The sequence below is a fragment of the Papaver somniferum genome, chromosome 11 (genome assembly GCF_003573695.1).
Source record: "Papaver somniferum cultivar HN1 chromosome 11, ASM357369v1, whole genome shotgun sequence".
In the NCBI taxonomy this organism is placed as follows: Eukaryota; Viridiplantae; Streptophyta; class Magnoliopsida; order Ranunculales; family Papaveraceae; genus Papaver; species Papaver somniferum.
Window position 1 is genome coordinate 43,411,011 of NC_039368.1, and position 72,089 is coordinate 43,483,099.

At 38.2% G+C, this 72,089-nt stretch overlaps 3 protein-coding genes across 12 annotated transcripts; 1 reads left to right on the forward strand and 2 right to left on the reverse strand.

The window, feature by feature from the left end:
• The first annotated feature begins 5,540 nt into the window (after positions 1-5,540).
• Positions 5,541-13,045, forward strand: LOC113321133. Of its 2 annotated transcripts, none has more exons than XM_026569015.1 (15): positions 5,541-5,575; positions 5,662-5,715; positions 5,841-6,219; positions 7,283-7,472; positions 7,562-7,611; positions 8,368-8,460; positions 8,545-8,633; positions 9,378-9,456; positions 9,772-9,854; positions 10,057-10,135; positions 10,220-10,952; positions 11,131-11,211; positions 11,391-11,994; positions 12,192-12,331; positions 12,444-13,045. In XM_026569015.1, the coding sequence occupies exons 2-14, from the start codon at positions 5,684-5,686 to the stop codon at positions 12,328-12,330; spliced, it is 2,631 nt and encodes an 876-aa protein (XP_026424800.1). In that variant the 5' UTR covers positions 5,541-5,575; positions 5,662-5,683; the 3' UTR covers position 12,331; positions 12,444-13,045. The 2 variants fall into 2 exon arrangements, with proteins under 2 accessions (XP_026424800.1, XP_026424801.1); XM_026569016.1 differs by having other exon boundaries at positions 12,198-12,331.
• Positions 13,021-15,592, reverse strand: LOC113321134 (protein TAB2 homolog, chloroplastic-like). Its single transcript, XM_026569017.1, has 5 exons — positions 14,996-15,592; positions 14,848-14,917; positions 14,260-14,431; positions 13,934-14,071; positions 13,021-13,544 (listed from the first exon to the last, which is right to left on the reverse strand). The coding sequence occupies exons 1-5, from the start codon at positions 15,505-15,507 to the stop codon at positions 13,285-13,287; spliced, it is 1,152 nt and encodes a 383-aa protein (XP_026424802.1). The 5' UTR covers positions 15,508-15,592; the 3' UTR covers positions 13,021-13,284.
• A 17,160-nt stretch (positions 15,593-32,752) lies between these two features.
• On the reverse strand, positions 32,753-40,050 carry LOC113321155. Of its 9 annotated transcripts, none has more exons than XR_003346512.1 (4): positions 39,012-40,050; positions 35,690-38,529; positions 35,343-35,454; positions 32,753-35,207 (listed from the first exon to the last, which is right to left on the reverse strand). XR_003346512.1 is itself a non-coding variant. In XM_026569044.1 (2 exons), exons 1-2 carry the CDS (start codon positions 39,565-39,567, stop codon positions 38,257-38,259), a joined length of 624 nt encoding a protein of 207 aa, XP_026424829.1. In that variant the 5' UTR covers positions 39,568-40,050; the 3' UTR covers positions 32,753-38,256. The 9 variants fall into 9 exon arrangements, 2 of the variants coding, with proteins under 2 accessions (XP_026424829.1, XP_026424827.1); XR_003346513.1 differs by having other exon boundaries at positions 35,590-38,529; XR_003346514.1 differs by having other exon boundaries at positions 32,753-35,002; positions 35,100-35,207; positions 35,343-38,529.
• Positions 40,051-72,089: the final 32,039 nt, after the last annotated feature.

Here is a 72,089-nt window from a genome sequence, read left to right on the forward strand (position 1 = left end):
AGCCATCAGATTGGATCCATCTCATCATCCAACGTTCGCCTCATCACCGAGCATCAAATCTTGAAGCTCCTGTCAAACATCATAGTAACTAACTCCAATCTAAGCCGTCAGAATTGTTGTATCACACATCCAATGGTCGCTGCAAGCTTGTTCCATCTTAGCCGTTCGATTCAATCCAGATGTGATCATCCAACGTATCATCTTCGCTGGACATCGAATTTGCTACAACCGCTCAACACTTCAACACCTAACACCTATACCCAAACACTCCCTAACCCATTCTCCATCGGGTTCTTCTCCTCTTCTCCCCAAATTCCTCTCTTCCATCACCTGCAACTCCTTCACCACCATATCCTACCATCATGTAACCATGTTTGGATATAAACATAGTGTGTTAATCACATTATTGTGCAAGTCCAAAACCGGGAGCCTGAAGTATGCGTACCCATACGCGTACTGGTAGTTGCTGATGTCTGGGAAAATATGCGTACTCGTACGCATATCGGCGGAAAGTTCACGTCCTTGGAAAATCTCCTGGAGTTTGGTAAGTGTTGTAGTATGCGCACCCGTACTGTACTGGCGTAACCAAACTCAAGTCCGGCTACTCAAGTATGCGTACCCGTTTGTGTACTTGAGTGGGTTACTTTCTAAAATCGGTTGTGTACATGAACTTAAACATTTATAATAAGGAACGCAATATTTGCAAACTGTGGCTATAATGTTCATGAATTGATTCGAGTGAATCAAACCGATTTTGTTTCGAGTGATAATATAGAAATTGAACGACTCTTAAACTAGTTTCATTTGAGTCATTTGAACTAGTTATGGTTAAGATGAATATGGTTGATATGAGAGTTATCATATGGCTAACTTCGATTAACTATTGTTGAGCCAACATGGTGTACACGTTTGGGTACGGTTCATAAACCTAAATGAGGGTACATTTCATTTGTGTGTAACAAGCTAAGTTCGATCTAACAATTGAAAGATATTAGCTTGGTTGAATAAGGTTTTTCATCTAACGGTGAATATTGAATGCTTTGTTACCAAGGTAACTTGGATTGCAAACCCTGATTTGAAAACTATATAAAGGAGAACTCTAGCAACTGGTAAACCTAATCCCTGCACCTCCTGTGTGTCACTAGTTGCATAAACTAGAGTCGATTCTCCTTTAACCTTAGGTTTTCGTAAACCTTGTAGGTTAACGACTTGAAAGACTTCATTGGGATTGTGAAGCCATACCCAATTATTTCTCTTGTAGTTGCGTATTCTGATCTTGCCCGGTTATATCGTTTGAGTATTATCTTCTCTAATATTTGCTCGAGATTAATTTCTCCGGTAGGAAAGATAAAACGTGATCGCAAACATCTTTGTCTCAATGTTTGTGATTCCACAATATCTAGTTTCGCCATCATACAATTTATATTTTTGTGAGGTGATTGATAATATTGAGTTTTTCTTCGGGAATATAAGTCTGGTTTATCAACTGGTTCCTGTTCACCTTGATTTATCAAAAGACGGAACAAAAACTCTTGGGTATTTCTGTGGGAGACAGATTTACTCAATCCTATAAACTATTCTGTGTGAGACAAATTTGTTTATGAAGTCTTCGACTTTGGGTCGTAGCAACTCTTAGTTGTGGGTGTGATCAGCTAAGGGAATCAAGTGCGTAATATCCTGCTGGGATCAGAGACGTAAGGAGCGCAACTGTACCTTGAATCAGTGTGAGATTTATTAGGGTTCAACTACAGTCAAGTCCGAAGTTCATTGGTAGTAGGATAGTATCTGTAGAGGCTTAATACAGTGTGGTGATCAAACTGGACTAGGTCCCGGGGTTTTTCTGCATTTGCGGTTTCCTCGTTAACAAAATTCTGGTGTCTGTGTTATTTCTTTTCTGCATTATATTTTGTTATATAATTGAAATATCACAGGTTGTGCGTTAAGATCAATCAATTATAATATCCAACCTTTGGTTGTTGATTTACATTGATTGACACTTGAACATTGGTCTTTGGTACCGTTCAAGTTTACTCCTCTTATATTCCACTCGCAGATTTCTATTTGCTGATTACATATTGAATTAAGAGTTAGAGATAAAATACTCTTCTATATAATTTTCTCTAGATGGGGTCTGACTGTTTAGTTGATTCTCTAGAAAGTATATTAGAGTAAGTCCTCGCAGATTGCCAAACGAATTGTTGCGTGTGGTTGTTAGAGCCCCACATTTTCAAGTCTCTTCGAAGTTTCGCCATTTTTTCTTGTTCATCTGCTACCATCTTTGTCATGGATGATTGGCGAGAGTGGAAAAAACCCAAATCTTAGATTTGTTATATTTTTGTTGTAAGTTAAGTTAATCGAGGAGAACGGAGAAGAGGGATGTTTTCATAGATATTATTTCTCAATTTGATAGTTAATCGAGGAGAACGAAGGATATGCTTTCATAGTGAAGTTCCCAATTTTTGAATGAAGATGAAGAAGTTCCTTTTCTTTAGATACGAAACAAAATAAAAGAAGAAGAAAAAGGAATGGAAAAAATGGAAGTTAAGTGGAGGTTTTAGATAAGTAACCTCTCCACATTTTCTTTTTTACGTGACATTTAAGAAGAAAAACGAAAATCTGGAGAGGTATTTTTGTCACACGTAAAAGCTTCACCAAAATCAGGCTTCACCAAATAATTGGGTCTTTTCTTTATATTAGTATAAGATAAGATGTATGAATAAAAGAGAAGCGAAGCTTTTGTACAAGGGAATAAAAGGATCACCGTTCAAGTTCGAGCATCGTTGATAAATTATGAAATAGTCTTAAATGGTGTTCAAGACACCTTCAAAAAAAGCAAAGGTAAATGATAAGAGTTCAATTAATTCCCTATCTAATGAGGAGGAAAAAAAATCAAGCTTGTGGTTTTGAAATTGAATATAACAATGACGATGGTCCTCCACTAGGAAAAAAGTCTAGAAAAAAAGAAAAAACAAATGCATGATAAACAAGTTGTGGTAAATGTGTTATGTAGCTTCTAAGGTACTCTGGGAAAATATCACTCTGAAAGTATACAAAGTTTGGAGTTGAGAAAAAAAATGTTAACCAAGAATTTGGAATTCAATGAAAGATTTCGTAAATTGAAAGAAAAAGCTGATAAAAGAAAAGAAAAGGTTGGAAAGAAAACGGGAAAAACGCATGTTATGAACATAGTACTTAATAGCCTTCAGAAAGATGCAAAATCAAATAATAAAAGAGTGGGAAAATAAGGCTTATTTTGGGGTGGTTTTAAAAACTGAGCTGGTTCTCGTTTAGTAGTTTTTTTAAGAATTTAAATGGTTATCGGTAATAATGGTAGTTGTAGGTGAACAATTTCTAATTTAGAGTGTTTGCAACAGTATGTGATTCCTTTAGCAGTTGGAAGAATAAATTTCTTTAGGTTTTAGAAGCTTGATGTTTTCCTTTCCTCTGTTAAGAAACAACTCTTACAATGATGATGAATCTTTTGTTTCATGTTTCTTCCTTGTGTCTACTAGTTATGGAAATTTCTTAGAATTGATGATTCTTATTCCACATCCTAGTGTTCAGATTGATATAACTTTTTCCTAAAGCGAAAACGGGTGCTTTGTCCCAAAAGAAAATAATAAAAAATTGATTTAGTATGAACGGGTTTTGGTTTTGTACAAATATTTAACAAGCATTATATTTCTTCAAAGAGAAAATAGATCTTAATTCATGATTCATCATTGGTAGGAGCGGTGTGAGAGCTGTTCGGTAGTACGACTTTAGTACCAATGTCACTACCAAACCCCTACCCTATCTTGATACATGAAAACTTAGCTGCAAAGTCTGGATATCTTCATTGAAGCATCCTGCTGGAGCGATTTTTTCTTTGTGTTTGAGAAGCCTATGTATGAATGTTGTTATTGATTGTGCCCTCAAAGGATAATGACTACTCTACAAATTCAGCAGATGCCGATGCTAGTTAGTTATTTGTGTTTCTAAAAGGAAATTGGAGTGCATTTTTTTTTGAAAGAGTGAACTGATTCATTAATTCAAACAGAAGTTACATTTCTTGGGTATTTAGTCCCAATTTTGTCTGCATACAGGATGTTTGAAAGAAAAGTGGGACGGTCGTTGTGCCAAATTTTTGTTGATGCCGATGTTGGATGTGTCTTTTGATGTTTCACTGCCTGGTTCGCCAGTTCGTCAGCTGCCTGATTTGCTTCACGGTAGGCATGTTGTATTCTTGGAGTGCATGTCAATCCCAATTACCACCGAAAGGCATAGGGTGTTAATTAATGTTGTATCTTGTATGAACCTGATATTGATTCGTGTTGTACGACACACACTTAATATAGTTAGTAATCTATTCCATTGATCACACAGAGCCTCATAATGAATATAACGATATTAATTGCTAATATATCTAATTCGTAGGTGTAACTAATACTAGGAATCACTGGAAAAACATATTGATGGAGATTCACATAGAAACTAAAAAATATGAGAGCATCTCCAATCTTCATGATTGAAGTAGAAACATATCGATAGAAAAACATATATGTGTTGTGTGCAAAATCCTAACTTTGCAAAAAAAAGAAAAAATCATAGTGAAAATGAAGAAGAGAAAAAAAACGAAAGGTAATAGTTAACGATCTACTTTTACTTTTTTATGAGCTTTTAATCTAATTTAAATTGATTATTAAAAAAAATCAAAGAAAAATATGACATGAAGATGAATAAGAAGATACAGTTTGTCCATGTTATCAAAAATGTCATGTGTCGAGAAAAATAAACCTTTATTAAAGAGGTTTTTAATTTATAATTTTCTTTATGTACGTGGAAGAAAAAAACTAAATAATTACGTGTATGCAAAAAAAAAAAAGTAAAAATCCCCGCTACTGGGCATCACATCTAAGGCCAATCCCTATGGTCTTCTAATCTAGCAGCTAGATTGACCATCCACGTCAGCTAGAGCAATCTCTTAAGTCCTATGGGATGACTAATCTAGCAGTTAGATTAGAAGATCACGTCAGCGGGACCACCATCTAGCGCTGAACGGTTCAGCACTGAGCGCTGAACCATTAAATCTCAGCCGTTAGATCATAAAATTTTCTCCCAACACTGAATGGTTCAGCGTTTTGGTTACTTTTTGAGCGCTGAACGGTTCAACTTTCAAAACTAGCTGTTAGTTGAACTGCGAGCAAATGATAGGAGAGAGAAGTAGCAGGTACAAGTGTTAACTTTTTTCCCACACTTATTTTTTGATTTGCAATAGTTTTTGGCCAATCTAGCAGCTCAAATTAGCTCATAGGATTAGCCTAAAATGAAACTTCCTACGTCGTGATACCCTTCAAACAAGGTTACAGAGGGGGTGCATCAAGACAAAAAGAATCTAACGGCCCTCATGATCTAATAAAGTCAAAGATGCGATACTAGCGTCGTATATTATCACCAATAATTCCAAATAGAGTCCAGTACACCCCCAAGCGCACATTAGCATAAGCCCAAGTTATGAAAACCCTTATTTGACTAAACAGATATCGGGGCTTTGTCCATTCTTTCGCAACATAATAGTCTCACAGACACTATTTGGGTAAACCGTAAACCCCTAAATTTTATCTTTTTTTTTTTCTTTTTTAATTAAAAACTTAATCCGAATCGATTTATTTTGATTTACAGAGAAATCCCGCGAAAAATCTCAATGGCCTTTCATCTTGGTTGCGCTATTACATGGTTCGTTCCCTCCCTTTCCCTCCATATCTCTAAATCTCGACCTTTCTCTCTCTCTATTTCTCTCTCTCCTCTTTTCTCTCTCGCTCTCGATTTGTTAAATCTGACGAATTTTATGTTGTTTGCAGTCGAAATATTTGTTTTTGTAAGCTTGGATTTACGAAGAACCTAAAGAAAGAGAAAGAAAGGGATACTTTTTTTGATGGGATAATTAAGGTTGAAGAATTGTTCAAGGATCCATCATGGTCAATTAGGGTTGGAGAGAAGGAAACTATTCAAGTTAGTGTTCCTAAGGTTGTTAAACCGATTCAGACGAGTACGATTCTTGTTGTTGCGAATAAAACACCAATTGATGGAAGTAATGATGTTTATGGTTGTGGTGGTAGTGGCGGAGATGATGAACTCTTATCCATCCAGAAAAAACAAGCTTCTTTACAGAGAAAAGCTGATGTTTCTTCTTTGGCTGCTGAAGATTTTGTTCGCAGATTTGAAACCGGAAATTTATTGGTGAGACATTTTACTTTATTTAACCTCTTCTGCTTACTGAGACTGTGAATAATTGATTTTCTTTGTTTGATTTGTTGAGTAAAGGCATACTCAGGGTGGTTAGTTTAGGTAAATTGCTAGTAAGATGTGGAATTGAGGTCAAAGATTCAATCTTTTTGTAATTTTCCCTATAAATTTTCTCCATTTTGGTTGCTGTCTAGTACATAGTGGTCACTTGATTTTTTGTTTCTTGTTTATTTGTTGTTTCCTGTTGTTGACCTAGTCTGTAGGACACTATGTATTCACTAAAATTGTTCCTTTTCTATGTTTTTGTAGAACATAACTGTTTTGAATGTCTCACACAATTAGGTTGTCATGTAATTCGTAATCCTACAATAAGGCACGATATCTATTACATCTTTACACCAAGGAGTTCACTGGATAAAATCAGTGTAGGACATGATTCATCTACGGATTATTGGTTGTCATGGGAATATGAATATGACGTTATGGATATAAGTGATGTGAGGCAAGACTTGTGGAGTCGGGATATTTGATGTCCCAAATTAATATCTAGGATCCTGGATGCTTGTTTTCTCTGAATAAACCGATTTTGTATTGTAATCTAGTAAAAAAAACTATCAGTAAGAACCAACATATTTTTATCAAAGCACCAAACACATCAGCTATACGCATGCATTCTTTGGTTTTGGTCATTACAGTAACTAAGCAAGGTGAAAAGTATTTTGTAAATTCCAAGGGTACAACTTACAACCATCAATTTGCTCAAAACATGTCACACGTGGTATAAAGTCACTAGAATGATATAGAACAAGTTTTGTTACCTTTTTGAAGTTGAATTCTTGAAAAGACCGAAGAATTAAATCATGCACAAGAGAGACAGAGCTGTATCATCAATTGCTAGTAATTTATACTGGTATCAGGGGTATTGTTTTTATTCTGGAACTGCTTACATCTGTGATACTCTAGAGCTTATGCCTAAAACTCATTTTCTCTGCCTTATATTCGGTTTTTGACTTATTCGTTGCTCTTGCTCAATAATTTTGGTTTTTCTGTAATGCAGGATGTGGGTCAAGAAAAAGCGTACGATCTTGCTGGAGAAGATCAAGATTCTTCTGCTATGAATATAATGTGCAGAATGTGCTTCTCTGGTGAAAATGAAGGAAGTGAAAGAGCAATTAAAATGATTTCATGTACTTTTTGCTCCAAAAAATATCATAAGAGTTGCATCAAAAATTGGGCACAACATAGAGGTTACCTGACTTACACCCTTAATAATTTAAACAGTTGACTACAGATTTGTTGCATGTTCTTAATGAACTTATTGTTGCATTTCATACAGATCTATTTCATTGGAGTTCATGGGCCTGCCCTTCTTGCCGAACCTGTGAGGTAGATTTCTTGAGTAATACATAGTTCATTGTGAATTTAAGGCTGACTTTCCATTAATGGTTGCCAACACATTAAGTAATTAAAAGGTTATATGTTGTTGGATTTCTATATTGTCCAACTGCCGAAGATGCTTGTCAGAAACTGGAGAAAAAAAAACCGGAGTCCCTTTCTTGATTATTTATTATTCGGACAATCATGTAAGTGTTATTGGGAAAATTCGGAACTGTTCACCCGTCATTTGGCTGGCCTACCATGTTCATAAGTTCGTCTTGTCACTTCTCAGAACCCGTGTCTGAAAAGCTTACTTTGTGAAACAATAGCTTGCTTGTCATATTAGTTTTCACATTGACTAGGCAGTAGTGGTGGTTGCAAAGAGAAAGGTGAATTTTATTGTATCTATGATTGTAGTGTTTAGCTTGGTGTTATTTCCTCCCCTATTCTCTTAGTTGCAACCATATGATTTCACTGCAAAATTTTGAGAGTTCTAAGCTTCTCCCCCGCCGCAAAGGACAGACTGGGGTAGAAGCTGACTCACATGACTTGGTAGATTTGTTATGATCGACTGCTAAGGAGAGTGATGAAGTTCTTTCCATTCCTTGCATTTTATTGTAAACCGGACCAACATGCACGTGTTAAGCAAACAGCAATTGCGTGAATCAACTCGAAGTGGACATCTATAATCTTGTAAAAGTTTCACGAACCTGGCTTGGTAATTTGAATCACAGATAACATATCCAATTATTTCTGGTTTTTTAGGTATGCCGCAAAGTTGGAGATCCTACGAAGTTAATGTTCTGTAAGAGGTGTGATGGAGCTCACCATTGCTACTGTCAGCAGCCACCTCACAAAGTGGGTTCTCCATTTAATACTCTTTGGCTCCCCACATATCTGTTGATATATTATTTTTTTCTCATTGCTATTTTTGCTTTACAGAATGTTTCTTCTGGACCTTATCTGTGTCCAAAGCACACGAAGTGTCACAGTTGTGCATCCACCGTTCCTGGAAGTGGGTTAAGTACAAGGTATTTGATAGTGAATTATGGTTTTCTTGTTGAAATTAGGTCATGCGAAGCGTTGCTGTGTAGTTATTTTTCATAATTGATGATTGCTTCTTAGTATGTTAGATACCTGATGATTTTTATACTTATCCACTTTAAGTTCTGTGCTGTAACTTGTTTTACAGCCTCTCTAAACATTTTACTTGGTCAGACGATAGCTATACCTGCATTTACGAAAATGTTGACTTTAAACCAGCATTTTCCTAGATTATAGATGTCTCTTTGTAGTATGTAGATGCTAGAGTATAATTGTAACTCCAGTATGAGAAATATTAGACTAAATAGTAGGAGACTTATACCCCGCCCTACTACATACTTATTACAATTTACATCAGTGGTTCAATTTTCGTTTTTGTTTGTTTCAATATTTGGTTTGAGTATCAAAGCATGCTTTTTATATTGGGTTTACTTTCTTAAGTAATTGTTGACTGCTTGAAAGCCAAACTAGTTTCAGGAACTTTTTCTTTGACGAACTACCTTTTAACAACTTAAGGTTCACTTTCCTAGTTACACTTCAATACTTCATAATGTTGGCTGTCTGAACCTCGATTCTTTTTACATGTTATATTTACTTTAGCATCTTTAGTTGCTAAAATGCATATGTTCACTTGCTCTTTCTATCTGTTTATATTCTGCATTGTTGTAACCATTGGATTGATTATCTACTTTCAAACACGATGCTCAAAACTTGTTTGTCTCAATTTGCAGATGGTTTTTAGGGTATAACTACTGTGATGCTTGTGGAAGGTTGTTTGTGAAGGGAAAATACTGTCCTGTTTGTTTAAAGGTACTGTTTCTTGACGAATGATTACAATAGTTTGCTCTTTGTTATTTCTCCTTTTGGAGTCTGCTCTTGCTAGCGAATGAAAAATACTAAGTTGTGTGTGGTCCCCCTTAGCCAAGTTAACCTTGGTAAAAAGGTTTTAGCCCTTAGTAATCAGTGTGCTCTAACTATCAACCTATATTTCTTCTTTAACAGAATCCTCAGCATATATCTTCAATTTGTTTTTCCTTGATTCCTTCTGTACCACCCATTTCGTTTATTTTTCACATCATTGGAAGAACTCAGCTATCTTTTTTTTCTTTTTTTTTTTTCTGATAGGTTTACAGAGATTCCGAATCAACACCTATGGTTTGCTGTGACGATTGCGAACGCTGGGTGCACTGTCAGTGTGATGGAATCAGGTTTGTTCTTGTTTTAAGTCACTACACCAAATCATTCATGACACTATTCAAACAGATGATGCTCTTTATAATTGCATCTTGTTTGTCCTCCCGAAGAAGTATTTCTTTTTGGTTTAAGGGGCTATTTATTCAAGAGACCTTTATCTGTAAGTTTGCTTTTCAATTTTCGGATTTGTTATGTTCGTTATTTATGGTTTTTCAGTGATGAAAAGTATCTTCAGTTTCAAGTCGATGGAAATTTATCTTACAAATGTGCTGCTTGCCGTGGAGAATGTTACCAGGTATTATCTACGTTAGTTTTGTGTTTCATGTTTCATGTTTTCTTTCTTTGTCTAACTTGGCTGGATTGTTTTGGTATTGAGTAGGTCCGGGATCATGATGATGCTATCCAAGAGCTTTGGAGGAGGAGAGACAATGTTGATCAAGAGCTAATTGCAAGCTTGAGGGCTGCAGCAGGATTGCCATCTCAAGAAAAAATGTTATCCATTTCACCTTACTCGGATGATGAGAATGACCATGTTATTCCAAAGAATGGCAATGGTCGTTCCTTGAAGATTTCAGTCAAAGGATTATCTGACAAGTCTGTGAAGACTCCCAAGGAACATGGGAAGAAATCTTCCAGCAAAAAGTACATGAAGAAGACTTATAAAGTACCCTCTAGTAAAACAGGACCTAATCAATTTGATAGGCTGCATGATGCACAATCTCTTGGATATAGCTTGGGCGATGAAAGGAATAGTGATATGCAATCATATGTAAATGAGAGAAGTAATATTTTATCACCTCATTTAGCCATAGGTTCAGGCCATTCCAAAGAGAAACGCACTATTAATCAATCAGGGAGTATGCAACGTGGTTCGATTGCGGACGGGGAATATGTAGGAAACAAGGAAGGCAGGGTGCCCAGAGTTCTCCACATCAAGAATTCACACAGTTTAAATCCTCCGGACAGTGGTGGAAGACACGCTAGCAAGTCAGACACTGTGAAAGGAACGAAGCTAGTTATACATCTAGGTTCGAGAAATCGAAATAATACTAATTCACCTATATCCGAGGCTTCAAATTGTCACAGGGAGCAGGATTTAATGGCGTCAAACGGTGCGTATACCTGCCGAGTGATCTTTGTTTCCAATTTTATGAATATTAATTTCGTGGAACATCAAAACTCCCACACAATATTCTGCTTTTTAGTGGTACTAGTCAGTATGTTATCAAAACTTCGGTAGGTAGTCAAATTATATGCACTGATTAACTTATGGTTGGGGTTTATGAACAGGCAGTGAAGACACAAGCCAACGTAAGGCCTATGCGGTAGAGCCAGCACAAGATGGAACTGCCAGATTCGGGGATGATATAGGTAATGCTTTATAGACTATAGTCAAGCTTTTTGAATGAGTTACATCCTTAATCAACCTTCCTCTCACCTGTATTATTAGATTACTGGACAAGCATTTACTTCTAAGCTATTGTTGTGAGTGTTCCACACATACCTGATTACTTTTAACATACGGTGTTATCTTCTTCTTTTTTTTGCAGGGGGGAATTTTGATAGCGGAGACCGGCTACGAAGATCGAAACACCGGAGCAGGGAAGGCAGTTCGAAGAAGTTCGGGAAAGTAAAGTCCGATTTTCCTGAACTGAATCATAGAACTGGTATACTAAATCTAAGTGAAAGACATGAATCTCCTACAGTGGAGAGAACTCGTGTTTTATTGGGTAGAGGAGTTGAACATAGTCTGAACGTGATAGAGCCTTCAGTAGGCAGCACACACAGAAATGATGAGGTCCTGCTGAAGAGGCATTCAAAAGGAATCCCTAATATACATGGTGAAAGCTATGATGGAATGCCCTCTAATTTAGAGTCATTACCTAGAGATCCAAAACCATTGCTGAAGCTAAAATTTAAGAACCCTCATCCTCAAAACCCCGAGCAGACTTCTATCAAAGGTCAAAGATCGAAAAGAAAGAGACCTTCGCCTACTGTGGAGAAAGCCCCTATTAGGGAAGATGAGGGCTACTCACAATTGCATTCTGACAATCAAATAGATGAGTCCATTGATGCCAATTGGATATTGAAGAAGTTGGGTAAGGATGCAATTGGAAAGAGTGTTGAAGTCCACGAGTCTTCTGACGGCTCCTGGTGAGTTTGTTTTATTTCATTTTTATGCACTTTGTTACCGTCTTATTGTACTTAGCAGTGGTTAAGGGTTGTATTTGTCGATGATGCGTCAATTTTCATCCATGAAACCCAACTTAAATCATTAATATCTTCTCTTAGTTATTACTATATGATAAAGATGCGTTTTAGGTAAAATTTGATTTTCCTTTTCTTGTTAGGCACAGGGGAGTGGTCGATGCAATTGAGGGGACTTCAACTATAACTGTTCTTTTAGATGATGGTAATGCTAACACTTTGGAACTCGAGAAGCAGCGAGTTCGGTTTGTTTCTCATAAGCAAAAGCGGAGGAAACCTTGAGGTTGGGTCCATTTCTCTATTGCTTTTACCATATATTTTGAGGGTGTTCTTTCCCAGACTTGGATCACAAAATTTAATGTCTTTCTATTTCTTTGCTTTTGTTCTCTTTGTAGTTTGTACCCTAGATGTGCATTTGGAAACAGGTGCTGTAAATCCAAGTTAAGTTCCCTTTTCGCCTCATTCTTTCTGGGAGTGCGCCGGAGCTGTTGTTCGGACGTGGAATCAGACAGGTTCTATTTGAATGATAGTTTCTAAACTGGCACATGATCTCGTGCCCGTTGGGGTTTTTATCTGTTCAATCCATTCGCCAAATATCCTCATCAATTACGTGATATAAAGTTTGAAGGTGATGTGGTTCAACATCAAGGTCCCGGAGATGCAAAGCAAGTACTGTATTAATGTGTACTTGAATCATACGCCTTTCTTTTTTTTTTCTTTTTCGTGCTCACAATGGGCACTTCCCTTGACAAGCGTTCAATGGGACAGTGAAAATATGTTCATGTTTAACAAATGAAAGCTTTTCCATTTCTATTTTCTGAGCCAAGCTTCTTTGGTCTTGGTGTTCAGAGGGGCTTCATACCCTATAGAGAAGCAAAATAAAAACTTCCTTTTGTATGTTTTACATGATGGCATTCAATTTAGATTTTCCCACAGGGGTCACGATAAGAAATGTAGTGCCCTTCTTTCATATGCTATATGTGCCTTCTTATTTTAATATTTTTGTGCAACAGAGTTGTGGTTGTTCCCATAACAGACTGGATTGCCAAATACAAAAACGGTTCTAGATTTTAGAATACTGGTAAATAAACAAGACTACTCATCGTCATTATGCTTTACAACAGAATATCGTGTCTTTAAATATGATTCCTACTTCGCATTCACACTCCATATTCATCATTAATAGAGCTATTGTTTCTTGCTTCCGAGTGTGGAGGGGTGTTTAATTATAAGAAATTAAACAGGTGGTGGGGGTAAGTCTAAGAGAAGCCAAAACCCAACGCAGTCATCTGAATCTAAATTCTCTTGTATTGCAAGAAAATGCAATCCTCCACATTCCTTCTTTGCAGCTTCCCAAGCTTCAGATTCTTGTGTCATTTCTTTAGTTTTCTTGTAGGTAGCATATACGTAGCGGGTAGAAATTCCGACGGATAAAATTAAACAGGCACGTGCAGTGTCAGCTTCAACTGAACAAACCTCCATTCCATTCATCCAAGCTGTTCACAGTAGCAATGCTTTTGGGTTAGCATACACAAAGACTTGTCAGTTATCTATTGCACATGTATTTTTGCAACTATGACGTACAGAATTTGGAACTTCTTGAGAAATCGAGTATAATAGAAATATCCAAAGAGAATGAGCAAAACCAATTAAAGAATCTTGAACAATCTAGGTATCTCGCTTCTCGTTTTAGTGACAGGAAATATAGTTATTTTATCACTTTGCATAAAATCCTAGTACTTCACATGATCATTATCATTGACTGTCAAGCTAAGTGCCAATCGAGAAAGTCCCAACTCTGCTATCTGTTGATTGTAATGCATCTTAGTAAAGCCATTGCTAAACAAAGATTTCTGAAAGTCAGATATAAAGGAAGGTACAGTACCTGCTAAAGGTTTAGCTCGTGAGGTTGCAACAGAAAGCCCAGGAATTAATGTCTTGTCATCAATTTCAATCCCTAATAAATCTAAATCTAGACCTGCTCCAAACTTTGTCTCTAATGACGAGGCTTCCTCCTGCACAGCTGAAATTTGCAAACCAGATTTACTCTCTTGCTTGTATAAAACAGCTATTATAAACGAAAACTACTACAGAGAGGGTCAAGAAAGAAAAACTAGATTATCATCCACATCTTGTACAATCGAAAGAATATTGAGAAAGCAATGAGCAAAAGTACTTTAAAGCACGGAATTCTTCATGGACAACATGTACCTGAGAAAGGAAGTTGAACAAATGCCCATCTTTCCCCAAAAAGGTTTTCAGGAAGTTCCATGGGGAAGGGATTATCCAAAGCCAATAGAGGTTTAGAACTTGCTTGAAAACCTGGATGACACATGTACACCGTCTCATATCGCTCTTCTAGCCATAGTTGTAGTGATAAACACTGTAAACAATAAGAAAATCATCAGACAGAAAACAAGGCCAGAGCAATTCTTACTAAAGAATCAAGACCAATTAAAATTGGTCCATCAGTATTAGCTTAGCAAAACAGGAGAGCCAACACCACTCGAAAGCCATTATATTCTGTTCTAAACATAGACATAGGATGTAGTTAAAGATGTTTGTTAAAATCCAAAAGCATAGGACATGACCGAGATGAATGATAACTAATGCTAGGCCATTCTTCTCGACCGGAGTTAGATTGTTCAGCGAATTTCTTAGTCAAATGCATTAACTGTTCACCGTTCGTGTTATTTGTCGAAGGATATGTAGATTCATATAGCATTACATCTCATTTATACAAAGAACCAAAAGATGAAACTTTGCAGCACTAGTAAGAGAAATGAAAAAGTAACTTACTCGTTTACTTGGAATAGATTTTATACCGAGCTCCCTACATGCTTTTGTTATAATTGTTTGCATTTGTAACCTATAAACAAAACCCTCAGTAACATCAGAAACCAAAGTAATTTTTCTAAAGAACAACAAGAACTGAAATGCTAATTACCTGAAGAATCGTACTTTTTCTGGCAAAGGAACGCCCAATTCATCACAAATCGAAACCATTGCATCTTTTAGAGTGATACTATTAATAACATTGTTTGGAAAATACTTGGTAAATTGTAGAGAAAGAGTATTATCACAAACTACAAGTTCCCAAACCTTCTTTCCTCTGATATCCAAAATGGGTCTCGAACAGAAATCCAGTTCCCATTCTGTGATACTATTAGGATCAGATTCTGGGTCTACATAGCATACTTCTGCAGTAGGATCATCATCTATATCGTCTTCCGTAGGAGTTAAAACAGAAGATTCATTAGTAGAGACTGAACCTTCAGAGATGGAATGTAGTCGAAATTTAGAGGGTTTGAGGTGAGAAATGTGTGGGTTTGTGGAGAAATTAGGAGAAGAGAATGGAATGCTTATGGGTTTTGATTGAGATTTGAAGTTAGAAATGGGTTTTTGAGATTGAAGTTTATGGTTCCTAATTCTAGCTGAATTGAAACTCAGGCTCGTCATGAGAACTTGATGGGGTTTGCTGGAACTTGTTGGACGGAGTGAAAGAGCGAAAACCAGTGATTTTATCTATCCACGAATATCCGTTGGTGACAGTTATCTACACTTCTTGGCGCTTGATATTTACACCCACCATGACGGCCACTACGAGGGGAACGAGATATTCTTATTTGGAGCAAATCAATCGTAAGATTGCTCAAAGGGGGTTGCAATTTGCTCGGGGTGTACCATAATTCAAACGAGACAAAACATCTATCCGTAAGAAATTGGAACCCCCAATCAAATTAGTACCCCTATTAGCGGCCTTGATCAAAGGCTCATTTGGTTTCTTTTTTTAGTGCAAATGTTAAATTTCATTATTGGATCAACATTAGTGCAATAAGTTTACAATTTCTTCTTTTTCTCGGAAATATTGGTTAAAATATTTGATTTTTCTTTTTGATGTACGTGGGATAACATATGTTGAAGATTTTTGATTCTGACTTCTTTTATTAGGATATGGGCGGTTGAATTATGGTTTATGCTTATGTAGCTTACTCGCGTTTGAGAAAGTTTTCCCAAATTTTCTTCAACTTCTAACATTGTGTTTTCGGCCGTAAGAAATGTCTGTCATATCTTGTTAACACAGCCTGTTAGAATCTTGCAATCTGTTACGATGGACATACTTACTGGAATATTATTATTCAGGCAATTAGTTGTCATTAATAATGTTATTGCTTCTGCATGAACCAGTGAAGTAGTTCCTTTTGGACCTGCTGAAATATGCGTAAACTTCTTTTGATCCACTTAGTATAGATTAAGTGCAATCCCATTGATAAATCTTCGTTTTGAACGACGGGCCTGTAAAGATTATTCAATCCGATTTTATGGATGCCTAGTTGGGTTTATAACTTTTTTTCCCTTATGAGATATAGGCACTTTAAAATTAATTGTAGAAGGTGCGGATTGTAATTTCTTATATCTGATTTATCAGATTTGTTGGGTTAGGATCGACTTTTTCGAAAACTACTGAGCATCAATGTTTTCAGATTAACCAGATGATGATGACAATTTATCCGACATATGCGAGTAGGTGCTGAGATCCAGTTATTAAACCATGTACTTATCGAGTATGTACTCGAGTATGTACTAATTGATGACTTGATAGAATCCAAAAAGAATCTGAGCCAAATTGCTCTAGCAAAAGGGCACGACTTGAAAAGATGTTGTTCTGTTTCTTGAGCTTGTGAATTGGACATCGGGAAGTCCGAAGAGATATTTGAGATATGGGATGCTAGCCTGCTAGAAGTCGGGAGTGCTATCTGAACTAATTTATAAATAAATAGTTTAATTCTTGGTATTGATTTAATTTTCCATATTCCATGAAAAATTAATTGTATTATTGTTCTCTTAATCTTGACTTATGAGAAAGTTATATATGTTCTTGGCTGAGAAAACTCCCGACGAGTGATGCTTTCATCTAATTCTATCTTGTTCCTTTCTTTGTGGCAATATTGTAAGAATCTTCCCCTTATGTGTTGTGAGAAAAATTCATCAAATTTCTCTTGATGCCATTTATTTTCCAGAGTTATTAAATCTTGAACCATTTTCGGAATCAGATCTTCTCTGTCGGTTGGTTTTGGAATTATATCGGCATTAGGAATTCACCTATGTTCCCATATTTTTGTGGGAGCTCTATTTTTAACTTGCCAATTTTTTTTTAATCTTTAATAAGGTTTAGACCTTTTTGGATACTTGTCCATATCCAAGATATGTTGGAGGTTTTAGAAGATTATAGAGGATGAGAATTTGGAAAGTATTTGGATTTTAGTAGTTACACCCATAGTTGATCTTGATCTAATATAAGTCTGCCGGCAAGCTTGGTGAGGAAAGCTATATTGAAATGGTGAGTGTTTTTAATTGAACGATTTTTTAGGGACCACGGTCTTATTAGGCCAACCTCCCTATATTTATAAGGGGTGTCCTAAAGTTAGGTAAATACACATTTACCCTTTACTTTAATTTAAATTAAAACTAACCTAATAACTATATAGATCTAATCATACACATCTAATCTAAATGAATCTATTAACCAAAATCAAAAACAAAAATTGGAGGGGAATCGAAATCTTTTAGTTTTGAAAAAAAAAATATTCTTTTCTTCTTCTCTCTTTCTTCGACGTTCCTCGTTCGATTGAAAAACCCATCACTCGTTTTTAATTCATTTTTTGTTAGGGAAAATTGAGTAGAAATCATTAAAATATGGTTTAAATGGAAGTTAAAGTGGCATGTTCGGTTAGGAATAGTTTAAAAAAAACTAGTATTGTAACCGAACATTCTGAAACCAAGAACACGAAGAACACTTCGGTTATCACGAATTTATTTTTTCGTAACCGAACTCCGAGTTCGGTTGGTTCGCAAAAAATAATTTTAATCGAACTTGTCATTGAAAACCAAGATATCGTGTTCGGTTGGTTCGCAAAAAATAGTTTTAACCGAACTCCTTATTTAAAACCAATATATTGTGTTCGGTTGGTTCGCAAAAAATAGTTTTAACAGAACTCCTCATTTAAAACCAATATATTGTGTTCGGTTGGTTCGCAAAAAGTTCTAAAACTAGTTAGTAACCGAACTCTATCCATAATACAAAAAAAAATGTAACCGAACTGTGTTATTTTTCCCACTATGTTGAGTTATGATGTAACCGAACTTTACCTACTCTGTTCGGTTTGTTCGCAAAAAATCTTGACAAACCGAACTCTTCACTAATTCCATACATGTGGAGTTCGGTTAGATATGCTATTGGGTTAAAGTTTGCGAATCAACCGAACATTACTCTGTAAATCCTATAAACAAAGTTCGGTAACATGTCTGTTTACCGAACGATTAAAACCTCCATTAAAGAGCGAGTTCGGTAACCTGCGTGTTTAGAAGAAGTAACCGAACTACACTTTCAGATGAGTTCGGTAACCTGTTCTTCACATAAGGTAACCGAACAAGCCCAAATCTACTGTAAAAATTTACAGTTTTTTGAAAATTTGGAGCAATTCAACCAACATTATCTAAGTTTGAAGCATACCTGGGTACCCAAATACCCTTCCTCCGGTTGTGGTTGGTAAAATCCATCGTTTTTTATGTTTTCCTTCTTCATCTTCTCTAACTTTACTCTCTCAATAATTCTACTTATTTTAAAAAAAAAAACATCTGATTTTTTAATCTCACTAATTATATTTAACTTAATCATCTCACTAATCATTACACTAACTATTATTAACACTAACTAATCATTACCCAAAATTAATCAGGCGGGTAATTTAGGTATTAGTATAAATATCTAGATAAGGGGTGACCTAGATTTACTTCTAATGTCTTTACCCAAAATAAAACCATGGTTCCCCCAAAAAAACCATAGTCCCCAAAAAATCGTTCTTTTAATTCCTAGACCTCCTTGACATATGGGCTTGCAAATACTGGCCCAAGATTTTATGAAACCTCCTTGTCTTTTGAGCCCATCTTTGTTCCACCAAAAATGTCTTTGAATCTTATCCAATGGGCCTAAAGTTTCTTTGGGAAGAGCTACGACTTGCATTTGATACGTTGGATAAGCTTGGAGAATAGATTTTATCAACATTGTTCGACCTGCCTGAGAGATGTTTTGATTTCCAGCCTTGAAGTGTGAAGTCATATTTTTTGGATCAGAGGTTCAGAGATTTCTTTTCTATTCTTGTCAAAGAATAATGGAGTACCTATATATCTGTCGTTTTTCATCATCAACGAGACCTTTAAAAATCTTGTTATTATTTTTCCATGTCTAGGATGGATCATGGGACTAAAGTATATCCCATATTTTTGCAGATTTAGCATTTGTCCCATTATATCGCCAAAAATTGCTAGATATCTAGTATATTAGATCACACAAGGTATGTTGATATTGCAAAGATTGTGGTATACTTGGTACCCTCATCATTTCTGAAAAGACGGTACCCAAATACACCACAATCTTTTAAATATCAACCTATAAGTCCTATACAAAGTGTGATCGTATATGGACAAAGTCGAGATAATAAAATAACTATGGTGTACAATTTGTATGATCATCTATGGATACGAGATCGATACAATACAACAACAAAGTGTTCACTTTATAATATGTACGGTATAAAACCGAAACACTATAAGATCAATATCAAGTGACTAGGATTAATGTACATGTTTTATTTACTTTAGATTATAATAAACAAATTATAATTGCGGAATAATAAAGTATATGACACAACAAGATTTTGTTAACAAGGAAATCGCAAATGCAGAAAAACCTCGGGACCTATTCCAGTTTTGAATACTCTCATAATTAAGTCGTTATACAAAATATAATACCAACTTCGTATAGTTGAGACCAAGTAGATTATTCTAGTTACTTAGTTTCCTCGGTATCCCTACGCCTTCGACTTCCAGAGTCACGCACGTGAATCACCAATCCTTTTGATCGTATTCCAAATAGCAAAGGATAAAGTTGTTTGGTAACCACTCTATTCAATATTTGGTAAGAAGATATTCATGAGTCGTTGACAAAGGGTCTTCCGTTTAAAATAATAAACTCCTTTGTCTGGTTAGATCAATCTAAAAGTTTGATCCCGAAATAACCAATTTCTAGATTCGCAATCAATCAATATAGAACTCAAATAGTAACTATAAAGCAATGCCGATCTTACACAACTAGACAATCAAGTCTATCAAAGATAATCACGATTCTAGTTGGATCCCATCTGCTCAAGGTTTGTGCACCATTTTCACAAGATACGAAAACTAATAAGAAAATCTTATTCGTCTTGAAATCTTCAATTGCCTTCAATAACCTGAACAACATAACTTGAATCCTTTTGTGATCAATCACACACAACTTAGTTAGAGTCGCTTGATTAAAATTACTAGAGTCAACTTCGTTTAGGCTAGACTAGAAAGTCTAGGAATGTTGAGACATACACGTATTACTCTGAAAAAAGTGAAGGCGCACCGACTACAGCGAAGACATCATCCTTTTACTAGAGGTTAGTGATACTGACTTGACTTGCGTCCGATCCTATCATTTCTCTCAAGTCGTTTAAGATTGAAGACATAATTAATATGCAAGGTTATATATATATGATACTCTAGTATTAGACTTGGTCATATTAGTATGATCAAAGTGTCAAGGAAGTGTATTGAATTAAGAAGTTGTTGATGGTGGTTTTTAGCTTAGGGTTAAAATCGTAAAACCGCACATCTGACATGACGTCACTATGACCATTAACACATTTATTGAATCGATAAGCATGCCTACGTAAGAATTACCAGGGTACCTTTTTTTATGTGTCATGTTCCACGGCAGAACTCTTAACATTGACCGACATCATCTATGCCAAACCCTAGTTCTCATGCTACCGTGCCAAGGCATGCCAACCATGCCAGCCACATCTCTGCGCCAAGGCATGCCAACCATTCAAGCCGCACCACTGTGCCAAAGGAAAACCATGCCAACAACATCTCCGCGCCAAGGCATGCCAGCCGCACCACTGTGCCAATGAAAAATCATGCCAACCACATATCCGCGCAAGGCATGCCAACCATGCCAGCCACATCTCCGTGCCAAGGCATGCCAACCATGCCAGCCGCACCACTGTGTCAATGGCAAACCATGCTAGCCGCACCATGCGCCAATGGAATGCCAAACCCTTGTCCCCACCATGCCAAGCCAACCGCACCTTACCTTGGCCCCAACCATGCTAGCCGCACCATGCGCCAATGGCATGCCAAACCCTTGGCCCCACCATGCCAGGTCAACCGCACCTTGCCCCCACCATGCCAAGCCGTCCGTGCCAAACCCTTGGCCCCACTATGCCAAGCCATCCGCGCCATTTTCCCTGGACCCACCATGCGGCTACCAAAACGAAGGCATGTGACGATCAACGGCCACCCTTCCATCCTATATGCAAATCCTAGCCGTCCAAGGTCGCCAAACAACGCATGGTAACCTTCGGCCAAAAATCCTAGTTTTGGCCACGCCAAACCGCACCAAGGCATGCCATGCCACATGTTCCAATGGCATGCCAACCATCTTGCCGCGCCATACCATGCCGGCCTTCCCTACGCGGCTACCAAAATGAAGGTGTGCGACGATCAACGACCACCCTTCCATCCTAGATGCAAATCCTAGATGTCCAAGGTCGCCAAACCACGCATGGTAACCTTTGGCCCAAAGCTCTAGTTTTGGCCACGCCAAACCGCGCCAAGGCATGCCATGCCACATGTGCCAATGACATGCCAACCATCTTGCCGCGCCATACCATGCCGGCATTCCCTATGCGGCTACCAAAACAAAGGCGTGCGACGATCAACGGCCACCCTTCCATCCTAGATGCAAATCCTAGCCATCCAAGGTCGCCAAACAACGCATGGTAACCTTTAGCCCAAAACCCTAGTTTTGGCCACGCCAAACCGCGCGAAGGCATGCCAATGGCATGCCAACCACCTTGTCGCGCCATACCATGCCGCCCTTCCCTACGCGACTACCAAAACGAAGGTGTGCGACGATCAACGACCACCCTTCCATCCTAGATGCAAATCCTAGCCTTCCAAGGTCGCCAAACCACGCATGGTAACCTTTGGCCCAAAAGTCTAGCTTTGGCCACGCCAAACCGCGCCAAGGCATGTCATGCCAACTACCTTGCCACGCCATACCATGCCGGCCTTCCCTATGTGGCTACCAAAACGAAGGCGTGCGACGATCAACAGCCACCCTTCCATCCTAGATGGGAATCCTAGCCGTCTAAGGTTGCCAAACAACGCATGGTAACCTTTGGCCCAAAACCCTAGTTTTGGCAACGCCATACCGGCCTTCCCTATGCGGCTACCAAAACAAAGGCCTGGAATAATCAATGACCACTTTTTCATCTAAGGTGCAGAACTTAGCCGTCCAAGGTTACCAGCTAATGCATGGAAACCTTTGGCCCTAGTTTGGCCGCGCCTAAACAAAGCCAAAACCCTAACTTTTGGCCGCGCCTAAACTAGGCCATATTAAAGCCATACTGATCATGCTTTCATGCCACTGGCTACCAAACAAAGGGTTGCAATAATCAACGGCTACCTTTCTTTTTAAGATGCAAAATCTCGACCGTCGAAGGTCACCACCGAGCCGGCAAGTCTCTCAAGCTCAACTTGCCAGACAACAACAACGTGCTACATGTTTTCCACGAAAACACTCGAGACATCAACACATGTCACAAACTGGGGGATGCTCATTAGGTATTGGTTTGGCGGTTTACAGCGTGCGGCGTACACTACGCACGTTATAAAAAAGTGTCATAAGGATGAGGCGGTTAGTAAATACATGGAGTAATGGTGAAACACTTTCTTTTATGGAACATCAATTCCATGCGTTACCGGTTACCACCTCCTCCCATTTACTCACCCGTTTTCCATTTCTTAATGAGACCGGAGTACGTTTCACTTTGACTTGTATAAATAGGCATTACCTATTTCCACCTAAAACAAGTTTTGGTCAGGAGCATACAACACTCCGAAATCACCTGTTAGCTTTCCCATCTTTTAGCTTACGCTTTCTGATACAAATCAAAACAACTACTCTTCCAGAATCAACTATTCTGGTCTCAACACTCTCTTCGCTTCCCTCCCCAAAACCAACCCTTCTCCTCCACTTTGTGACCGAAGCAAGTCTGGAACGACCATTTCTTGGTTTAGGCCGTACTTGTACATATTGATCTCTCGAACCTAAAGTACTCCCTTGCAGTACATTGTTTAGGGTTTAGACTTGTTTCTCACCCACATCACACGAAATTACCGAAACCAAACAGAAGTATAATGTTTATCATTTGAACTTCATAAATACGTCGATATTGAAAACACGAGGGTACCCAAATACACCACAGTCTTTTATTTATCAACCTATAAGTCTTTTACCAAGTGTGATCGTCTATGGACTAAGTCGAGATAATACAACAACTTCGATACATACTTCGCGTGATCGCCTATGGATACGAGATCGAGATAATACAACAACAAGATCACTTGTGTGATTGACTATGGATTCAAGATCGAGACGATACGACAACGAAGTGATCACTTGATAATAGGTTCGGCAATAACCGAAACTCTATAAAATCAATATCAAGTGTTATGGATTAACATACAAGTGCAATTTACTTAAAATTATATAAACCAAATACAATTCCGGAAAAGTAAAGTAAATGGCACAACAAGATTTTGTTAACGAGGAAACCCCAAATGCAGAAAAACCCCGGGACCTTGTCCAGTTTTGAATACTCTCAGAGTTAAGCCACTGTACAAAATATAATACCAACTTCGTATAATTGAGATCAAGCAGACTACCCCTAGCTACTTAGTTTTCTCAATATCCTTTCTCATTCGACTTCTAGAGTCACGCACGTGAATCACCAATCCTTTAGATCGAATTCTAAATAGTAAAGGATAAATCTGTTTGGTAACCACTCTCAATCTTGGTAATAAGATATTAATGAGTCGTTGACAAAGGATCTTCTGTTTAATCTAATAAACTCCCTTGTCTGGTTAGATCAATCTATCCTTTGATTACCGAAATAATCAAACAATATATTTGCAATCAATTAGTATAGATCTCAAAGAGAAACTATAAGGTGATGCCGATATCACGCAACAAATCAATCAAATCTATCAAAGATAAACCGATTCTAGTTGGATCCCAGCCGATCAAGGTTTGTGCACACAATTCACAAGATACCAAAACTAATAAGAATAACTTAGTCGTCTTCAAATCTTCGTTTGTCTTCAATAATCTGCATAACACCACTTGAAATCTTTTGTGATCAATCTCGCATCAAACGGAGTCTGTTAACAATGGATCATCACAAGATGTTTTAGATCCGAAAATGGTTCTAAAGATCCCGTCAACACTTTGATATAGTTTGAATGAATTTTATATCAGAAGAGAAGATTCTTAAGAATAAACAAATTAGGTAAAATCAAAGTTTTAGCAACCGTTAGTCAATCAAATCAATAATCGAAAACTACAATAACAATACAATTATCTAGTTTCCCACCAATGGTACTCCTAGAGCTTCTTGATCCCACATAAGTCTTTAAACGAGCGTTCGTAAGAGATTTCACCTAATTAGGATACTTTTCTCTCCAAATAGACGGCTCCACCAGGAACAACAAGAATGAAGTTTGCCTGGCTCTTAGGATAGTTTGCAATAAATGCAAACTCAAGTATTTATACACCAAGGTTGTTTGGACATCAAGGAAATTTCAAAATCAAAAATATTCTCAAGATATCATCATTAAAGTACCTGAAAAAGCGGGGGTCTGACAACCACACACAATATTTCGTTTAAGCAATCTGTATGGACTAACTCCAATATAATTCCAAGAGAATCAACTAGACAGTCAGGCTCAATCAAGGAAAATATATCCAAGAGTTATATCTCTATTTCTCAAATCGATCTGCAATCGAACAGATAGAATCTATGAACTGTATCAATATGAGAAATAACTTGGATGGTACCAAATACCAATATCCAAGCGTCAATCAATTTCAATCAACAACCAAAGGTTGGATTTGCTAATTGATTGAACTACGCACAACCTGTGATATTTCAGTTATATAGAAAATATAATACGAAAAAGAAATAACACAGACACCATAAGTTTTGTTAACGAGGAAACCGAAAATGCAGAAAAACCCCGGGTTCTAGTCCACATTTGAACACCAAATTGTATTAAGCCTCTACAGAATCTAGCCTACTACAAGTTAACTTCAGACTGGAATGTAGTTGAGCCCTAACCAATCTCACACTGATTAATTTAGATTCGTGTTCCTTACGTCTCTGAATCCCAGCAGGACTCTACGCACTTGATTCCCTTAGCTGATCTCACCCACAACTAAGATTTTCTACGATCCAAAGTTGAAGACTTGATAAACAAATCCGTCTCACACAGAAAAGTCAGTTGGAATAGATAAATCTGTCTCCCACAGAAATACCTAAGAAGTTTTTGTTCCGTCTTTTGATAAATCAAGGTGAACATGAACCAATTGATATACCAGACTTATGTTCCCGAAGAACGGCCTAGAAATATCAATCACCTCACAATAACTTAACTATATGGTAGTAGAAAAAGTTATTGTGGAATCACAAAGAATGAGATGAAGAGCTTTGTGATTACCTTTTATATCTTACCTATCGGAGATAAATCTCGAGCAAATCTTAGAGAAGATAGTATTCAATACGATAGAGCAAAGTAAGATCAGAACACGCAACTACAGAGAAAATAGTTGGGTCTGGCTTCAGAATTCCAATGAAGTATTTAAGTCGTTAACCTATAACGGTTTTAGGAAAAACCTAGGTTAAAGGAGAATCGACTCTAGTCGCAACTAGTATCACACAAGAGGTGTGGGGATTAGGTTTCCCAGTTGCTAGAGTTCTCCCTTATATAGTCTTCAAATCAGGGTTTGCAATCAATGTTACCTTGGTAACAAAGCATTCAATATTCATCGTTAGATGGAACCTGATTTAAGATTCAAGATAATATTTTTCCACCATTATATGGTCTTTAGCGTGTTACACACAAATGAAATATACCTTCATTTAGATATGGGTAACCGTACCTAAACATGTATATTGAGTTGGCTCAATAACAGTTAACCGAAATTAGCCATATGAACACTTTTCTCTTAACCTTGTTCATCTTAACACGTCTAGATCAATTGATAATCAAATAAATCTAATTGTGCTACTCAATGAGTTGTTCAATTTTTTATATTCTCATAGAAGTATACAAGACAGAATTGAAGCAAAATCGGATTGATTCAAAAGAATCAGTTCATGAACATTTTAGCCACGGTTTGCAAAGATTGCATTCCTTAATTTATAAATGTATTTTTTCATGAGTATGAAATCATATATAACCGATTTAAGAACTTGAACCACTTAAGTTTTCAAACGGGTACGCGAACTTAAGTTTCGGTCATTGGTCACAAGCCGATAGTTTGAAACGGGATCGCAAACTTGGTCCCCGAACTTCAACAGTTAAATCAGTTTTCGAACGGGTATGCAAACTTAAGTACCCTGACTTAAAAAGTTGAATAAGTTTGCGAACGGGTATGCAAACTTTCGGTCTTGAATTCCGTCAAAACTGTTCGTACACTAAGTACACAAACCGTAATGTATCCAGACATGGGTTTTAGCTCTTAACTCCCATTTCAATCATTTAAACATTTTTAGAAGACGAAAATAGCTGTCTCATACAAACTATTAGCTTATAAGCAATTTTCAAGTGATCGAATGATCAATACGAAATATTCTGAGCCTACATCAAATGACTGTCTCACACAAATCATGTAAGATGTTACCAGGTGATTTTCACGTGATCATCTTTTGACTTTCGTCAAGAATAATGATGAACGTGGTTAAAGCAAAAAGATTACCAATACATATTTCGATAAAGATGTAAGCGAATTAAACTCAACTCGAAATATCAAATATGTATACTGTAAAGTCTATATAACTATACGACTTTTGTCTCAATAGGAGATAGAATAGAATAAACTTCTGAGTGATAGATGAGTTCAAGTATCCACATACCTTTTGTTGATGAAGTTCCACAAGACTCCCTTAGCAGTTCTTTGTCTTCAATCGATGAGCGTCGTGAAGTCTAAAGCTCAACTACACATTCTATCCTAATACGAGACATAACTATAAGTAGACTAGAATCAAGACTTATAGTTTTGACAACTAAACTTGATAAACAAGCTTAAGATAAAAACGCTTTCGAGTTCGACCGAGCAGTGCTCTAACAATATCTAATTTCGGTTTTCCTATTTCCACTTAAATCCCAAACCATATTTTCCGAAAACTCTCATAGAAAACTTCTATTATTAATCTAGCACATTAACTAATAATATTTTCCATAGGACATGCTTTAATTGCTGGTAGTTAAAACATGTATGATGAAAATCATAATGAAATGCTTTTCACTTTTTCGGACATGGGATCACCTTGAGTATCAAGGAACATCTTTGAATAATAAATGATAAGAGTTATGTACATGTTCAAATAATGTCGACATCTTGAAGTTTCTTAGCAAACCCTAATTCCAAACTTCACATAAAACATACAGAGATATGTGAATATTGGAAACTCGGTTTTGCATTTTTGGATCAGTTGTACCAACCTCACAATGTAGGTTGTGATGGGTTATACCATGTTTCCCAAACTATGTTGTGACTGATTACACCTTTCTTCTCAGCGGTAGCTTGTGAGGGGTTACACCTTACTTCCTGAGAATCTTTCGATTTTGGAATTTCCTTGTTGTCCAAACAACCATGGTCTATCGATAGAGAAGTTTTTCATTCTTGAAAACTATCCTTAGCCAGGCGAACTTCATTGTTTCCGGCGTAGCCGACTACTAGTATTACTTGTAATACTATATCAGAGAGGAGAGTACCCTAATTAAGCGAAATCTCTTATATTCACCTATTTAAAAGACTTCTTTGGGGTCAAGAATCTCTAGCAAGTACGTTGACGGGAAACTAGACAAGAGCATTGTTATTTAGTTTTCGATTATTGATTTGATTGACTAATGGTTGTTAAAACTTTGATTGCACCTAGTTTGATTATTCTTGAGGTATTTTTCTTATGGCATAAGGTCATTCAAACTAGATCAAAGTATCTACGGGATCTTCAGAACAATTTTTTGATTTAAAGATAATTTGTTATTATCCATTGTTAACAGACTCCGTTCTGTACGAGATCGATCATTAGTGGAATCAAGTTTTTTGTGTGCAGGTACAATTGAAGACAATAATATTTTTCTTATTTGTTTTGCATCTTGAGATATTACTTTAGGAAAAGTAAGATTTCTTCTTTCTGCATTCTCCAAGACTTGCAAGGCTGCTTTTTCCAACTTCAGCTTTTCAGTCAATTCAGCGATCCTAGCCATTTTCTTCACCACAACATCACTGGTAAAAGGTATATTGTTCTCTACTGCATACTTGATGGTATCGATCCTTTGACGAAGCCACTTCAAGTTAAAACCAAATTCTTCGGATTTTTTCAAGTTTTACTCCCAATCAAAGAGTACATCTTGAGTAACAGTACTTCTATCCCTGGTTCGTATATCATCTACTATTAGAGCATAGATCGGTTGAACCCACCAAGCGTTGGTATGTCAAGTTTGGTTGTCATATTTTAGTGAACCAAAAGTCATTTTAAGAGTCGCTTGATTATGTACTAGAGTCAACTTCGTATAGGCTAGCTTGAAAGTATTAGGATATGAGACATTACAAGTATTGCGAAGACTTGAAGAAGTGAAGAAACAAGGAGCTACAACGACAACATCATCCTTCCATTTGAGGTTAGTGATATTTGACTTGAACTGTTTCATTCTCTAACGTATCTTTCAAGTCGTGCATATTGAAAACAAAACTGCGAAGCATGAACACTCTAGATAGACATAATATTAAGGAATACAATACGAGGTTTATTGCTTAACCATTAAACTTTGTAGATGATAGGTGTCTAAAACACCTTGATTTTATATCTATTGTTTATGATTTCCTTGCTATTTCTCTTGTAAAATATGTATCTTATGTTACTTTTGAGTATTTAGGTACTTTGGAATCCTTTGGAGCAAAAGAAGGAGAAATCGTCCAGTTGGATCGTAAAACGCAAAAAGCTCAATGCACATGCTAATGATGTTTGGAGCCAGCTAAGTACGCAGCAAAGAAGAGGAAGAATTAGCTGTCAGTTCCCCAGAACTGACAGTTGAGCAAGAAAGTGGATATGCAATCAGTCGTCTGACAGGCCAAATGAAATCTGAACAGCCCTTATCATTTCACCAGGGTGGATTATCAAAGTCTCTTCCTACATAATACCTAGAATTCAGAGAAGTGTTTATTTCCTCTTTTTATTATGTTACCTGAATTCGAGAGATAAAAGGGACTCCGAGAGTTTGAGATGCAGAAATAAGAGAATCGATGAAGAAACTGATGGGGTTTTTGAATTTGTTGCAGTCAAGAACATGAGATGAAGAAAAATTACAGCTGCTACTGTTGATGTTGGTTAATGGAGTTAGGGTTCTGCTGAGTTTGAATTCTCAATCGAGAACTCAGTTGAAGAATTAATGAGTTAGAACGAATCAGGAGTGGGTTTAACTAAGATTTGAAGTTCCAGCAGAGTAAGAGAAGAATTGTGTTGTATCCCTACAATAAGTAGACAAACAGATGTATAGAATTGGTGATAAACACCTCCTAAATCAATAGATTCAGGCCAAATCTGAGTTCAGAGAACACATCCATTAAGAACAAGGCTCTTATTTGATAATTGATAATCGATTAGGTTTCAATACAGACTGACTCAGATTTTATAAGGCTAAGTTTCCAAATTAATCCAACGGCCAAGACTGAGCCAAATGGTTCTCATCTAACCCTCCCTTACATAGATAAAGACACTAATTCCTAAGTTAAATACTACTAACAAAAACTACTACTCAAGACTGACAGCTAGCATGATAATGGCACTCTTTCTCATATATATAAGTATACAACATTCCACCCCCCTTGAAAACATCCTTGTCCTCAAGGATGAGTGTAAAAAGAACCGTCCTGTGATCATATGACTCTCTAGTCCGCCCTAGAAATTAATCCACATGGTTACTTTGAGCAGGATTTGAGATGCCATTCTTGTACGCCATTCCGCCGAGTGAACAGGTGCTTTATCATCAGTATTATCATCTTGATAGATAAGTAACATTAGGAAAACGACTATATCAAGCATGGGTCTTGGTGTCTAACCACTGGACGTTGCAATCTGTCTGTGTCTCTCCACGAGTAACTACTTGAGCTGGGAAGATAGTTGTTCGAAGGGTGATGCAAGTATTATTGCAAATATAACAGCTGATGGCCTGAATTTTTCAGTTGACCCCAGATTAGTATGCTGGCACACTTTGGTGTGCTACACAATTACCCCTCTGACAACAAGGTGGGCTGCTTGTAAGTTTTTGTTAGTTGCACCCTCTCCTCCTCTGCCATTATCTCGCATAAGTTGACAATGAATTAAATATTTGGCTGTAGGATCGAAGTAAAACTTATGATGCTCAAACACTTCAGTATATACTTGAGTAGACACTCCCACAAGTATGCAATTTATGAGCAAAACATCCCAGTTTACTGTGTATCTTTCTCGCAAAGAAACCATTGTCCATTTATCAAACTCCAACTGGATAAAACCTTTCACTGTTTGAAACCCCAGACACCATAGTTGGTAGTGAAATCTGAATTTCCATCTTAAGTAATCTACCCTTACCAACTTGTGTAGAATGTTAAGTACCACGAGCAAGACTTGAATTCCAACCATATTTGCTACATTCGAGCCATGTGGAAGCACAGTGAGCAAAAACGGTATAGGAGAATATGTCGAGTCCTGATTCTTCCCGGTTGAGTACATAGGAGCCTTCACTTGGCGACATCCTGGTTGTCTAATAAGAGCTTGAATAGTGTTGTAAGACTCTTGTGAAGTAGTATGTAAACCAAGTGGAAGCTGCAAGAGACTATCAGCATTACCATAATTCCGTATCCACACTATATTCCCAACCAAGTCAGCAAACAGTTCCTGGGTCAAAAACTGAATAACAGTAACACACTTGGTTGCAGGCCCAAGTTGAATGTTAACAAATAGATCAAGTGCCTTAGCAGTCTTTCAAAATATAATGCAAGATGATCCACTTGCAAATTGATGATGGACCTCAACTTTGTAGAACATGTTGCGTCTATAATTTCCGTTTTCGTCAAAGCACACAACCAAGATAAAATTGTTATCAATCCAGCTAGCATTTCTCAGACTCCACAAATCAGGTGGAACCAATTTAAACTTCCACCTCCAATACTCCAGTAACAGTCTCACATGAAGAATATGATGTACCAAGAGCAAGATCTGAATGCTCAATCTGCTTACAAACTGCAATAATTCCTTTCTCTTCGATAACTCACCATAAAGGACCTTGGTAGTAGGAGGTGAACTAAGTTGGGGCCGTGAAAGAATGACATCTGCACCAACTGTTGTACTCCAGAAACACATAGGAAAAAAACTGGATTCCCACTGCAAGGATACTACAGCCAGCCACCCATGAAGAATTTGAATTCCCATGAGAAGGAGCTGAGCTCTCAACCTCCATAAAAACTTTCTGGTGCATATATAAGCTTCCCTTGCTTGATATACCCAACCCCACCAATAAAAAGTGCCGAAGAGAAAAATTTGAGCTATATCACTAGGGTGAAGATAATGTAAGCAACGAAAGAATTTGAAACTTCTTCATTAAAACCTGGCGCACATCACCTTGGCTAGCAACTAAAATCACGAGCAATTCTACATGAAATTTTTTCACAGAAATAGACAGCAGTATATCGTCTTCTTTCCCATTCAAACTCCACCATCCGATACAATCTGGATATTCATATTGAGCATCAAGCAAAGAACAATCACCATAAATGACAGACTTAGAAAATTCTTCCGTAGGTAATTCATAAAAATGAGCACTACCATCAGTAATACTCCTCAGCCACAATAGCAAGCATTTCCTGTGCCTTCCCATGTTTAACCTTCCATGCCAAAACAAGTGAAAAATTCTAATTATATCTGGCATTTTAACAAACAACTTCCTCTCAGCATAAACTTCAGCATCATTAACACGTCAAAAATGAATTGATTGTATAGATGAAAAATCTAATTTATACCCAAAACTAAGATGTAATCGGAGAGCCAATTTATCAACACATTTACCACGATCAAATAACGAACGAGAATCATGAAGTTCAATGTGAAAACAAGCCATACCAAGGATTTTGCTATGAAGAAAGAGAAACTCGGTTAAACATCCAACATTGTGATGGGTCTCTGAAAAAATTTGAACGCAATTTCTCACAAGGAATTCATTCACGCCATTGTTTATGAACTGATTCACTTCCCCGATTCTGAATTCATTTGACCGAATGACTTCAATAACATCAGTTTTCACCACTTTCTCATACTGTAAACTCTTACCAACAGACATATCATTCTTCTTATGAAACAAAAATGATGGAATTAACCCTAAATTGAGAGAACCTTCTTCTTCGTCGACATCAGAATAAAGCAACTCGAAATCGGGAGAATCACCTACTTCAATGACAGTAGAAGAATTGAATCGACCACGTTTGACTTTGTAGAGGCTTTTTCATCTGAAATAGATTGAGAAAGGGTGGGAAAAAATTCATCCAAGGTATTATTGAAGTTGCGATTATATTCTTGAAAGATGTCGAAAGTGTTTGCAGAGGAAGCAAGCTTAGCAGTTAGATCTGTTGATGACGCCTCTAAAGATGCTTTTAGTTTTTGATCCATGATAAAAAAAAATTGACTGATTTTGAATGGATAGAACGACTCTGATGCCAATTGTTGTATCCCTGCAACAAGTAGACAAACAGATGGATAGAATTGGTGATAAACACCTCCTAAATCAAAAGATTCAGGCCAAATCTGAGTTCAGAGAACACAACCATTAAAGAACAAGGTTCTTAAATGATAATTGATAATCGATTAGGTTGCAATACAGATTGACTCAGACTTTATAAGGCTAAGTTTCCAAACTAATCCAACGGCCAAGACTGAGCCAAATGGTTCTCATCTAACCCTCCCTTACATAGATAAAGGCACTAATTCCTAAGTTAAATACTACTAACAAAAACTACTACTCAAGACTGACAATTAGCATGATAAGGGCACTCTTTCTCATATATAAGTATACAACATTCCACCCCCCTTGAAAACATCCTTGTCCTCAAGGATGAGTGTAAAAAGAACCGTCCTGTGATCATATGACTCTCAAGTCCTCCCTAGATATTAATCCACATGGTTACCTTGAGCAGGATTTGAGATGCCATTCTTGTACGCCATTCCGCCGAGTGAACAAGTGCTTTATCATCAGTATTATAATCTTGATAGATAAGTAACATTAGGAAAATGACTCTATCAATCATGGGCCCTGGTGTCTAACCACCGGACGTTGCAATCTGTCCGCGGCTCTCCACAAGTAACTTCTTGAGCTGGGAAGCTAGTTGTTCGAAGGGTGATGCAAGTATTATTGCAAATATAACAGCTGATGGCCTGAAATTTTCAATTGACCCCAGATTAGTATGCTGAAACACTTTGCTGTGCTACACAATTACCCCTCTGACAACAAGGTGGGCTGCTTGTAAGTTTTTGTTAGTTGCACCCTCTCCTCCTCTGCCATTATCTCGCATAAGTTGACAATGAATCAAATATTTGGCTGTATGATCGAAATAAAACTTATGATGCTCAAACACTTCAGTATATACTTGAGTAGACACTCCCACAAGTATGCAATTGATGAGCAAAACATCCCAGTTTACTGTGTATCTTTCTCGCAAAGAAACCATCGTCCATTTATCAAACTCCTACTGGATAAAACCTTTCACTGTTTGAAACCCCAGACACCATAGTTGGTAGTGAAATCTGAATTTCCATCTTAAGTAATCCACCCTTACCAACTTGTGTAGAATGTTAAGTACCACGAGCAAGACTTGAATTCCAACCATATTTGCTACATTCGAGCCATGTGGAAGCACAGTGAGCAAAAACGGTATAGGAGAATATGTCGAGTCCTGATTCTTCCCGGTTGAGTACATAGGAGCCTTCACTTGGCGACATCCTGGTTGTCTAATAAGAGCTTGAATAGTTTTGTAGGACTCTTGTGAAGTAGTATGTAAACCAAGTGGAAGCTGCAAGAGACTATCAGCATTACCATAATTCCGTATCCACACTATATTCCCAACCAAGTCAGCAAACAGTTCCTGGGTCAAAAACTGAATAACAGTAACACACTTGGTTGCAGGCCCAAGTTGAATGTTAACAAATAGATCAAGTGCCTTAGCAGTCTTTCAAAATATAATGCAAGATGATCCACTTGCAAATTGATGATGGACCTCAACTTTGTAGAATAGGTTGCGTTTATAATTTCCGTTTTCGTCAAAGAACACAACCAAGATAAAATTGTTATCAATCCAGCTAGCATTTCTCAGACTCCACAAATCAGGTGGAACCAATTTAAACTTCTACCTCCAATACTCCAGTAACAGTCTCACATGAAGAGTATGATGTACCAAGAGCAAGATCTGAATGCTCAATCTGCTTACAAACTGCAATAATTCCTTTCTCTTCGACAACTCACCATAAAAGACCCTGGTAGTAGGAGGTGAACTAAGTTTGGGTGTGAAATAATGACATCTGCACCAACTGTTGTACTCCAGAAACCCATAAGAAATAAACTGGATTCCCACTGCAAGGATACTACAGCCAGCCACCCATGAAGAATTTGAATTCCCATGAGAAGGAGCTGAGCTCTCAACCTCCTTAAAAACTTTCTGGTGCATATATAAGCTTCCCTTGCTTGATATACCCAACCCCACCAATAACAAGTGCTGAAGAGAAAAATTTGAGCTATATCACTAGGGTGAAGTGATAATGTAAGCAACGAAAGAATTTGAAACTTCTTAATTAAAACCTGGTGCACATCACCTTGGCTAGCAACTAAAATCACGAGCAATTCTACATGAAATTTTTTCACAGAAATAGACAGCAGTATATCGTCTTCTTTCCCATTCAAACTCCACCATCCGATACAATCTGGATATTCATATTGAGCATCAAGCAAAGAACAATCACCATAAATGACAGACTTAGAAAACTCTTCCGTAGGTAATTCATAAAAATGAGCACTACCATCAGTAATACTCCACAAATTATTATCAAGCATGTTACCAATCATTTCTTGTGCGATTCCATTGGTAGCTGACTTAACCACCGTGAATATCAAAATAGCAGTTTTCTCAGCCACAATAGCAAGCATTTCCTGTGCCTTCCCATGTTTAACCTTCCATGCCAAAACAAGTGAAAAATTCTAATTATATCTGGCATTTTAACAAACAACTTCCTCTCAGCATAAACTTCAGCATCATTAACATGTAAAAAATGAATTGATTGTATAGATGAAAAATCTAATTCATACCCAAAACTAAGAAGTAATCGGAGAGCCAATTTATCAACACATTTACCACGATCAAATAACGAACGAGAATCATGAAGTTCAATGTGAAAACAAGCCATACCAAGGATTTTGCTATGAAGAAAGAGCAACTCGGTCAAACATCCAACATTGTGATGGGTCTCTGAAAAAATTTGAATGCAATTTCTCACAAGGAATTCATTCACGCCATTGTTTATGAACTGATTCACTTCCCCGATTCTGAATTCATTTGACCGAATGATTTCAATTAAATCAGTTTTCACCGGTTTCTCATACTGTAAACTCTCACCAGCAGACATATCATTCTTCTTATGAAACAAAAGTGATGGAATTAACCCTAAATTGAGAGAACCTTCTTCTTCGTCGACATCAGAAGAAAGCAACTCGAAATCGGGAGATTCACCTACTTCAATGACAGTAGAAGGAATTGAATCGACCATGTTTGACTTTGTAGAGGCTTTTTCATCAGAAATAGATGGAAAAAGGGTGGGAAAAATTTCATCCAACGTATTACTGAAGTTGCGATTATATTCTTGAAAGATGTCGAAAGTGGTTGCAGAGGAAGCAAGCTTAGCAGTTAGATCTGTTGATGACGCCTCTAAAGCTGCTTTTAGTTTTCAATCCATGATAAAAAAAAAATTGACTGATTTTGAATGGATAGAACGACTCTGATGCCAATTGTTGTATCCCTACGACAAGTAGACAAACAGGTGGATAGAATTGGTGATAAACACCTCCTAAATCAATAGATTCAGGCCAAATCTGAGTTCAGAGAACACAACCATTAAAGAACAAGGTTCTTATTTGATAATCGATTAGGTTGCAATACAGACTGACTCAAACTTTATAAGGCTAAGTTTCCAAAATAATCCAACGGACAAGACTGAGCCAAATGGTTCTCATCTAACCCTCCCTTACATAGATAAAGGCACTCATTCCTAAGTTAAATACTACTAACAACAACCACTACTCAAGACTGACAGCTAACATGATAAGGACAATCTTTCTCATATATAAGTATACAACATTCCACCCCCCTTGAGAACATCCTTGTCCTCAAGGATGATTGTAAAAAGAACCGTCCTGTGATTATATGACTCTCAAGTCCGCCCTAGAAATTAATCCACAGGGTTACCTTGAGCAGGATTTGAGATGCCATTCTTGTACGCCATTCCGCCGAGTGAACATGTGCTTTATCATCAGTATTATCATATTGATAGATAAGTAACATTAGGAAAACGACTCTATCAAGCATGGGCCCTGGTGTCTAACCACTGGACGTTGCAATCTGTCCGCGGCTCTCCACGAATAACTTCTTGAGCTGGGAAGCTAGTTGTTCGAAGGGTGATGCAAGTATTATTGCAAATATAATAGCTGATGGACTGAAATTTTCAATTGACCCCAGATTAGTATGCTGGCATACTTTGCTGTGCTACACAATTACCCCTCTGACAACAAGGTGGGCTGCTTGTAAGTTTTTGTTAGTTTCACCCTCTCCTTCTCTGCCATTATCTCGCATAAGTTGACAATGAATTAAATATTTGGCTGTAGGATCGAAGTAAAACTTATGATGCTCAAACACTTCAGTATATACTTGAGTAGACACTCCCACAAGTATGCAATTGATGAGCAAAACATCCCAGTTTACTGTGTATCTCTCCCGCAAAGAAACCATTGTCCATTTATCAAACTCCAACTGGATAAAACCTTTCACTGTTTGAAACCCCAGACACCATAGTTGGTAGTGAAATCTGAATTTCCATCTTAAGTAATCTACCCTTACCAACTAGTGTAGAATCTTAAGTACCACGAGCAAGACTTGAATTCCAACCATATTTGCTACATTCGAGCCATGTGGAAGCACAGTGAGCAAAAACGGTATAGGAGAATATGTCGAGTCCTGATTCTTCCCGGTTGAGTACATAGGAGCCTTCACTTGGCGACATCCTGGTTGTCTAATAAGAGCTTGAATAGTGTTGTAGGACTCTTGTGAAGTAGTATGTAAACCAAGTGGAAGCTGCAAGAGACTATCAGCATTACCATAATTTCGTATCCACACTATATTCCCAACCAAGTCAGCAAACAGTTCCTGGGTCAAAAACTGAATAATAATAACACACTTGGTTGCAGGCCCAAGTTGAATGTTAACAAACAGATCAAGTGCCTTAGCAGCCTTGCAAAACGTAATGTAAGATGATCCACTTGCAAATTGATGATGGACCTCAGCTTTGTAGAACAGGTTGTGTCTATAATTTCCGTTTTCATCAAAGCACACAACCAAGATAAAATGTTATCAATCCAGCTAGCATTTCTCAGACTCCACAAATCAGGTGGAACCAATTTAAACTTCTACCTCCAATACTCCAGTAACAGTCTCACATGAAGAATATGATGTACCAAGAGCAAGATCTGAATGCTCAATCTGCTTGCAAACTGCAATAATTCCTTTCTCTTCGATAACTCACCATAAAGGACCCTGGTAGTAGGAGGTGAACTAAGTTGGGGATGTGAAAGAATGACATCTGCACCAACTGTTTGTAATCCAGAAACCCATAGGAAAGAAACTGGATTCCCACTGCAAGGATACTACAGCCAGCCACCCATGAAGAATTTGAATTCCCATGAGAAGGAGATGAGCTCTCAACCTCCTTAAAAACTTTCTGGTGCATGTATAAGCTGCCCTTGCTTGATATACCCAACCCCACCAATAACAAGTGCTGAAGAGAAAAATTTGAGTTGTATCACTAGGGTGAAGTGATAATGTAAGCAACGAAAGAATTTGAAACTTCTTCATTAAAACCTGGTGCACATCACCTTGGCTAGCAACTAAAATCACGAGCAATTCTACATGAAATTTTTTCACAGAAATAGACAGCAATATATCGTCTTCTTGCCCATTCAAACTCCACCATCCGATACAATCTGGATATTCATATTGAGCATCAAGCAAAGAACAATCACCATAAATGACATACTTAGAAAATTCTTCCGTAGGTAATTCATAAAAATGAACACTACCATCAGTGATACTCCACAAATTATTATCAAGCATGTTACCAATCATTTCTTGTGCGATTTCATTAGTAACTATATTAACCACCGTGAATATCAAAATAGCAGTTTTCTCAGCCACAATAGAAAACATTTCCTGTGCCTTCCCATATTTAACCCTCCATGCCAAAACAAGTGAAAAATTCTAATTCTATCTGGCATTTTAGCAAACAACTTCCTCTCAGCATAAACTTCAGCATCATTAACACGTAAAAAATGAATTTATTGTATAAATGAAAAATCTAATTTATACCCAAAACTAAGAAGTAATCGGAGAAACAATTTATCAACACATTTACCACGATCAAATAACGAGCGAGAATCATGAAGTTCAAAGTGAAAACAAGCCATACCAAGGATTTTGCTATGAAGAAAGAGCAACTCGGTCAAACATCCAACATTTTGATGGGTCTCCGAAAAAATTTGAACGCAATTTCTCACAAGGAATTCATTCACGCCATTGTTTATGAACTGATTCACTTTCCATATTCTGAATTCATTTGACCCAATGACTTTAATAACATCAGTTTTCACCACTTTCTCATACTGTAAACTCTCACAAGCAGACATATCATTCTTCTTATGAAACAAAAGTGATGGAATTAACCCTAAATTGAGAGAACCTTCTTCTTCATCGACATCAGAAGAAAGCAACTCGAAATCGGGAGAATCACCTACTTCAATGACAGTAGAAGGAATTGAATCGACCATGTTTGACTTTGTAGAGGCTTTTTCATCAGAAATAGATGGAGAAAGTGGTTGCAGAGGCTTTGACAGTAGAAGGAATTCATTCACGCCATTGTTTATGAACTGATTCACTTCCCCGATTCCGAATTCATTTGACCGAATGACTTCAATAACATCAGTTTTCACCACTTTCTCATACTGTAAACTCTCACCAGCAGACATATCATTCTTCTCATGAAACAAAAATGAGGGAATTAACCCTAAATTGAGAGAACCTTCTTCTTCATCGACATCAGAAGAAAGCAACTAGAAATCGGGAGAATCACCTACTTTAATGACAGTAGAAGGAATTGAATCGACCACGTTTGACTTTGTAGAGGCGAAAGTGTGGGAAAAATTTCATCCAAGGTATTACTGAAGTTGCGATTATATTCTTGAAAGATGTCGAAAGTGTTTGCAGAGGAAGCAAGCTTAGCAGTTAGATCTGTTGATAACGCCTCTAAAGCTGCTTTTAGTTTTTGATCCATGACAGAAGAAAATTTGACTGATTTTTAATGGATAGAACGACTCTGATGCCAATTGTTGTATCCCTATAACAAGTAGACAAACAGATGGATAGAATTAGTGATAAACACCTCATAAATCAATAGATTCAGGCCAAATCTTAGTTCAGAGAACACAGCCATTAAAGAACAAGGTTCTTATTTGATAATTGATAATCTATTAGGTTGCAATACAGAATGACTCAGACTTTATAAGGCTATGTTGCCAAACTAATCCAACGGCCAAGACTGAGCAAAATGGTTCTCATCTAACCCTCCCTTACATAGATAAAAGCACTCACTTCTAAGTTAAATACTACTAACAATAACTACTATTAAAGACTGACAACTAGCATGATAAGGGCACTCTTTCTCATATATAAGTATACAACAAATTGATGCTCGAAATAATCCAGAGAGGAGATATGGAATTAGTTGAAGTTGTTGCTGTGATTTGAAGCGAGAAGATGAATCAAATGGTAAATTTTCCACAATTGAAGTATGTGTTTGTTGAATGTGAAGATGGATTTGCGTTGATGCTGTTTCATGTGTAGAATAATGGGATTATGATGAAGTTCTTGAGTTCAGTTGGCCTAGAAGACAGTGAGATGGGGTTTTTGAGCTTGTTATGAACAATAAAGCTTAAGAGCTCATTGAGATGAGAAGATATGCAAGGAATCTGAGCAAGGAATTGGAAGTCGCAGTTCTAATGGTTGTTGATAAGATTGAGATATTGCAAGCATGTTGCAACTGCAAATGGATAAGATGCGGTTCAGGGAAGTGGTGATATGAAACATGAACTGGTGATCAAGAATATGTTGGTTGAGTGCAGAATTCTTGCTACTGCAATGGGTTTAAGAGAAATTGGAGCAGCAACTGAGGTTGGTAATGGTTGTTTGATTAAAGCTTGTACCGAGAAGGAGCTTCTGAACTGGGGGTTGTTACTGTGACTGAGATAGAATTGCTCTGTTGGTTGTTTTTGAAGGTGGGTTTGCTGTGTTGGAATTTCCATGAAAGTTGAGATTGCAGACAAGGGATGTTGTTATCGATTGAGCTAATGGGTCTGTGAAATTGGTGGTGGTCATGATGAAATTGCAAATTCGTTGTAGCTGGAGATGGATGTATCTACTGCAGGTGGTTTTGTTTCTTGAGCTGAAGGGTAGCAAGTGACAGTGAAGCTGTTTGTTGTGGATGAGATTTGAACTGTAGAGTGGTGGAGCTGCAATAGGTGAGCTGTTAGCGCAATGGCTAGGCAAGAAAATGAAGCTGAATGTATGAGTAGTTGCAGGTGCATTAGTTGTGAAAAATTTAGCTGCTTGCAGCTGAGTTAAGTGATTGCAGGTAGCCTGACTGAGATGGAGATGCTGCAGTGACCAAGAATTTGAAAATGGGTTGTTCCATGGCTTGAAATGGATGTAGTGAACAAATGGAATGGTTGCGGCAGTGTACTTGGTGTTGAAGAGCTGCAGAGTGAAATGCTTGTGGTGTTGCAGGCCATATGCAGAGACGGTTGCTGCAACATGAATTGATGTGTTGTGGGGCAGTTTTTAAGTTGCAGAAACTGTGCGAAAACGGAGCACAAACGGTGAGATGATGGTACTAGCACGGGTGCCAGATATTGGAACCGAGAATGAGGATTGTAAAGTTTCAGTGAATCATGAAGGGGGTATGAGTAGGTGGTAAGGTTTGGCGGCTGGGTATATGAGTTTGGAGCTACGCTTTTGGGTATGTTTCCACAAGAATGGGATTTGGCTTAGATGGTACATATGCGAATGCATGAACTGCAGAGAAGTAGAGTTGAGTAGCTGGAAGTATACACTTGCCTGGTGATAGTTTCCAATGACTCAGGTGACTGGAGACATTGTACGACTACCAGATTCCGACAACAGTGACCGGATTCTGGTGATGACGTCAGCAAGCCGGTGACCACTTTTGACACGAGTTTTCGGTTAAGTTATTTTCTATATGGGTTTGATGGGCTCGTGTACTTCTACCTTGTGGACTTTGAAATATTTGGACCGAATTTTGAAAAGAAAGGGAGATAAAAAGAAAAATCTTCTACACCATCACGTATTTTCTACTTGGAGTTTTGGAGAGCGGCGACTAGGGTTTGCTTTAATTTATTTTTCATCTTCTTTATTTCATTATTGATTATGATTATGATGAACTCAAAAGCTATGAATATCTAAAAACATATTGGTTATGGGATAAATTTGATTTCTCAATATGGTATTTGATTCAATGCATTAGTTTTGTCTCAACTTTATTGTTTATATTCATTATTAATATTGTCATATGATTTGATTGCTTGTTTGATTGAGTCCGCAATCAATTGGATTTGCATTCATCTCTATTGCTAGATTAGGATTTTCAATACGAAAAAGTTGTCAATTCCTGATTGCAAGTAGCATAGTGTGGTTATTACTTGTAGTGATACATCTTTATAATTGCATATGAATCACAACCTTTGTTAAAACGGATTAGTGTTTTTACACGCTCGTTTGCATTGATTAGTCTTATTCCATAGAATTTAGTGCTTTTAGGGAGTTAAACTTAATTGTGCGTTTACACTTTAGGTTTCTTTCTAGGAAGAATTCACATATACATCTTTTAATGTGGTTGTGATGAAATCAGGGAATTAACGTGATATACTTGCGATCAAGGTATCCTAGGACTTCTAGTAAATGAGAGATTAAATTACCAATTCTAGTCATTGATGAAAATACATGTTTGTGAATGATACTATCCCGTGACCAATATCTTCTCCTTATTGATATTCCAATTATTTTATTGCTTTGCATTATTTTATTGCTTTGATAAAAACAAAATCCCCCCATGGTTACTAAGAAACTGAAATTTGCATAACAACAAACGCCTCCCGTGGAATGAACTCTTTCTTATCATATACTTAATCCATATTATTTGTAAGTAAGAAAGTGAAGTTATTTTTGACGCATACGACAACGATCAAATTTTGGCGCCGGTGTCTGGGAGGCATACAACTTGCTATTAAGTTTTTAGTTTCTTATCATCAATTCTGCTTTCATATTTGCTTTTTGTTTCTTGTATTGTTTCTCACTTGTTTGCGAGAATTGTTTTCAGGTACCTAATCCCTGGCTTCTAAAAACTTGAACTATCCAAGGTGCGGGATAGCTACTCGAAGAGGCACAATACTCCAACCAAGTCAAGACACAACGGAAGAACAAGAGTTAGAAGTGGAAGAAAAGTTAAAACTATAAGAAGGAAGAAGAACAAGAGGTTCCATTCGTAGAAGAACCACTAGTTGAAGAAGAAGAAGCAATGGGTGATGCAATTCGTACACTCAAGGACTTGGCTTCTCATAGGCTTGATGCACAACAATGGTGTATCCAAACAAACTCAACCTTCGATATCAAGCCGGGGTTGATTAGAGAGTTACCAAAGTTCCATGGCATGGTGAATGAAGACCCAAACAAGCATCTTATGGACTTACATACCATTGTCATGGCCATGATTCCAGCGGAGACTGATGTCGATGGTGCAATGTTGAAAGTTTTCCATTTTCTACAGTGGACAACGCTAAGGATTGGTTGTACTGTTTGCCATCCGGAAGTGTCACTACATGGAACAGGTTGAAGAAAATTTTCTTAGATAGGTATTTTCCTGCATCGAAGGCTACTCAAATTCTCAAGGAAATTTGTGGGATGAAGCAAAATGTGGGATAATCATTGTATGAGTGTTGGGAACGATACAAGAGACTGGTGGCAAGCTGCCTTCACCACCAATTTAGTGACGCTATGATTATCCAATACTTTTATGAAGGACTCCAAACAAGTGATAGGAATCTCCTTGATGCTGCATGTGGTGGTGCACTAGTGAACAAGATGGTGGCACAAGCTAGAGAGTTGATTGAACACATGGAAGCGAACTCACAACAATTCCTGAGTCGTGGTTCAGATGTGATTCTAAGAAGAGTGAATGAAGTGAGCGAGGTCGAGGAACTTTGTCAACAAATAGGTAACATGACAGCAATGATGCAACAAGTTGCTGCCGCGGTTATACCAAGTTCTCCTCGATGTTATGAAGATGAGCAAGCTAATGCGGTCTTTCCAAATCAACAAAGACGGTATGATCCCTACTCCAATACTTACAATCCAGGATGGAGAGATCATCCCAACTTCAGCTATGCCAACAAGCAAAGAGCGACTCAACAACATACTTTCAACCGTCCAAATGGATTTCAACCACAACAACAACAAATTCAGCAATAACAATTTCCACAACAACAACAAAAACCTCAAAATATGGGGTCCAATATGGAAGAGTTGCTGAAATCTTTTATGCAAAGAACGGAGAGTACGGTTAAGGATTTGCAAACTCAAGTTGGTTCTATGGCTATTGAGTTGAATCAATTGAAGGTACAAAATGGTGGGAAACTCCTTTCTCAACCTATCAACCCAAAAGGGGACGTCAATGCTATTATGTTGAGATGTGATACACAACTTGTGCAAACCGAAGTTACTGATTCGGTCAAGGTGGAAACACCAAAGGAACCTGTTTTGGAGGAGAAGAATGATGATTCTCCCCAAACTTCTGAGGTACCTATTCCTAACTCTAAAACTCCGGTTTCTACTTATGTTCCTCCTTTACCTTTCCCTCGCAGATTTGCAAGTTCCAAGAAGGCGGAACTAGAAAAGGAGATTTTAGACGTTCTTAAAAAGATTCATGTGAACATACCACTCATTGATGCTATTAAGTAAGTTCCAAAGTATGCAAAGGTGTTGAAGGAATTGCGGACCAATAAGAAAAGTCTCAAAGGTAATGAAGTGCTAAGTGTGGGGGAGAATTCTTCGACAATATTACAACACAAACTCCCACTGAAACGCAAGGATCCCGGTAGCTTTGAAATTCCAGTGACAATTGGTAACACTACATTTAACAAAGCTATGTTGGACTTAGGTGCATCCGTAAATGTTATGCCCGCATCCATGTATAATTCACTTGATCTTGGTCCTCTTAAAAAGGCTGGAGTTGTATCGAAATTATCCGATCGCTCTAATGTTTACCCAATGGGTATAGTTGAGGGTGTTCTTGTGCAGGTTAATCAACTTGTATTTCCAGCTGACTTTTGTGTGTTGGATATGAATGAAGGTTCACCGGACTCATGTCTTCCATTGCTACTTGGGCGTCCCTTCATGAAAACGGCGAAAACGATCATTGATGTAGACAAGAGAACGCTAACTATGGAGTTTGATGGAGAAACAATACGTTTCAACATTTTCGAGACGATGAGATATCCTAGTGATGACCAGTCTTGTTTCTCCATTGATGTGATGGGTACATTAGCACAACAAATATTTGAATTGAATGGTGAAGATACTTTGGAAACCGTTTTAACTACATACATGGATAATGGTGTAGAGTGTGGTAATGAAGTCAAGGAAGCCCTTGGTGATATTAATTCACTACAAGGATGCCCGGAAACTCATAATATCTCTTTTATTTCTTTACAATGCAGTGATGAAAGGCTTGTACCTTCCATTGTTAAATCTCCAAAGTTAGAATTGAAACCTCTTACCGATCACCTAAAGTACTTGTACTTGGGTGACAAGGATGATTTACCTATGATTGTTTCTAACAAGCTTAGTGAATTACAGGAGCAAAAACTCTTAAGGGTGCTAAGGAAGTACAAGACGGCCATAGGATGGACAATTGCTGATATCAAGGGTATAAGCCTTGCCGTTTGTATGCACAAAATCCGTTTGGAGGACGATGCAATGCCTACAAGGGAAGCACAACGTCGTTTGAATCCCCCTATGATGGAATTTGTGAAAAAGGAGATACTCAAGCTTTTAGACGTGGGTGTTATCTACCCCATATCCGATAGCAAGTGCGTGAGCCCGATACAAGTAGTGCCAAAGAAATCAGGTGTGACGGTGGTGGAGAATGATAAGAATGAACTTGTCCCAACTCGTGTGCAAACCGGTTGGAGGGTTTGATTGATTACAGGAAATTGAATGCAACCACTAGGAAAGATCATTTTCCATTGCCTTTTATTGATCAAATGCTTGAACGTTTAGCTGGACATTCTTACTATTGCTTCCTTGATTGTTAGTCAGGTTACAATCAGATTGTGATAGCACCGGAGGATCAAGAGAAAACCACTTTCACTTGTCCTTTCGGTACTTTTGCTTACAGAAGGATTCCTTTTGGCTTGTGTTATTCTCCAGCTACCTTTCAAAGGTGTATGGTAAGTATTTTTTCAGAATATATTGAAAACATAATCGAAGTGTTCATGGACGACTTTAGTGTCTTTGGTGATTCATTTGACCTTTGCTTGAACAACTTGTCTCTAATCCTTGAACGATGTGTTGAAACAAACCTTGTGCTGAATTGGGAGAAGTGCCATTTCATGGTAACTCATGGCATAGTTTTAGGCCATATAATATCTTCTAAAGGCTTGGAAGTCGATAAATCTAAAATAGACTTTATTCGTGCTTTAACCCTCCCACTATGGTGAGGGAAATACGCTCTTTTCTTGGTCATGCAGGTTTTTATCGTAGATTTATCAAGGGTTTTTCCAATATAGCATCACCACTTTGCAACTTATTGCAAAAAGATGTGGTTTTTAACTTTGATGAAAAGTGTGTGGCGGCATTCAACCGTTTGAAAGAACTTTTGATTTCAGCCCCTATCATTAAACCACCGGATTGGAGCAAGCTTTTTTAGCTAATGTGTGATGCAAGTGACTATGCGGTTGGTGCGGTGCTTGGGCAACGTGTGGGGAAGATACCTCATGCTATTTATTATGCTTCTAGAACGTTAAATGAGGCCCAAAAAAACTACACAACCACTGAAAAAGAGTTGTTAGTTATTGTTTTTGCTTTGGAAAAATTTCGCTCGTATCTAAATGGTACAAAAGTTGTTGTATTTTTTGATCATGCAACACTTAGGTACTTGCTAATGAAGAAAGAAGCGAAACCGAGGTTCATACGATGGATTCTACTCTTGCAAGAGTTCGATATTGAAATCAATGACAAGAAAGGAATTGAGAACACCGTTGTGGATCACTTGAGCCGTCTTGCTGTGGACAAGGAATCTATCCCATTGCGTGAAAGTTTCCCGGAAGAGCAACTATTCTCAATTGCCTTTGGAGAACCATGGTATGCTGACATTGTGAATTACTTGGTATCTAAACAAATCCCAAAGAACCTGTCTCGTGCTGAGAGGGACAAACTTAAGAAGTTGAGGAACCAATACATATGGGATGATCCATACTTATGGAAACATTGGAACGACCAAGTAACACGAAGGTGCATTCCCGAATATGAATTTCATTCTATCTTGTCTTTTTGTCACTCTTATGCTTGCGGAAGACATTTTGGGAGTAAGAGAACCAATCACAAGGTACTTGAAAGCGTTTTCTATTGGCCAACCTTATTCAAGGATGCATATATATTTTGTACAACTTGTGATAGGTGCCAAAGAACAGGAAATCTAGGTGCCCGAAATCAAATGCCACAAACTTTTATCCAATTTATTGAAGTTTCCGATGTATGGGGTATTGATTTTATGGGTCCTTTTTTCAACTCTCATGGGAATTTTTATATCTTACTTGATGTTGATTATGTCTCCAAATGGGTGGAAGCTAAGGCCACCGCAACTAATGATTCTAAAGTGGTTTCAGATTTTGTGCAAGCTAATATATTTGCAAGGTTTGGAATTCCAAGAGCCATAATTAGCGATGGGGGTTCTCACTTCAAAAACAGGTTCTTACAAAAGTTGTTGAAGAAGTACAATGTGCCGCACAAGATTGCAACACCTTATCATCCCTAAACAAATGGACAAGCCGAGGTGTCTAACCGGGAGGTGAAATCCATTCTAGAGAAGACGGTGAATCCAACAATGAAATATTGGAGCATGCGACTTAATGATGCTTTGTGGGCTTATAGAACCACATATAAGACACCTATCGGGATGTCTCCCTTTAGGCTTGTGTATGGTAAACCTTGTCATACCCGTTGAAATTGAGCATAAGGCGTTTTGGGCTATTAAGCAATGCAATATGGAGATGGATGGGGCTGGAAAGCAAAGGAAGCTACAACTCCAAGAGCTGGAGGAGCTTCACAATGATGCATTTTAAAGCTCACGCATTTATAAGGAGAAAACGAAGGCATTTCATGATACTATGGTTTCTAGAAAACAATTTTGTGTTGGACAAAAAGTGCCTTTGTTTAATTCTCGCTTGCATTTATTTGCTGGTAAATTAAGGTCACGATGGATCGAACCTTTTATTTTTACTAATGTGTTTTCTCATGATGTAGTAGAAATTCTTAGCATATCTACAAGAAAGGAGTTTAACGTGAATGGGCACCGGTTGAAACCATATTATGAGAACTTCACTTACAAAGTTGTGGAAGGAGTTAATTTTGTGGATGCACTCTCTCTGGAGGAGGCTTAGCAAGCAAGGAGATAGTCGGGCTGATGACTTTAAACCAAACGTTAAATGGGAGGCAACCTATCGGATGAGTATTTCTTGTCTTATTTTTATTTTCTTGTCTTGTTTTTAGTTTTTTTTTCTTGTCTTGCATTTACTTTTTCTGATTTCTTGTCACATTATCATGTAGGATTTCCCACCTTGACTTACTTTGGATGACTCAATTTACATTGAGGACAATGTAAAGTTTAAGTGTGGGGGAGTGGTTAAGCATTTGCATTGTAAATTTTTTTCAAAATTTTCAACTTTTGTGTAAAATAGTGAATAAAAAAACTCCAACTTGTAGTTAGTTTAGAGTCACATAGTATACATGTCGCTAAGATTACATCGAGATTCTCATAAGAGTGATTGAACTTAGAGATGACAGAGAACATGACCGGGTTTCTTACTTGTATGAGAGTTAAAGTTGGATTTAACCATGCCAGTGGAAAATGAGGTGCAGACTGAATTCAGTATTAGAGTTGTGGTCTCCTTAGTGGAGACTACCCATGTTACATCATGAGAGGCACCGACCTTCACTTCTTTGTACCTGTCTAAATATGTGCTTTTAGAGTGTGTGTCACCGTACGTAAATTCCGGGTAGAATGGTGATCTACCCAACCTCCCACCAATAGAGGCACTATTTTGATCTCTTGAGTGCTATTTTATCAATCATGATGGTGACATCGAATTGCTAACTTACATACCACTTGTAATCGTGTTTGCAGTTAGCACCATCCACTTTATCTCTCTCTACACCTACAAGTCCATAGAAACACCATCATCATCAACAAGAGGAGCATCACAAATTTGAAGGAAAGTTGAAGACGTTCAAGGTTTACAAGCAACGGTACAGAAATGAGCAGATTTCAGATTCAAGTAAAGGAGCAGAATTCTTACGAGTTGAAGACTTATATACAAGAGCGAAGATTATCAAGACGAGAGTTCAAGAAATTTATGATATCGAGACAATACACATTGTGAAGAATCAAGTGGTAAAGTACTTACACCATGGCCTTTGTACTTGCATTTTTGTCTTATCTTTATTCTTATTTGTTAGTTTGTATTTTATTTTCTCTTGTCAAAAAAAAAAGTAAAAAAAAAAATGAATGGAAAAAAAAAATGAATGAAAAAAAAAAAAGACAAGAGAAAATTTCATTAGTTTTTTTTTTTTTTTGTATTTATTTTATTTTTCTTGTCTCAAAAAAGAAAAAAAAAAGAAAAAAAAAGGCAAGAAAAATCATTTGCATCATATTTTTGTCTGTTTAGAGGAAAGAATCACATTGTCAAGATTCTATGAAGTTCAAGAGTTATCATCAAGAGTTGAAGACCGAAGACGTTTCTATGAATGCTGTGAGAGTGGTGCTAACTGCACGTCGAACGGATAACGAGGTAAGTAAGCATATTCCCACCTTCCTTAAGTGGTTGATTTCCTTTCTTAGAGATCGTCAGAAAAATGGGTTTTCAAAATGATAAAAGATGTGGGTTTTCAAAACATTTCGGAGGGTTTTTGCGTTCCTACCATTCAAGGTGTCGCATGATTCTCTCTTCACTCCTACCTGGACACATGTGTGACCCACAAAAAGCTATTTATTATTGAGAGCAACTTTATAAAACCCTTTCTTGTGAGGCAGAGTCGAGACTTTCGATCACTGCGGACCCGAATTTCTTTCGATAAGGGATGGTTATTTCTCTCTCAACTTTTAAGGATGAGATTATGTTCATTTATGTGTCTAACTTCTTATGACTAGTGTGCAGAATCTTTATGTCTTCTTAGCGCGTTGGATGCTATCATTTCGGAGAACTTGTAAGTTGGAAAAGTAGGTATTGTAGGCATACCTCTTGTAAACCTTCACGAGACTAAAACTCGTCCACTAGGGACACCCAGGGGTTTAAAGGCTTGTCACACATGTTAAGTTTGACCGTATCCTCAACGACAGGGAGTTGTATGTATTTTAGTTTAGTTTGATTTGCTCGAGGACTAGCAAAGTCTAACTGTGGAGGAATTTGATAGGTGTCTAAAACACCTTGATTTTATATCTATTGTTTATGCTTTCCTTGCTATTTCTCTTGTAAAATATGTATCTTATGTTACTTTTGAGTATTTAGGTACTTTGGAGTCGTTTGGAGCAAAAGAAGGAGAAATCGTCCAGTTGGAGCGTAAAACGCAAAAATCTCAATGCACATGCTAATGATGTTTGGAGCCAGCTAAGCACGCAACAAAGGAGAGGAAGAATTAGCTGTCAGTTCCCCAGAACTGACAGTTGAGCAAGAAAGTGGATAGGCAATCAGTCGTCTGTCAGGTCAAAGGAAATCTGAACAGCCCTTATCTATTTCACCAGGGTGGATGTATCAAAGTCTCTTCCTACAGAAGACCTAGAATTCAGAGAAGTGTTTATTTCCTCTTTTCATTATGTTACCTGAATTCGAGAGAGAAAAGGGAGGCAATACTGTCTATTGTCCGAGAGTTTGAGATGCAGAAATCAGAGAATCGATGAAGAAACTGATGGGTTTTTTTGAATCTGTTGCATTCAAGAACATGAGATGAAGAAAAATTACGGCTGCTACTGTTGCTGTTGGTTAATGGAGTTAGGGTTCTGCTGAGTTTGAATTCTCAATCGAGAACTCAGTTGAAGAATTAATGAGTTAGAACGAATCAGGAGTGGGTTTAACTCAGATTTGAAGTTCCAGGAGAGTAAGAGAAGAATTGATGCTCGAAACAATCCAGAGAGGAGATATGGAATTAGTTGAAGTTGTTGCTGTGATTTGAAGCGAGAAGATGAATCAAATGGTAAATTTTCCACAAATTGAAGTATGGGTTTGTTAAATGTGAAGATGGATTTGTGTTGATGCTGTTTCATGTGTAGAATAATGGGATTATGATGAAGTTCTTGAGTTCAGTTGTCCTAGAAGACAGTGAGATGGGGTTTTTTAGTTTGTTATGAACAAGGAAGCTTAAGAGCTCATTGAGCTGAGAAGATATGCAAGGAAGCTGAGCAAGGAATTGGAGGTTGCAGTTCTAATGGTTGTTGCTAAGATTGAGATATTGCAGGCATGTTGCAACTGCAAATGGCTAAGCTGCAGTTCAGGGAAGTGGTGATATGAAACAGGAACTGGTGATCAAGAAGCTGTTGGTTGAGTGCAGAATTCTTGCTACTGCAATGGGTTTAAGAGAAATTGGAGCAACAGCTGAGGTTGGTAATGGTTGTTTGATTAAAGCTTGTACCGAGAAGGAGCTTCTGAACTGGAGGTTGTTACTGTGACTGAGATAGAATTGCTCTGTTGGTTGTTTCTGAAGGTGGGTTTGCTGTGTTGGAATTTCCGTGAAAGTTGAGATTGCAGACAAGGGATGTTGTTATCTATTGAGCTAATGGGTCTGTGGAATTGGTGGTGGTCATGATGAAATTTCAAATTAGTTGTAGCTGGAGATGAATGTATCTACTGCAGGTGGTTTTGTTTCTTGAGCTGAAGGGTAGCAAGTGACAGTGGAGCTGTTTGTTGTGGCTGAGATTTGAACTGTAGAGTGGTGGAGTTGCAATGGGTGAGCTGTTAGCGCAATGGCTAGGCAAGAAAATGAAGCTGAATGTATGAGCAGTTGCAGGTGCGTTGGTTGTGAAGAATTTAGCTGCTTGCAGCTGAGTTAAGTGATTGCAGGTAGCCTGACTGAGATGGAGATGCTGCAGTGAACAAGAAGTTGTAAATGGGTTGTACCATGGCTTGAAATGGATGTAGTGAACAAATGGAATGGTTGCGGCAGTGTACTTGGTGTTGGCGAGCTGCAGAGTGAAATGCTTGTGGTGTTGCAGGCCAGATGCAGAGACGGTTGCTGCAACATGAATTGATGTGTTGTGGGGCAGTTTTGAAGCTGCAGAAACTGTGAGAAAACGGAGCACAAATGGCGAGATGATGGTACTAGCACGGGTTGCCGGATATTGGAACCGAGAATGAGGATTGTAAAGTTTCAGTGAATCATGAAGAGGGTATGAGTCGGTGGTAAGGTTTGGCGGCTGGGTATATGAGTTTGGAGCTACACTTTTGGGTATGTTTCCGCAAGAATGGGATTTGGCTTAGATGATACTTCTGCGAATGTATGAACTGCAGAGAAGTAGAGTTGAGTAGCTGGAAGTATACACTTGCCTGGTGACAGTTTCCAATGACTCGGGTGACTGGAGACATTGTACGGCTACCGGATTCCGACAACAGTGACCGGATACCGGTGATGACGTCAGCAAGCCGGTGACCACTTTTGACACGAATTTTCGGTTAAGTTATTTTCTACATGGGTTTGATGGGCTCGTGGACTTCTACCTTGTGGACTTTGAAAGATTTGGACCGAATTTTGAAAAGAAAGGGAGATAAAAAGAAAAATCTTCTACACCATCACGTATTTTCTACTTGGAGTTTTGAAGAGCCGCGACTAGGGTTTGTTTTCATTTATTTTTCATCTTCTTCATTTCATTATTGATTATGATTATGATGAACTCAAAAGCTATGAATATCTAAAAACATATTGGATATGGGATAAAGTTGATTTCTCAACATGATATTTGATTCAATGCATTAGTTTTGTCTCAACTTTGTTGTTTATGATTCATTATTAATATTGTCATATGATTTGATTGCTTGTTTGATTGAGTCCGCAATCAATTGGAATTGCATTCATCTCTATTGCTAGATTAGGATTTTCAATACGAAAAAGTTGTCAATTCCTGATTGCAAGTAGCATAGTGTGGTTATTACTTGTAGTGATACATCTTTGTAATTGCATATGAATCACAACCTTTGTTAAAACGGATTAGTGTTTTTACTCGCTCGTTTGCATTGATTAGTCTTATTCCATAGAATTTAGTGCTTTTAGGAGTTAAACTTAATTGTGCGTTTACACTTTAGGTTTCTTTCTAGGAAGAATTCACATATACATCTTTTAATGTGGTTGTGATGAAATCAGGGAATTAACGTGATATACTTGCGATCAAGGTATCCTAGGACTTTTAGTAAATGAGAGATTAAATTACCAATTCTAGACATTGATGAAAATACATGTTTGTGAATGATACTATCCCGTGACCAATATCTTCTCCTTATTGATTTTCCAATTATTTTATTGCTTTGATAAAAACAAAATCACCCCTTGGTTCCTAAGAAACTGAAATTTGCATAACAACAAACGCCTCTCATGGAACGAACCCTTTCTTATCATATACTTAATCCATATTATTTGTAAGTAAGAAAGTGAAATTATTTTTGACGCATACGACAGCGTTCAGTAGAAAAGACATCGACATAATTGTTTGAATGCTATTGTGATTATGTATGGGTATGAGGTAAGGATTTCATCCTAGGAAACAATGTTTTACATCTGTTTTAAGGAAGTAAGTTCATGTACTTGTTTTGTGAATCGAAAAGGAAATTGTCAGACATTATTGACACTGTTATTCATTGCATATCTTATGAACTACCAATATGTGTGATTAGTATAACCGCTCATAACTTGGTTGTGTTCTTGGTAAAACTATTCACAAAGGCTTGACTTATGTATTGGTATGACTTTTATTAGTGAAACCGATCTTTAGTAATCACCTGAGATGGTATGATCGAGTTTGTGATTTGTGTAAGACCAACTCTGGGTAAAGGGGAACCGATCCTAATAAGAGGTGCAACACATCACAAAGGGGAATCGATCCTTGTATGAGGCGCAACAAGGTTTATAGCAGAAAGGGGAACCGATCCTATAGACATGTGCAACACGTTTTTAGGCAAAAGGGAGCGGATCCTATGGACATGTGCAACACATACAAGTTAGATACCATATATATGTGGGGAACCGATCCTAGTACCTAGTCAACATAATTTTGGAAAGATAGTGTGACTATGCACAATACTCATATGGAGCCAGAACCGAAACTTATTTTGGTAGAACCGTTAAAACCATGATTTGTGATTGAGTGTTCTTGATCAATCACATAGTTCTTGAAAGTCAGATGAACCAATTCTAAACTTGTTTGGAAGTGTGGCAAATCGGTTTCAATATTGTAAGTATGAACGAGGACTTACAAAGTAAGGATGTCGACACATTTTGAACACATGCAGTAATGCTTATCTTTTATTGTTCAAAGTCATTCCTTGATAGATAAAGGAAGAAAATCCCAGGATCGAAATTAAATAAGTTAAGAATCTTTTATTTAAGGTTTTTAATTTTATATATAGAAAATGAGAATTAGTAATGTGCATTTACTAGTTACAGATTTTCCAAAGAGATTTTCGGTCAATATTTTGGATAGAGCATTTCCAGGAATTATGGAAACTGAATCTGAGCTTTAATGCATATCTTGAGAATATTTTCGGTTTTGGAAATTCCTTGGTGTACAAACTTCCTTGGTATATAAATATGAAAGTTTGCGTTTCTAGCAAACTAATCCTTCGTGACAGCAAACTTCCTCAGTTGTGTTGTTACTGGTGAAGCCGCTATTCAGAGAGGAGAGTAACCTAATTAGGCGAAATCTCTTACGGCCGCTCAGTTTAAAGTATTCTTTGGGATTGAGAAGCTCTATTAGTACCGTTGGTGGGAAACTAGATAATTGCGGTTTATCTTTTGTTTTCGGTTGATTTGATTGACTAACGGTGGTTGAACTTTGATTGCACCTAGTTTGTTTATGCTTGAGAATCTTATCTTCTGATATAAGATTCACTCAAACTAAATCGAAGTTTCGACAGGGATCTTTAGACTGTTGTTAGTGCTAAAGACGATCTTGTGATAATCAACTGTTTACAGACTCTGTTCTGTGCGTGATTGATCACAAGAGATTCAAGTTATTGTATGCAGGCTTTTATTGAAGATTTAAGAAGATTTGAAGACAAAGAAGATATTGAAGATTTCTGACTTGGGTTTATAATCTTTGGTGTGCACAATACTTGTTTCCGTAAAAGAGGATCCAACTATAATCGGTTTATCCTTGTGGTAGATTAGATTGATTAGTTGTGTAGATTGGCATCAATATAATTCTTTTTGATTAAAAGTATTGATTGCAAAATCTTAACAATTACCTTGGGTAGTTGAGAATAAGATAGATATAAGAACCTGACAAAGGAGTTTATATGAGATAAACAGAAGAGCCTTTGTCGAACTCACATCACTTGGTTGAAGAGGGTTGATACCAAACAGATTTGTTGTTCCTTTAATGTTTGGAATAAGAACCAAAGGAATTGTTCCAAGTATGTGACTTATTACAGGTAGGAGGCGTGGGAATATAAACGGAACTAGGTGAACTATAGGTTTAGTAGCTTGGTCTCAACTATATGAAGTTGGTTTGGTTTTGTATAGCAGCTTAATCCTGAGAGTATTCAATTATGGACAAGGTCCCGGGGTTTTTTGCATTTGTGGTTTCCTCGTTGTTTGAGGGTAAAAATTGTTCTGCTGTTTTGTGGTAAATTTAGGTGTGTTGATGAGAAACGAATTCAAACCCTAAACAATGCACTGCACATGAGTACTTTCAGATTCGAGAGATCAACCTGTAAGACTCTGGCCTAAACCAAGAAATGGCCGTTACAGATTCAATTCAGTCACAAAGTGAAGGAAAATGGGTTGATCTTAGGGAGGGAAGCGAAGAAGGTGTTTGAGATCAGAATATTGAATTATGAAGGTGTGGTTGTTTATGACTTGTATCAGAATGTGGAACTGGCTTGCATAATGTAAGCTATCAGTTCTGGGTGTTTTTTGGATATTATGTTGACAACACTCGTGTTCTTGTTGTTGTCGAAATAGGTTGAAAACCTATTTATACAAGTCGTTTGAGCGTACCCCTGATCTCATAGAAAGTGGAGAAGATTAAGCAATGGAGTAGTGGGGTTGTGTAGGAGGTGGTGATCATCACGTGGTCACACCTTCACCCACTTCTATCATCGTCGTTAACCGTTCGTCTTTTCCTGACACGTTCTTGTAATGGGAAAGTTGCATGCCGTAGGCTGTAAACCGCCAGACCAATACCCAAGTAAGTATCCCCCAGTTTGTGACATGCTTGATGTCTCGAGTAAGTGGGTCAAGTCGTGGGAATTGCTGCAAATAATAGCATATGGTGCTATTAGGTTAAAAAACTAAGTTGTTTATGAGGACGGCATAAAATATCGTATATATTTGATGCACGTAAAGCATCGCCTTTAAGTAGCTCAAAATAATCGATGTGTATAAAGCATCGTTGTTTTAGAGCTTGATTGAATAAGTCGCGGATTGAGCGTCTTAAAAAGGTAGCATGTCCGACCACCTTTGGGTGATCGTTTGAGGGCCACATAAATGAGCTATCACTTGGTCGATCGCTCCCTGTGAAAGTGAGGTGGTCGGTGATCACAATGCTCCTTTATTGGTTTCCTGAAAATAAATCTACACCATCCAACTAGGCTAGCGAAGTTGGATGGATAAGATGATTTGCGACAGTTATATATTTCTGTTGATGTAATTTAGTATTTAGGGGTCGTGCGACCATCCTTGTTTTGGCTAGTCGAACCAAAACACTGGGAGTTGATTCGAACAGGCCGATTGGTCATGTGTGAAGATGAGCCGCCAGGGTGTGTGTTGACATCTCATGGGTCATCTAAAATCGGATCTAAGCCACTCGATTCGGCTGGCGAAGATGAGTGGTCACGATCAATTCGCGACAGTAACATACTGCCGCAAACATGAATTAGGGTTTAAAACGACCGCGACTACTCTAATTCAATCGAGGGATTCGATGAATCATTGACTTCTCACAGGCAAGTCGATCGAATGGTAATGAAGTTGTACCGCTGTTGAAATCATGTCCACCTTCTTGATCGTCCGAAACGCAATCTAAGCCGTCCAACTAGGGTGGCTAAGTTGGACGAACACGATTGATTTGCGATAGTTGTATACTGCCGCGACCCAATTAGGGTTTTGAAAACAACGTGCTTTCCCTAGTTTGGGCAAACGATTTGTTGCTCTACAGACTTGTCGCGGGAAGGTCGATCGGGCAAGGGAGAAGTTGGGCCGCCAATGTGCATGCTGGCGCCTTTGTGATCATTCCAGGGAAGATCTCAGCCGTCCAACAAGGATGGCAAAGTTGGACGGTCATGATGTATTTAAGACCTTTTTTGACGGTCTTAGATCGTTTGAGCTTCCTTTCAAATAGCGCGAACACCCATTTTAGGGTTGACGTTCGGAGCGCTTGGATGTTAATTAAATAGGACTCGATCGACTAGGGAATTAGTGGGCCCGTCGGTGGTCAGTACGGTGATTTCCTAGTTCTGCCAAGAGCATTCTAGGTTTATTGAATCGCGCGGCCAAGTAACGTGGCCGTGATCATTTTTTGAGACTGATATGAACAGTCTAGATTTTCCTTAAGGAATTTAAACATATTCGATCGAGCTATATTTTAATTAGAAGTATGTCTATAAGAAAATATTTTTGTCAGAGAACGATGTAGCCTGTGTGGGTATTTTTGTGCAGATCTCAATACTGGCACTTCGGGAGATTCATGCTACTCTGCTGAGAGTGAACATTAATCGTAATGTCATGTCAATATTGGGAGTTCGGATGGGAACATAGCACGAAAATACTAGGCATAAATTTACAGAATATTTGGGATTGTTGTTGCACGCACCATTCTGGATAAATTTCATATAAATATATTGATTTGCTCAATACATGTCGTAAGTGAAGAGGTTTATGCACTCATCACTTTCAATGGCCCTTAAATACAAGGTTTTAAGGTTTTACAATTTTAGTCCTGAACTAAAAACCACCATCAACATTAAGTCCCCTGCTTAGCACGTAACAATGACATTGTTGCGGTGTAAGCACTAGATGGTGACAGACAAAAAAACAAAATTTAGAAGACGAAGCAGGTAGACATTACCAGGGAAATCCAAATCGACCTTCAGCAGTTGGATCGCGCGTCCAGTGGATTTCGTAGTAGCGTGTTGCTAGCTCAGCTATGGGTATGAGTGCGGTGCACCCAGCCATCTATTCCCGTTCATGGATCAAGAAGGAATCCTTCTTCTGTTCAAACTCTGGAAACTCTGTTCGTATGAAAAGGGGTATCAACCCTCTTCTATTTTTTGTTGCTCGTACGGCTCCGTGCTTTCGTTCGCAGCGGTCGGCTCCTCTTCGTCACTGTCAGCAGCTCGATCACAAGCGTGCCAATCGTCAGTGTCAAGGTAAGTTCATCTTGTCTTAATATTTTAGATGTGAGTGTAACATCCATGAGTAGTTGATCAAACTTGGACATTTTAGCGGTGGTAGAGCGAGCGACAACAAAGCAATCTCCAATATTTATAATCAGCATCAAGGCGAGCCAGGAGAACCCAAGGTAGGTGTTGTTTTCTCTTTTGCGCATGTATCCACCCAACAATACCATCGATCTTTTCAAGAATGTGTAAAAAGGTTCCGACTCCAGAAGAATAAGTATCTTACCTCTCCAGTGGATTTTAAAGCTTACCAAACTCCATTGCACTCTTGGGGTGGATGGATGAAATATATGTTCCGCAATGATCATGTCAGGACTAATCTTGGAGAGTGTAGCTGCGTTGCTGATCCGTCCTTGACTTTAAGTTATTTGGTGCCTGGGCTGCTGAGCCGCAATTAGAATGTTCTTTAAACCCCTGAGCATTGACCGGAATGAAATTGTATTTATTCTGGCTCTTTATCTAACATGCTTATTCTTTCCCTTCTGATTGCGATAACAATATATTGTGGATGCTTATATGGTCAAAATCTTCCGGAGCTGTTGGGTGAAGCAGACGAGCTAAGAGGCGTTCTGTCACCGACGTGCCATTATCAAGTCTTCAAGGACTTCGTTCCAAGTGACATCCTTTGAACCGTCTTCTGAATCTTGGATTGTTGTATGGAATGGGATGCGATGAGCAGTCCCCATTTACACTTCTGTCTGGTCACTATAATAGATCCGATGGCGTGGTCGTATATGTGAATATACCTCTGTGACGTACTTTTGTAGGCAGGAAATCCTTCATCAAAATTCGCGGCGCTCTGGTTATCTACCATATATGAGCTGGAGATATTTTTGACGATGAGGGGATTTTTGCAAGTATTCAATCCCCAAGTATGATTCACGTGATTATCCGTATGCGTTGTGCTTCATGCAACAATCAATGCGAATTTTCTTGTTTGTTAAAGAATCCCGGAATATTCACAGGAACTATAGTTCTGTTTTACTGTTGATCATCAGGTGAGTCCCTTAATACCAATCATGTAGCTGAAGAGCGTCGTATCTGGCTTTGCTCAGGGATGTGGTTGTTGATGCGCAACTTCGTGCAGGTGCCTTGAGTAGGCGGTGCTGACTTCTGGGTAGGTGATGTGGCAGACCTGATGGGGTTGGTCTATGTGACTCGCTGAGGCGTTGAAGCGGACTCCAGAGAGAGCGTTGAAGCGGCTTCTGGAGCGACCGCCTGGAGAGAGTTGAAGCGGCTGCTGGAGAGCGTTGAAGCGGCCCCTGGAGAGCGTGGAAGACGCTTCTAGAGAGAACTCCAGTGAGGGCGCCATTAACCCTTGATTTTGAAAAATGAGTTCTTCTCATTCTTCAATTTAATTTTTCCTTGCAAATTATATGCTTCTTGATTGACTGTATATCTTGTGTTGAAGAGGTCCTTGACTGACGTCGAAGGAATTTCATGTTGAGCCTCAGTCCCCAAGTGTGGTTTACGCGGTTCTATCTTGTATGCCCGGTGGGTTTACCATAATAAAGGTATCACCATATAGCCTCCGTACTGGTGATAATATTACTTCTCTGTGGGTAAAAATATGCAGAAGTTTGGATTACCTTTGTACGTAGTTGTTGTTGCTATGGTGAAGCTCTGGATGATATCAATCAACGAGCAACAACGGTTCTTGGTAGCGTCTGTGATCAGAAGAGACTAGCACGAAGAGGCGTGGTGGCTACTTGCACGAACTTGGCACTCTTTATATAATGGTAGAGATCGTCTCGTTATTAGAGGGAGAAACTGATGATGGAACCGATAGATTCCTTGATGTTTCCTCATGGAATGGAAAAGAGGGAGACAGTCCCCTGCCTACGTGTATCTACTGAGATTTCAACTTGATAGATGTTGTCACGCTGGGTTTCTGAAAAAGTAATTTGGATGAGAGTTGGAGTTGATCCCAATGTTGATGAGGATCATACGAGTTGCTGATCATGAGGCCGTCTTTGCATTTACGTCGTGTTTTATAGACATCCAGGCATATCACTGGTCTTTAACAATACTTCTTCTCTCTTGAGTATGTCTACGACTTTGGACATCTTAGAATCATAATGATAGCGTGCTTGCGTCTCTCTAAATTCAGCATCTTTGAGATAGGTAGTGCTGAGCAGTCTCCAGTGACGCTCCTTTGCCTTTATCATATTTGGATCGTGTCTTTGAGGAGTAGGGAAGTTCCCTCATGCGAATAACTTAACTAATAGGTTCTGCAAATATGATGAAGCTCTTGACATGGAGAGTCTGTATGTACCTCTTAAGTCCCAGGTGCAATCTCCTTCGGTAACACAACTACTTCTTTTACGAGAGACGAAATCTGAAAGCGTCTCTCATTGATGTTGTTGCTGTCGAGCCAGATATGGAATATATTGGACGTTGTTTTATCATTGCGACACTCGTGCATGTGGTACTGGAGTTGGAGTTGGCGATTTTGAACGCGCTGGATGTTGTATCTCGGTGGTTTTCCTCTTGTTGCTTCAGTGAAACTGCTTACAGAAGGATGAAGGTTGTATTGCCCGTTAGTGAGATGTATGCTTCCAAAAATATCATGAGGCTCTTCATTCATGACAGGCCTGGTTCTTTATAGCAGGGTATGTGCTGTTACAGGTGAGCGTTTAACAGCTTCATGAAGTTCATAGGATGTCTGAAAGCGTAACTTCTTCAGCAAAGCACGATAGACAGGTACCACCTTATTGATGCATAATTACACTAATTGTTGTTCAGTCATATTTGGATCGTGACCCTCCAGTGCCTGAAGTCTGGACCTATTGACATAATCATTTGAATATCCTTTGTTTCGTTGAAACATTCTTCCTAAGTATGACAGAGTGATTCTCCCAATCCGTGGATTCTTTCTCGACATGGTGACGCGGCATCGTTATCTTCTTGAGGCTACTCTCTTGAGATTTAGGCTCCAGTAGATCTGAAGATGTATCCGGATTTCTCTTGTCTGGGTTGACATAATAGGCGAACCCCTTTATGATGATTTGAAGATGTGTCAAACCTCCTTTGTTATTGTAGATGTACGAATCCTCGGAATTACGCCATGTTCTGGATCTACACGTTTTGATGATAAAGTGATAGCGGATAATCCTGGCCATAAACTGGTAGCAGTGGTGGAATAGAGATAGGCCTTTTCTTTTGTGATCTCTGCAGGTGTCTCTCTAGGACTCCATTGTCCTTGAGATTTGTTGTCGTCTATCTCCATACTGGAACAACGGCTATGTGAATCCTCCCATTATCCATCTGGGTGTGGATCCTGGCGATGTTAATATCAATTACAACTTTGAGTCATTGGTCCATATAACACTCGTGGTGTTGCAGAAAGGGCGATTTCTCCATCCGGATCTCGAGAGAAGCCGTTGTGCTCTTCTAAGTAGTAGTCGTGTCTTGTATCTCCACGCGGCTTTCTGGTCCATCTGGGAGATTTATTGGTGCTCAGCTATCCAAGGCATTTCCAGTAGCATTGCTTGAAAAAGCATTTTTGTGAAGCTTCTTAGCGAATGGACCACCAGAATTGAAATTGGTTTCTGAACCTAAATTTAATTTAATGATTGAATTGGATCTAAAATCTACCCTTTTGAAATTGAGAAAACTGGAATGAATATTGAGAAACTGATTTTGCAACCGAGAGATCAATCTCCCACTGTGGTCGCCAATTGTTAGAGGGTAAAAAGTGGTTCTGCTGTTTTGTGGTAAATTTGGGTGTGTTGATGAGAAATGAATTCAAACCCTAAACAATGCACTGCACGGGAGTACTTTCAGATTCGAGAGATTTATTTTTAAGACTCTAGCCTAAACCAAGAAATGGCCGTTTCAGATTCAATCCGGTCACAAAGTGAAGGAAAAGGGGTTGATCTTAGGGAGGGAAGCGAAGAAGGTGTTTGACATCAGAATATTGAATTATGAAGGAGTGGATGTTTATGACTTGTATCAGAATGTAGAACTGGCTTGCATAATGTAAGCTATCAGTTTTGGGAGTTTTCTGGATACTATGTTGACAACACTCGTGTTCTTGTTGTTGTCGAAATAGGTTGGAAACCTATTTATACAAGTCATTTGAGCGCACCCCTGATCTCGTAGTAAGTGGAGAAGATTAAGTAATGGAGTAGTGGGGTTGTGTAGGAAGTGGTGATCATCACATGGTCACACCTTCACCCACTTCTCTCATCGTCGTTAACCGTTCATACTTTCCTTACATGTTCTTGTAATGGGCATGTTGCATGTCGCACGCTGTAAACCGCCAGACCAATCCCCCCAGTTTGTGACATGCTTGATGTCTCGAGTAAGTGGGTCAAGTCGTGGGACTTGCCGTAAATAATAACATATGGTTCTATTAGGTTAAACAACTAAGTTGTTTACGAGGCCGATATAAAATGTCGTATGTATTTGATGCACGTAAAGCATCGCCTTTAAGCATCTCAAAATAATCGATGTGTATGAAGCATCCTTGTTTTAGAGCTTGATTGAATAAGTCGCGGATTCAGCATCTTAAAAAGGTAGCATGTCCGAACACCTTCGGGTGATCGTTTGACGGCCACATGGACGAGCTGTCACTTGGTCGATCACTCCCTGTGAAAGAGAGGTGACCGGTGATCACAATGCTCCTTTGTTGGTTTCCTAAAAATAAATCTACACCATACAACTAGGATAGCGAAGTTGGATGGATGAGATGATTTGCGGCAGTTATATATTGTCCTTGATGTAATTTAGGTAGGGGCCGTGCCACCATCCTTGTTTTGTCTAGTCGAATCAAAGCACTGGGCGTTGATTCGAACATGATGATTGGTCATGTGTGAAGATGAGCCGCCAGGGAGTGTGTTGACATCTAAAATCGAATCTAAAATCGATTCGGCTGGCGAAGATGAGTGGTCACGATCGATTCACGACAGTAACATACTGCCGCAAACATGAATTACGGTTTAAAATGGCCGCGACTACTCTAGTTCAATCGAGCGTTTCGATGCGTCATTCACTTCTCACAGGCAAGTCGATCGAATGTTAATGAAGTTGGACCGGCAGTGAACTCATGTCCAACTTATTGATCGTCCGAAACGCAATCTAATCCGTCCAACTAGGCTGGCTAAGTTGTACGGACACGATGGATTTGCGACAGTTGTATACTGCTGCGACCCAATTAAGGTTTTGAAAACAATGTTCCTGCCCTAGTTCGGGAAAACGATTTGTTGCTCTACAGACTTTCCGAGGGCAGGTCGATCGGGCAAGGGAGACGTTGGGCCGCCAATGTGCATGCTGGCGCCTCTTTGATCATTCCATGGAGGATCTCAGCCGTCCAACAAGGCTAGCAAAGTTGGACGGTCATGATGTATTTAAGACCTTTTTTGACGGTCTTAACTCGTTTGAGATTTCTTTCAAATAGCGCGAACACCCATTTTAGGGTTGACGTTCGGAGCGCTTGGAAGTTAATTAAATATGACTCGATCGACTAGGGAATTAGTGGGCACGCCGGTGGTCACTACGGTGATTGCCTAGTTCTTCCAAGAGCAGTATAGGTTTGTTGAATCGCGCGGACAAGTCATGTGGCCGTGATCATTTTTTGAGACTGATATGAACAGTCTAAATTTTCCTTATGGAATTTAAACATATTCGATCGAGCTATCTTTTAATTAGAAGTATGTCGATACGAAAATATCTTTGTCAGAGAAAAATGTAGCCTGTGTGGGTATTTTTGTGCAGATCTCAATACTGGCACTTCGGGAGATTCATGCTACTCTGATGAGAGTGAACATTAATCGTCATGTCATGTCAATATTGGGAGTTCGGCTGGGAACATAGCACGAAAATACTAGGCATAAACTTATAGAATATTTGGGATTGTTGTTGCACGCACCATTCTGGATAAATTTCATAAAAATGTATTGAATTTCTCAATACATGTCGTAAGTGAAGAGGTTTACGCACTCATCACTTTCAATGGCTCTGCTTCTTTGCAAAACGAGAGCAAATTAAATACAGGGTTTTACAATTTTAGTCCTGAACTAAAAATCACCATCAACAGTCGTTAACAAAATCTTGCTGTGTCATTTACTTTTTTTTTCGCAATTATAATTGTCTTTATTATAATTTAAAGTAAATTACTGTTTATGAGTGAAAATAATTTCTGCTGGTTTTGGTAAATTTGGGTGTGTGTGGATGAGAAATGAATCTAAACCCTAAACAAACGCACTGCACGGGAGTACTTTAGATTCGAGAGATCAATCTGTACAATTCTGGCCTAAACCAATAAGTGGCCGTTCTAGACTTGATTCGGCCACCAAGTGAAGGAGATTGGGTTGATCTTAGGGAGGGAAGCAAAGAAGGTATTGAGATTGTGAAGGTGTTGGTTGTTTATGACTTGTATCAGAATGTTGAACTGACTTGCATAATGTAAGCTATCAGTTCTAGGTGTTTCTGGATACGATGTTAACAACAACTTGGTTTTCTCTGTTGTTTGAAAATAGGTTGAAGAACCTATTTATACAAGTCATTTGAGCGCAATCCTCATCTCTTAGGAAGTGGAAGAAGTTGAGTGATGGAGTAGTGGGGTCGTGTAGGTGATTGTCACACGATCACGCCTTTGCGCACTTCCCTCATCACCGTTAACCGTCCACCTTTCCTGACACGTTCTCGTAATGGGCGCGTTGCACGCCGCACGCTTTAATTCTCCCCCTTTTTGTCAATAAAATTGGCAAAGGTACAAGAACGGTATCATAATGAAATTTACGAAAGAGACATTTCATGACTAAAAGAAAAAAATACATACCAACTAATTTAGATGCAATCATAAATCCGAAGCTAAATGCATTCATTAAGGAGTTTAAAGATACAAGATAACCCCTCTAAAATTCCACAGCCGCACACCCCTCAAGATATGACCATTAAGCACAAGTTCAAAAGAACTCTCCCCCATTTGATGTCATTCCCGAAAGAACAACAAGAGCGACCTTAATTTCGAAAGAAAAGAATAATTTTTATTGGACACCAAAACCATAGGAATGATTTTTATATCCAAATAATCAATCAAATTAGTCACAAGTAAACCCATGATTAATTTAATCGGAATACACAACCAAATTAAACACAAAAAGTGATCAATTTAATTGATTATGCTCAACATAAGTAAACTTACGGAGCTACGACTAAGTTAACCGTAGAAAATGATTAGCTTAACCGTTCATATACTCAACACAAGAAAAACTTATGGACTATTGCAGTATACACATAAAATATGGATTAGGGATGATCAATACTGCGGAATATACAAGGATTCATTCTATCTTCAATCATTATTTGCATAAGAACAATCAATAGACATCATCCTTGTCACAAAAGATTTTAACCTATCTTCCATCAAAAATTGATAATATAGGCTTAACTTTTGTATTTGTCAAAAGTCCATTCATTCTTTTATCAATATGTGAGTATCGCCAACAAACGACTTTACTTTTGACAAGGTATGGGACAATCAAGTTCACGGACGTAAACACACATATCCCATAACAAATTGCAATATATAAAATCATAAAGATTAATACTGCAAAAATCCTCTCTCAAATAGTTTTTAGAATGTAAACAAATAAATCTAAAAACATGAAGATGAAAATGTTTGACATAGCTACGTGTAATCACAATATTTTCTATTCCAAACTCTAGTAATCCTTCTCAAAAACAAGACTAAATTCTCATAAGAAGTTTCCTAGGCATCAATACGAACTCGTAATGCACATATAAGATGATTTGTCCTTAGACAGTAGAATCAATCTTTTTCGCCCCGGATTTATACCAAGAATAGCTACCAAAGGCGTATAAAAATATTTTCAAATAAGAACATACAAAGTCATTAACGACCATGCACCATAGTTCACATAAAATGACTGTGAACATTCAAGAATCCCATAATAATGCGTACTACTGCCCATTCTTGAATTTCCTTCTTTGTGATTCACTAGCAACATTCTTGTAAATAAGCTTATAAGAGTACTACTCCACGAATCCAAGTGCCCAAGTCCAAGAGAAGTGGAACAAGTGCGACGAAACAGAGCAAAACACTCAAAAATAAGAGACAGGACAAATACCAATCTTAACTCATCCAAATTCGATAATTATCACCTCCATTTTGAAGAGAATTCAAATAGGAAGAGAATGCAAAAATAATGAGGTCATTCCGAGTTCGTACGAAGAAGATACGGCCAAAACAAGTTTACCGAATATCGACGTCAAGTATGCATACGGGTTTGCGAACGAATTTTCAAATCCGCGAACTTAAACCCCTGGATTTTGATTTTAAAAGATGTTATGCATACTTGGTAGGTGTACCATGAATTCCAAACATCCCGAACTACTATTTTCAAACCTAACGTTTAAGAACCTTAAACACAGATCAAGTTAGGTTGAAAAGAACGATAAGAAAGATACGTGAATAATTATAAGTTATCTAAACAAATAAAAGCACAAGTATTGCTCAAGTTTATATACATACCTTTTTAGATGAATCCAATTGAATTCTACAGCCTTACCGAACATAACCTGTGCGCCTCAATTTTCGTGTTTCCCTCACCGTATACATAGCAGGGCATTTATTGGTGAGGATGCACTTACAACACAATCAAGTTGTGTTGGGGTGAAAAATGTCTTTTTCACCACCATTGACCTTTGTATTATCATGAAAGGGATCACTTTTAGAGCCTTTCACATCGAATTCCATTTTTTCAAAAAACTTGTTAAGTTCCAACATCATGGATATTGCCTTCTCCATAGTCATGGAATTTTCTGGAAGATCATTCCTTTTCACACTCAAAGCATCATTATCTTTCTTTGGTACCCACTTCTGAGTGCGTTTAGGAACAACTGGAACCTTCTTCCCATTACTCTCTTCAAGATTTCTCGGAAGAGAATTGGATTGACTTTTCTTTTGCAAGTTAGTCTTTCTCCAATTGGGAGCATCGGATCTTGTCTTCATCTTTACGAAGTTATCCTTTTGATAACCATTACGATTATGAAAGGCTTCGTATAACATTTATAGGAAAATCTAGGTTTATCACAGCAACGATTCCTTTGCCTAAAGGTTGGAAAGTTACAACCTGTAATGTTAATGGGATTATCCTTAGCATATGATTTTGGTTTCACAACTTCTTGTGATGCCAAAACAAGAACATCATGAAGTTTCTTATTCCTTATACGAAAACGAAATCTCCTTTCCAGGTGACCTTTATTTCCGCAATAGTAGCAAACATAAGGAATGTTCTTACCTCGATCTGTATGTGTTGACTTTGGAGGTTGATATTCTTTGCTCTTTCGAACCTTAATTTCCGGTGAAGGTATTTCACTTTTTCCATCAGTGGAAACATTTTGTTGAGAAGAATCACTAGCCTTGACAAATTTTACCTCTTTGCTAATACTTGGAGCATCTATTCCCTTATAGCCCAATCCTCGTGTATCACGATGATTTTTACTTGCTCCTAGCATAGTGGTTAATTTGCTTGAACCAGTATTGAACTTTTTCAAGTCATCTTCCAACATCTTTATTTTATCAAGAGCAGCAGCTAAATCGGCCTCAAGGCGTTTTTCTCGAGCGAGACAAGCACTTTCTCTGTCATCAAAACTCATTTGTTGAGAGTTAAACCTTGCTTCAGATTCTGCAAGTTTCTTTTCCAACAAAAGGTACTTTTGATAAATATTATCACATTCAAGTGACTTCATACGTAGGTTTTCCTTAGAATCCTTGAGGATCGATTCGTTGGAACGATTCGAAAAATAAACACCTGCGTAACATCTTCTCAATTTATTGTTTTCTCGACAGAGAGGAGTCAGAAGAGGTGAGACATGAGAAGTTGTAATCTTCTTCATCTTCCACGAATCCAAAAACTTAACATACTCCGAGACTTCCTCATCAACATCTCTATCAATATCTGAATCACCTTCATCAGAAAGTTCATCCAACTGTTCTTCTAGGAGAGTTTCCCAATCAACAGTTTTTACATCAAGAGAATGTTTAAATATTGACTTAGATATGATAGTTCTCTCAGGTGAATCCAAGCTTTTAAAATCATCTGGTAATTCTGAACTGGTACGTTATTAGAGATAGACTCGTCCATAATCAGATCACTACAAACACAAACTTATAAGGTCTTTAACGTGTTTGCCTGCTCTGATACCAATTGAAAAAGCGGGGGTACAACAACCACACCCAATATTTCGCTTAGCAATCTGTATGGAAAAACTCCAATATACTTTCTAGAGAATCAACTAGATAGTCAGACTCAATCTAGATAAATATATATCAAAGAGTTAATATCTCAATCTCTCGATTTGATCTATACTCAAGCAAATAAAAATCTGCGAGTCTTTATCAAATACTAGAGAGATAACTTGAACGGTACCAAAGACCAATGTTCAAGTATCAATCAATTTCAATCAACAACCAAAGGTCAGATTTCCAATTGATTGATTCTAACGCACAACCTGTGATATTTCAATTATAAAGATAAATAATATAATGCGAAAATAAAAATAACACAGACACCAGAATTTTGTTAACGAGAAAACCGCAAATGCAGAAAAATCCCGGGACCTAGTCCATATTGAACACACACTGTATTAAACCGCTACAGACACTAGCCTACTCCAAGCTAACTTCAGACTGGACTGTAGTTGAACCCCAATCAGTCTCCCACTGATCCAAGGTACAGTTGTACTCCCTACGCCTCTGATCCCAGCAAGACTGCGCACTTGATTACCTTAGCTGATCTCACCCACAACTAAGAGTTACTATGACCCAAAATCGCAGGCTTTGACAATAAACAAATTTTCCTCACACAGACAAGTCTATCAAAGGATCAATCTGTCTCCCACAGATAAACCATAAAAGGTTTTGTTACGTCTTTTTATAATAATCAAGGTGAACAGGAACCAATTGATAATCTAATCTTATATTCCCGAAGAACAGCCTAGAGTTATCAATCACCTCACAACAATCTTAATCATACGGTAGCGAAACAAGATGTTGCGGAATCACAAACAATGGGACGAAGATGTTTGTGATTACTTTTTATATCTTGCCTATCGGAGATATCAATCTCAAGCCAATCAATCTGATTGTACTCGTACGATAGAAGATGCAAGATCATATCACACAGCTACGATAAAAGTAGTATCCGTCTGGCTTCACAATCCTAATGAAGTCTTTAAGTCGTTAACCTGGTTTTAGAAGAAGAAAGCCAAAGGTTAAAGAAGAATGGACTCTAGCACGCAAACTAGTATCACACGTAAGGTGTGGGGATTAGTTTTGCACAATACTAAATGTGTCCTTTATATAGTCTTTCAAATCAGGGTTTGCAATCAATGTTATCTTAGTAACAAAACATTCAATATTCACCGTTAGATGAAAACCTGATTTATATTCAAGCTAATATTTCTCAACCGTTAGATCGAAAACTTAGCTTGTTATACACACTTGAAAATGCACGCTTCTAGTTTTGTTAACCGTACCCAAACGTATGCACTTGTTGGTTCAACAACAGTTAACCAAATGGTTAGCCATATGAGCATTTCATATCAACCATGTTTTTCTTCACCATAACTAGTTCAAATGACTTCAAATTAACTAGTTAGAGAGTTGTTAAATTGCAAGAAAATCTCACGTACTACACAAGACACAATTGAAGCAAAGATGATTTGATTCACTTGAATCGGTTCATGAACTTTTATAGCCACGATTTGCAAACTGCATTCCTTAGTCTTTTTAAGTTTAAGTTCAGAAATCATCTTCAGATATATAACCTTCTCAAGTTCGCAGACTAGGTTCGCGGACTTAAGTTACCAGGCAGAGTTTACTAACTCCAGTAGAAATTTTCGGGTTTGAGAACTTCGCCGGTTCGCGGACTGGGTTCGCGGACTTAGCTTCATGCAAGTAGTTTGTCAACTCCAGCAGAAATTCTCGGGTTTGAGAACTTCGAAAGTTCGCGGACTTGGAACACGCCATTCTTCCGGTTCTCTTGATCAACAAAGTTCGCAAACTTTGGTTCAAGGAATGGGACTTATACATAAATGTGTTTCCACAACAATGCTTATGTCCACCATTGGTTATGTAATCTAAACTCTCATTTCAATCATTGAAACAATATTAGAGGACGTTATATAGTTGTTACACAATTTCTCGTCAAAGCAATTTTCAAGATGATTGAAACATATCATGACTTTCGTCGCATGGTAAATATAAACTCGGTTAAAGCGAAAATATTATCAACACATATTTCGAGATATAGATAGGCGAGGTATACTCGGATCGAAATACCAAATGTGTATAATCCAAGTCTCTATATATATAGCATACGACTTCTTGTCTCAAAGAGTAGGAGATAGAGTAGATAGACTTTTGAGTGACAGATAAGTTCAAGTCTTCACATACCTTTTTTTAGAGAAGTTCCACCGGTTCCTTGAGTAGTTCTTCTACTTGTATGATAAATCGCCATGAAGTCCTTGAGCTCAACTACACTTTCTATCCTAGTCCGAGACTTAGCTATAATAGACTAGAAATCAAGACTTATAGTTTTGATCACTAACATTGACAAACATGCTTGAGATAGCAACGCATGAGAGTTCGACCGAGTAATGCTCTAACAAGGGTTTTGAAACAGCCATGGCCACGCGACTTTGACCAAACGGTTTGGTACGCCATTGGCCTCCTTTGGGGAGATCGATCACGTGGGGACAATGTTGGGCTGACGGTGAACGCATGCGTATCTTCCTGATGGTCATAAACGCGATATAATCCATCCAAATAGGCTGGATAAGTTGGATGATCGTGATCGATTTAAGACGCTAGTGTATTTTCGCGACCCAATTTAGGGTTTGTAAACATCACGCTTGCCATGGTTTGGGCAAGTGTTTCACTGCTCAATGGACCCACCATGGGCAAGTCGTTCGAGTAAGGAGAAAGTAGGGCCGTCGGTGTGCATGTCAGTGTTACCTCAATTGCTCATGGTATCATCTAACCCGTCCAAGCAAGCAGGCGAAGTTGGACGGCTGCGATGGTTTTGAGACTGTCTTGGACAGTTTAAGCTCGTTCGAGCTCCTCCCAAGCAGTGCGGACACCCTACTTAGGGTTGGAGTTTGATGGTGCTGGGAGATGTATGGTGATGTTCGACCGGCTAGGGCATAAGTGGGCCCGCCGGTGGTCATCACGATAATTTCCTATTCCTTCTAGGGTTTGACTAGGCTTGTTAAATTGCGCGGCAAAATTGTGTGGCCGTGATCATTTCTGAGACTGATATGGACAGTCTAGATTTCCTTAAAGAAATTAAACATGTTCGATTGAGCTGTCTTTAATTGAAAGCGCATCGATTCGAAACTCTCTTTTTCAGGGAGTAATGTAGCATGTGTGGGTATTTCATGCGTATCTCAATATTGGCACTTCGGGAGATTCATGTTACTCTGCTGAGAGTGTACACTTGATCGTCATGTCATGTCAATAATGAGAGTTCGGGTGAGAACATAGCATGGAAAATACTAGGCAAATCATGCATTAATTA

Excerpts from the sequence above, each read along its gene's own strand:
- LOC113321133 (XM_026569015.1), top strand. The coding sequence starts at position 5,684 with ATGGCCTTTCATCTTGGTTGCGCTATTACATG. Across the intron at positions 6,220-7,282 it reads TTGAAACCGGAAATTTATTG|GATGTGGGTCAAGAAAAAGC; the intron begins GTGAGACATTTT and ends TCTGTAATGCAG. Across the intron at positions 10,136-10,219 it reads GCCGTGGAGAATGTTACCAG|GTCCGGGATCATGATGATGC; the intron begins GTATTATCTACG and ends GGTATTGAGTAG.
- LOC113321134 (XM_026569017.1), bottom strand. The coding sequence starts at position 15,507 with ATGACGAGCCTGAGTTTCAATTCAGCTAGAATTAGGAACCATAAACTT. Across the intron at positions 14,918-14,995 it reads GAAAAAGTACGATTCTTCAG|GTTACAAATGCAAACAATTA; the intron begins GTAATTAGCATT and ends TTTTGTTTATAG. Across the intron at positions 13,545-13,933 it reads ACGAGCTAAACCTTTAGCAG|CTTGGATGAATGGAATGGAG; the intron begins GTACTGTACCTT and ends TACTGTGAACAG.
- LOC113321155 (XM_026569042.1), bottom strand. The coding sequence starts at position 39,567 with ATGTCTGCTGGTGAGAGTTTACAGTATGAGAAAGTGGTGAAAACTGAT. Across the intron at positions 38,530-39,011 it reads TCTTCATAGCAAAATCCTTG|ATTGTATCGGATGGTGGAGT; the intron begins GTATGGCTTGTT and ends ATGAATATCCAG.